Below are 62,948 nucleotides of genomic sequence, written 5' to 3'. Positions count from 1 at the left end.
ATGTTGGTTTCACTGCACAGATGGGGAAACTGAGTCTCAAGGGAGTGGAACATAGCCAGGTCAGGGGCTCAGCGCTGTGTGTCTCAGTGGGTGTTCAGGAGGGCTGCTTAGCCCTTGGGACTCCAACACCCCCTTCCTTCCTCTTGTGGGGAGGCTGCTAGTTCAAAACCCACATGCTTAGGCCAATTCTAGCTAAGCTGCTAGTGCCGGAAACTCCTTCCATCCTAACAGGATCTGTTCACTTCTAAGGCTCTGGCTTTCTAACTTATAAAGTGGGGAGGCTGAGAATAACAGGAGCAGAGGTCCTGGTTCATAGAGTTCATTTCCAACCTTGCCAGACTGGCAGGCCCTGCTCACTGGCTGTCATGCTAGCATATTCTAGGGCTCAAGGGCAGTCCCCTCTCTTCTCTACTCTCTGTCCCTACAACAGCACTTCTCCAACTTCACTGTGAACACAAACTGTATGCAGATTGTGTTCACATGTAGAATCTGACTGAGTTGGTCTAGGGATGGGCCTGAGATTCTGTATTTCTAACCAGTTCCCAGATGCTGCTGCTGCTGGTCTGTGGACCACTCTTGGAAAAGCCCAGCCTCTTGGTTGTCGGTTCTATAAACTTCCTCCAAGCTAATGACTCCCAGATTTATACTTCTAATCCAGACCTCTTTCTGGAACTCCAACTTCTAGTTACAACTCTTAGCTGACATCTCTATTTGGGTATTTAAAAGGTCTCTCCTGGGGCACCTGGGTGGCTCAGTGGGTTAAGCTTCTGGCTTCAGCTCGGGTCATGGTCTCAGGGTCCTGGGATCGAGCCCTGCATCGGGCTCTCTGCTTGGCAGGGAGCCCGCTTCCCCCTCTCTCTGCCTGCCTGTCTACTTGTGATCTCTCTCTGTCAAATAAACAAAATCTTAAAAAAAAAAAAAAAATTCTCTCCCACAGAATTCTCAAACCTGTTCCTCCACATTTCCCTCAGTGTTCTACTGTTCAAAAATATGGAAGATACTGTAAGACTCTTCTTTCTCTCTTAGCCTCTTTATCCAAATTGCCAACAAATGCTGTTTTTACCTATAAAGCATATACCTGTTCACTTCCTCCCCATCTCTCCTCCCACCGTCTTAGTCTAGGCCATTTCATCTCACATCTGAGCCACTGGCACATTAGTCAGAGCCATCTTTTAAAAATGTAAATCAAGGGGCGCCTGGGTGGCTCAGTGGTTTAGAGCCTCTGCCTTCGGCTCAGGTCATGATCCCAGGCTCCTGGGATTGAGCCCCACATCGGGCTCTCTGCTCAGCAGGGAGCCTGCTTCCTCCTCTCTCTCTGCCTGCCTTTCTGCCTACTTGTGATATCCATCTGTCAAATAAATAAATAAAATCTTAAAAAAAAATGTAAATCAAATCACGTCACTCTTCTGCTTAAATTCTACTAGGAGCTTACATTTTCCTCTGAATCAAATGCAAACCCCTTACCCTGGGCCACAAAGCCCGGCATGAGCAGCCCCACCTTCCTTTCCAGCCTCACCTCATGCAAACCCCTGGCCCTGTCACAGCCCCCGTAGGCTTCCCTTTGGTCCCACCCTGAGCACGCCCAGGCTGCTTTCCTCCTGACTCTGCCCTGCCTCCCAGTCTTAGCGAGCCCCTTATCGTTTAGTCTCAGCTTCTGGGTCACCTCCGCACACTGGTCTTCCTGATCATGCCATCTTGTACCCCAATTTAATTCTGCATGTGTCTTCCCATAGCGGACCTCAGTTTGTTAATTGTCCATTGCCCCTATTAGGAGGAAAAGCCCGTGAAAACAATGACCTTGTTTTCTACTTGTTTCCCCAGTATCTGGAGCAGGGCCATGGTGGGTGCTCAGAAAATACTTATTGGGGACAAATGTCACTCTCCTCTCTGAGTCTGTGTTTCCCCATCTATAAACACAGTTAATAATAGACTAGCATTTCTCTCACTGTGTTAAGATTAAATGAGATACACACATAAGGCCCAGGCACAGTGCCTGGTACTTGGTCACTAATAATATTATTACTCCTATTAATCTTATTAATACCATAACGGAATCCCCTGGCAGAGATGTGTAAGAAGGGGCTGGTGGGACTCCCACGTGCTCCCCAAACGACCTGAGCTCCAAGCAGCTGGGCTCATTGGCTCTGCTCCATTTCTTGTTGCTGCCAAAGTCCTCGACACCCAGTAGCAGAGAGGGGAAGTTCAGGGATGAAAAGCGGAGGCAAGTGTGCTTCAACTCAACTGCAAGTTTATTAGAAAGGCCATGGACAGATGAACCCTGAGTAACCAGCTGAGGAAGAAATGAAAAAGAGCCCCTGCGTCTTTCGGCCCGCCCCACAGGCCTCTCGTGAACTCTGTCCGGAGCAGACTCCAACACGAGTCAGCCCAAAAGTGCTTTCTGGGTCCTCCTCTGGGGCTGCCCAATCTCCCTGCAGGAACCACCTGGTGGGGCCGGTGTAGATGCTGGTGCCTGAGCTGCGGGTCACAGGGTCCTGGTCCTCTCTTCTAGCAGGAAGAGGTTTAGACCGACCCCGCCGCCCCCCAGCAGAACAGAACGGAAAAGGAGCTGACCGCGAGGAGAGCAAGTTCCACTAAACAGCCGAGGGCTCTAGAAGGTGGTGCTGGACTGCCTTGGAGGTATGTGCAGATGGCTTACGGATGGCCCTTCGTGGGGGGCCCCGGGGTAGATGCCAAAGCTCTAAGGATTCTCTGCCGCAGAGAGCCCTGGTGTGACGCAGTGCCCCTCCTGGGGCCGCACTGACTATTTCCACTCCCGGAAAGGCAAATGGATCTTGTAAAAAAATCCATGGCGTTTGATGCCATTTTTTCCTTAAAAAAAGATGAGTTTGTACAGTGAACTGATTTCAACCAGCAGAGCATGAGCCGAGAAGAGTCCATCCCGGGAAAGGAGAAGGCACTTCTCACACCCTCAGTGGGGGTGACCTGGGCTGGCTGCTTCCTGGGCCCCTCGGGGCTCCGCTCCCTCTGGCCCTGGGACTCAGGCCTGCTCCATCTGGGAAGTATGCCGCCTCCATCAAGCTAGCACCGCCCTGTGGCCGGAACGACGTGGCCTCTCACAGGGTGGTGGATGGCAGCTTCCTCACCCGCCGCTGGGCCAGGATCGATGATTCGATGGGCTTCAGCTGAGGGGTGGGCTTGGAGCTGTTGAGTGCAGAGTAGGTGGCTGCCATGGCTCCCTGGGAGAGAAGGGGGGAGGTCAGATCACAACAGTTGGGGGTACAGGTGGGAGCGGGAACATGTGCTCCCCGGCTGCTCTGTGTTCCACACCTGCCCAGTCACCTGCCAAGCCAGCCTTGGTGGTCTATCATGGTTGGCCTCCTGCCTCCTCCACCAGACTGGAGGCTTCAGAGGTCAGAGCCTATGTCCCCCAGAGGACCAACGACACCCTTGCATATTAGACTGAGGCTCCCTAAGGGCAAATAGATATGGCATGTATAGGCTATGCCACCCGGGTTCTGGCCCACGAAACCCTGGCCTGGGCCACCAGAGGCCTAGCAGCCCGGAGTGGCCGTACCTTCACAAGCTGTAGGTCCTGGTGGGACAGCTGGCTCTGCGGGAGCTTGTCTTTCTGGGTGATCCACGGGTGCTGCAGCACCTGCTTAGCTGTGAGGCGCTGGTGGGGGTCCACATGCAGCATCTTGGACACCAGGTCCTGGGGGCACGACAAACAAGAGGGTTGCTGGGAGGAACACACACCTGGGTTCCTCTGATGAGAAATGGGCCAGTGGCCAACTTCCATCATCTCCCACCATCTTCAGCCTGAACCCTTCCAGCAGCCCCTGTAACCCACTTCCCACATCACTCCAAGGCCTCCCCAAGCACAGGCCCTTCTTTGGGACTTCTTCCTGGAATGTTCTTTCCCTTCTCTTTCACCTTCTAGAAGCCATGCAGGAAGGTGAGGAGAACCTAAAGTTGAGATCAGGTAGACTCGGGTTCAAAACTTGAACTCTTCTGCTGATCGACTGAGTATCCTGGGCAAATTGCTTCCATGTTTTGAGCCTTAGTTTCTCCTCTGAGAAAGAGGGAGAATGACACTATCTGCCTCATAAGGCTGATATGAGGTACTATTCATTAATGGCTCAACCCTTTGTCTGGCACAGAGGCTCCCATAGTTGGAAGCTTGGTAATACCGAGGGCTCAAATGTTGCCTCCTCTGAGAAGGCCTCTCTGCTTGATGTGGTCAGTAGCACTGCTCCATGCCTCCAATGCCTGCAGCCCTGGAGAAGGACTTGCCTTTCTCTGTGGCCTGGCATCTCTGTTCCTTGTATGCAAGCCTGTATCTCTCCCCACACCAAGTTCCCACAAGGCAAGGGCTGTGATTATGCAGCCTTCTGTCCCCCCTGCGCAGGGCTCAGAACACGGGAAGGGCCGTGAATGGTCACCAGGTTGTCCAAACAAGGCAGGAAGGCAGTCTGCCTGGGTAGCTTCCACTTGGAGAAGTACAGCAACAAGGATTTGTGGAACGTTCCGCTTGCGGAAACAAGATTGCAGATTACCTATTCACGAACTGCTGAAAAGCCCCGGGATGGGACGCTGCCTCCCCACCGCAAATAAGCTGGGCCTCACGGACTCACCTTGGCCGTCTCTGACACCGTGTTCCAATTTCCCCCACTCAGGGTGAACTTCCCACTGCCGATCCGGGTCAGGATTTCCTCTGGTGTGTCACTGGGTCCGTTGGCAAATGGAGTGTATCTGGAGAGAAGTCCAGAAAAGTTTGGCCAGAGCCTTTGGCCCCCATCCTGGGCCCGGGGTGGAGGTAGGGAGCTGTGTTTCTCCCTTCAGACTGGGTATTCCCCAGGGCAGGGCCGCATCCCTATCTTCAGACCTTCCTGAGGTGGGGCTTCGTCTCTCCCATCAGCCAAGCACCAGCCCCGCCTGTGCACTGGGGTGGGAGGAAGCGGCAGGGGAGAGGGGACGCTCACCCAGCCAGCATGGTGTACAGCAGAATGCCCAGGCTCCAGATGTCACAGCCTTCATCGTAGCCCTGGCGTTTCAGCACCTGGCAGCAAGGAAGGCAGGGGAGGGTGGTTAGTCTGGGGTGGCGGCAAGTGGCCCCAGATGCTTGTGGGTTGCTCCCCAGGGTAGGACAAGGATCCCAACCTCCCTGGGCACCAAAGCCAAAACCATACAGACTGGAATCCTGGACCACATGGGGCCTCCATAAAAGGCGCACAAGGTCTCCTGTGCCAGGCCCCCTTCCTCTTGCAGGTAAGGAGGCTGGCACGACTCACCTCAGGTGCCACAAAGTTGGCAGTGTAGCAAGGTGTCATGAGGAGCCCATTCTCAGCCCGCAGCTGCTTGGCAAAGCCAAAGTCACAGATGCGCAGGCACTCGGGATTCCCAGACTCGTCCACGTACAGGATGTTGCTGGGCTTGAGGTCCCTATGAACAACCTAGGGGCAGAGGGTCTGGTCAGTTCTCAGTGTGGGCAGGCTGCTAGTGACCCAGGTCAACTGCCAGGGATGAGGGAGTGAGGAAGACGGGCTCAGAGAGGAACAGAAGGACCCAGAATCTGAGAGGAAGGGAAGGGGCTGAAATGGGGCCCTTGGTGCTAAGGGTACTGCTGATCTGAATTTCATGTGGATGCCTGTGAGGCAGCCCTAATTTCACCCATGTCCACACCAGACTCTGCTTTTTCTGCCTTTTTCTCCCCTCAAATGTGCATATCACAGTTTTTCCCAACAACAACTCTGTCGATGTTTCCCATGGCTTGGGTCAAAATCCTGAGTCCTCCTCAATTCCTCTTTTTTTTACTCTATTTGTTTTTTTTTTTTTAATTTTTGAAGATTTTATTTATTTCCTTGACACAGAAAGGGCACAAGCAGGAGAGCAGCAGGCAGAAGGAGAAGGAGAAGCAGGCCTCCCGCAGAGCAGGGAGCCTGACTTGGGGCTCCATCCCAGGAATCTGGGATCATGACATGAGCCGAAGGCAGATAGTTAACCGACTGAGTCACTCAGGCACCCCTTCAATTCCTTTTTTTTCCCTTACATTCCTCAATCAAGGCATCAGCAAGCTCTGCTGTCTCTACCACTGAAATATATCCAGAGCCCAAACCCTTTTCAACCCCTACACCACGTGGGGGGCACGTGTAGGAGGCTGAAAAGTCCCCCACGTGGTGTAGGAGGTGTAGGGGGCAGCACACTAATCCCTACCAGGGACACTATCATTCCTCCCCAGTATTACAGTAACCACCTTCTAACTGTTCTCCCTGCTTCTCCCCTGCCCCCTACAGTCTGTTCTAAATACAGCAGTCAGGGGCGCCTGGGTGGCTCAGTCCATTAGGCATCCACCTTCTGCTTCGGTCATGATCCCAGGGTTCTGGAATTGAGCCTCGTGTGGGGCTCCCTACTCGGTGGGGAACCTGCTTCTCCCTTTCCCTCTGCAGCTCCCCTGCTTTTTTGCAAGCTCTCTCTTTCTCTCAAAGAAATAATCAAATAAATAATCATTTAAATACATACATACATACATACATACATCAGCCAGAGTAACCCTGTTAAATATAAGTCAGATCATGTCATCCTGGCTGGAACCCCTCCAAGGCTTCCCCTTTTAAGAGTCCTTACGAGGGGCGCCTGGGTGGCTCAGTGGGTTAAAGCCTCTGCCTTCGGCTCAGGTCATGATCCCAGGGTCCTGGGATGGAGCCCCGCATTGGGCTCTCTGCTCAGCAGGGAGCCTGCTTCCTTCTCTCTCTGACTGCCTCTCTGCCTACTTGTAATCTCTGTCTGTCAAATAAATAAATAAAATTTAAAAAAAAAAAAGAGTCCTTACGAATGCTACATGGCCCCACCTGATCTTTCCCCTGCCACTCACCCACATCTCTTGCACTGTTGTCCTCTAGCACCCTCCTCCTTGCTCACAGCTTCAGCTACACCAGCCTCTTTGCACTTCCTTCAACATGCCAAGCACACTCCTGTCTTAGGACCTTTGCACTCACTGTTCCCACTTTTGGGAACATTCCTGCCTCAGGCATCTGCCTGGCCCATTCTCTTGTTTCTTTCAGGTCCCTGCTCAAATGTTACCTTATCAGTGAGGAATTCTCTGGATCATTCCATATAAAATAGCAAATACCAACCAGTACCCCTTAGTCTCCTCACTCTGCTTTATGTTTACCCATAGCATTTACCTCCATTTGACATAGTATGTACTTAATTGTTTTTCTGAATCCAGCCACTGGAATGTAAGCTTCATGAGTGTTTCATTCACTGCTGTATCTCAACATTTACAATAGTTGCTAGCACGCAGCAGGTATTCGAGGAGCCTGTTGCCTGAATGACACTTACCACTGAGGCCAAAGCAAAGGATTCCTCTGGCGCCCCCCTGCTCCTCTGAAGTCTGAGGGCTGACCCACTCCTCTTTCCATTCTCCCTGCTCCCTCTGCAGAGTTCTGTGTAGAGCCACTCCTCCGTTAACTAATTATCAACAACTTCATGGTGGCATCACAATTCTGGACTTCAAGCTCTATTACAAAGCTGTCATCATCAAGACAGCATGGTACTGGCACAAAAACAGACACATAGATCAATGGAACAGAATAGAGAGCCCAGAAATAGACCCTCAACTCTATGGTCAACTAATCTTCAACAAAGCAGGAAAGAATGTCCAATGGAAAAAAGACAGCCTCTTCAATAAATGGTGTTGGGAAAATTGGACAGCCACATGCAGAAAAATGAAATTGGACCATTTCCTTACACCACACACAAAAATAGACTCAAAATGGATGAAGGACCTCAATGTGAGAAAGGAATCCATCAAAATCCTTGAGGAGAACACAGGCAGCAACCTCTTCGACCTCAGCCACAGCAACATCTTCCTAGGAACATCGCCAAAGGCAAGGGAAGCAAGGGCAAAAATGAACTATTGGGATTTCATCAAGATCAAAAGCTTTTGCACAGCAAAGGAAACAGTTAACAAAATCAAAAGACAACTGACAGAATGGGAGAAGATATTTGCAAACTAATTATCAACAACTTCAGATCGCAGACCCTAGCCCAGAACTTTTCTGAGTCCAGAATCATATAGCTGCTTACCAGATAGCAACCACTGAATGTTCCATAGACCCTTGAATCCAACATATCCCACAACAAACTCAGTCTCACCCTCTTGCTCCTTCTCCCATGAGCTAAAAAGGTGTTCTCAAAAACCTTCAGTGGCTCCCTACTACCTGCAGGATAAAGCCCGAAGTCCCCCACCCGGTGCAGGAGGCTCAGTTATCCACTGTAGCCTCACTGTCTGCGACAACCTCTCACTAGTCCTAAGCTCAGGCTAATGAAAGCTCCTCCGACCATAAATAACCATGTCTGTCTGTGGAACAGCTGCTCACCTCCAGCACTGAGCAAGGGCGAAGTGAACTGTGTACAATGAATGAACAAACCTGCCTCTGAAACACATGGAGATCTTGCAGGTGAGGTTAGCTCTCACAGATTAGCTGGCTTTATGAGATGGCCCCTTCATAATACCAGTTGAGCCCCAAGCCTTCTAGCAGGTGCTTGTGGGGCGGGTAGGCTGGAGGGTAGCCTTGGCCCAGGACAGTCCACGTCCACAGAGGGAACAGCGAGATAAGGAGGAGAGGCTACACCAGCAGGGGGCTCTGGACCACACCCATGAGTTGTAACCAAGCTCTTGGGCAGTCCCTGATTGGGCCGTGCCTGACCAGCTCCTAGGGGTCTGTCCTTCCTAATCCAATCACATGGCCCCAAAGACAGAGCCAGACCCCACAAATGTAGACTCTTCCCTGAGGAAGGCCCAGCCAAGCTTCCCAGGAGTCAGGGACGCTCAGCCGGGCTGAGGACACTGACTACCCAGTATGAGTGATCTTCCTGGTTTCCAAAGAACTCTCCTGCCCAGGAGCTCACGGGGGGCTGCCGGTTATACCTAGGTCAGCAGACAGGGCAGGGACTGCTGACCCTGTTCCCCAGAGAAGGAAACCAGGGCTATGAGAAGAGAATGGACTTGGTCATGCAAGTAAAAAACAGAGGTGGAACTTGAACCCATCTCTGACCTTAATTCCAGTCTTTGCAGTTGGTGTGACACAGATGACACTTTTGGAAAACTGGGATATGGAAGTTTTTGATCATTATCCTGCCCCCAAACTCCTCCAGCTGATGGTGGCTCACTACAGCAGGAAGCCCCCCATCCCCGCTGATTCTGATGTCATCCCCCCGTCACTGGGTGTGTGTGCGGGGGGAGGGGAGCCAGGCCAACCAATCTAAAGGGACAGCTGCGACCTGACCCATTCCAGCCCACAATCCCCGCACAGCACCTCAGGCCCAGGTTTCAAAAGGAGCCAAATTACCCAACTCAACCAAACCCAAAGCAAAAAAAACCACCCCACGGCCCGCAGGCCAAATAAAATATGGACACAGTCAAATGTAGCCACGGAGGAGCCGTAGGCTGTGGCCTCTAGCAGAGCTGGGATTTCAGTCAGGCCAGAGTGCGAATCCTGGCTTTAACAGCCTGTGTGATCTTGGGCATGTCACTTACCCTTTCTAGGCCTCAGTTTTCTCACCTGGAAAATGGGGCTGGTGATAGTGCTGAGGGAGGAAGGAGTATATGAGTTATGTACCAGGAATATTTAGCACCGGGCTTGGGAAATGGCCCTGTAACTCCAGCACTCCCGGGGCCAAAGCCACCACTGTGCTGGACATTCAGATATACTGTGTGCTTGTTAAGAAGCACTTAAAGGGTCGCCTGGGCAGCTCAGGTTAAGTGTCTGCCTTCGGCCCCGGTCATCATCCTGGGGTCCTGGGATCGAGTCCTGCATCAGGCTCCTTGCTCAGCATGGAGCCTGCTTCTCCCTCTGCCTGCCATTTCCCCTGCTTGTCTGCTCATACTCTGTGAAACAAATAAAATTTTTTTAAAAAGATTTTATTTATTTATTTGACAGAGAGAGATCATAAGTAGGCAGAGAGAAAGGGGGAAACAGGCTCCCTGCTGAGCAGAGAGCCCAATGCGGGACTTGATCCCAGGACCCTGAGATTATGACCTGAGCCAAAGGCAGCGGCTTAACCCACTGAGCCACCCAGGCGCCCTGAAACAAATAAAATCTTAAAAAAAAAAAAAAGAAAGAAAGAAAGAAAGAAAAAAGAAGCATATAAAGATTAAAGGACAATAAGGAGGGACTAGAGGACCAGGAAGCCAGATAGCGAGGAGAATTTTACTTACTCCCAGAGCCTCAGCTCCCTCACTTATAAAATGGGCATAATGACAGTCTTTACAACTTCTAACTGTCTGTCAGAACAATTAAGTGAGTTGATAAGTAACGTGCTTAGAACTCAGGGGGCGCCTGGATGGCTCAGTAGTTAAGCGTCTGCCTTCAGATCAGGTCATGATCCCAGGGTCCTGGGATCGAGCCCCGCATCGGGCTCCCTGCTCAGCGGGAAGCCTGCTTTTCCCTTTCCCACTCCCCCTGCTTGTGTTCCCTCTCTTGCTGTCTCTCTTTCTCTCTGTCAAATAAATAAATAAATATATATTTAAAAATAAAAATAAAAAGAACTTTGTCCAGCCTGTGGGAACTGCTGTGTGGCGCCAGCTACCGTTAGCAGCCACACATCTGTCGCGGTCCCCATCACTAGAGGATGCGTGTTTAGGCGCCTGGGACCAGCCACACACACACACACACACACACACACACAGAGAAGTGAAGTTCTTCTATGTAAATCATCGGTCAAACAGAGAAGCCAAAGTGTCACTCTCTACTGACTTTTCAAACAGGCTCCCCCAGGCACAGTGAACCCTTCTGGAGGCAGCAGAAGGGAAGCTGGGCTTAAAAGGGTTCCATGTGTTCCACAAAGAACTCTCGCAAATAAGATGAAAAAGATAGACAACCCAATTTTTTAAAAAATAAACATAGGACTTGAACAGGCATTTCATGAAAGAGGCTGTCCAAAGTGGCAATAAACACACAAAGAGGGGCTCAACTTCACTGGTCACCAGGGAAATGCAAATGAAAACCACCACAAGAAAGCCCTCCCTGTCTAGTCTACCAGAAGGGCTGGGATTACAGCCCTGCAAAAGCCTGAGCATCGTCAAGGACCCAAACTCCCGCACGCTCTGGAGGGGCTGTAAGCGGGCAAAAGAGCTTCGACGAACTGTCTGGCATCACCTACTAGACACGCACACACACACACACACACACACACACACACACTGCAACCCAGAGGGTCTGCTGCTGGTGTGCACACAGTGTCACAACGCACATGTGTGGTCACCGAAAGACAAGCGCTAGAATGTCACAGCAGCATTATTTACTTGTCATAGTCAAACACTGATAACAACCCAAGGTCCATTAACAGCAGAAGGGACCGTGAAGGCATTGTCTGTTCACACAGTGGAAGCTACACCGCAATGAGGATCAGGGAGCTTCGGCCACACAACCACGTGCAGGACAGTGTGTGATGTGGTGGGAGCCGGATACGACAGAGGGTGTGCACGTGAAATTCAAAGGCAGGCAAAATGAATCGAAGCTGTCAGCAGTCAGCTTAGAATGGTCATCCCTGGGAAGGGGGCAGGGACTGGCAGGGATATTAAGACATTTGGGGAAACTGGAAAAGCTTTGATTCTTGATCTGGGTGCTGATTATGTAGGCGCGTTCACTTTCGGAAAATTTACTGACTTCTACGTTAGGATTCGTGTTTTTATGTCCTACTTCAATAAAAAGATAACATTAAAACAAATAGAAAATCCCAGGGGACCCTGTTGCTGGTTATCCCCTTTCCATCCCCCTTAGGAGAGTCCTAGCCTTTAGACCACAGATACTGCCAGTTTATAATCAGCTCAAAGAATCTCCCTCCAAATACCTCAGTGCGAGTTTCCCATTTCCTCCTCATCTCCCCTGGTATTTGGAAAGCTCGAGAAACTTCAGAGACCCAGAGACTCACGGCACTGGGAAAGAGACAATGTCCTCCCATGCCACGCCCCCCACGCAGCTGTCTGTACTTGGAGTTAAATACCCCTGGTAGAGAAGGCAGCTCTTGCTCTAGAAAGTCCTTTCTTGCTTTGAGCTTGACCCACTGGAAACTCCCTGCTTTGGCTCTATCTTCTAAACCTTCTTGGGGGTGACTAACTAGTACTCATTTGAGAACCAAACAGGAAAAGGAAACATTTACTATCTGACCTGACATATTTAAATATTAGTCTATTTGCACTGGCCATTTCAAAAGCCCAAACCACTTCAAACATGACCATTAAAACGGTCGGTACATGTGGTAACCAAAGTGAAGCTCTGATTTTTTTTTTCTTTTACAAAAGAACCCCCCCCCCATAAACTAGACAGAATCAGACACTGCCATTTCTGCAAACCCCAGCGAAATGACTGATGCAGGCGAAGATCCTGAGAGGATGAAAACACCGCACGGAAGGCTGGTGGGGGTCTTTACAACACCCCGCCAGGCTCACCCACTGACGCTGGGCTTGGGGTGACATGCCATATCAAGTACACACCGCACCTCCCATGAAGTGTTTTCTAACTCCTTGCTTCGGAAAAGAAGTTAAAGCAGGATATGACTAAGACTTTACGGGGCGCCTGGGTGGCTCAGTGGGTTAAGCCGCTGCCTTCGGCTCGGGTCATGATCTCAGGGTCCTGGGATGGAGCCCCGCATCGGGCTCTCTCCTTGGAAGGGAGACTGCTTCCCTCTCTCTCTCTGCCTGCCTCTCTGTCTGCTTGTGATCTCTCTCTGTCAAATAAATAAATAAAATCTTTAAAAAAAGACTTTAGAAATAGGGGGCGCCTGCGTGCGGGAATGGTGGATCCAGCCTACCAGTGGCCCGGAGAGGGGTGGGGCATTAATTACAATTAATTACAGCCTGGCAGAAAAAAAAAAAAAAAAAAAAGACTTTAGAAATAGAAGAATAGAAGCAATAAAAAAAAAAAAAAAAAAGGAAAATGATGCCATAGGGAGCCTGGGTGGCTCCGTTGGTTAAGCGTCTGCCTTTGGCTCAAGTCATGATCCAGGGTCCTAGGATAGGGTCCTGAGTTGGGCTCCCCATTCAGGGGGGATCCTGCTTCTCCCTTTGCCCCTCCCACTGCTCACACTCTCTTTCTCTCAAAAACAAATAAAAGCTTAAAACAAAACAATATTTTTTAAAAATGATGCCATAAGGTAGCAAACAAACACATTCAGAATGTAGGACATTTCCCAGAATTGATCTCTTCAACTAGTCTGTGGCATAAAAAAGGGAGATTTCACTACAGAGGTTATATGGATGTATACATTCAACAAGGTCATCAGGTTTGGGACGCCTGGGTGGCTCAGTCGTTAAGCGTCTGCCTTCGGCTCCAGTCATGATCCCAGGGTCCTGGGATGGAGCCCCACATCGGGCTCTCTGCTGGGCAGGAAGCCTGCTTCTCCCTTTCCCACTGCCCCTGCTTGTGTTCCCTCTCTGGCTGTGTCTCTCTATCAAATAAATAAATAAAATCTTTAAAAAAAAAAGTCATTACACTTAAGACCTACTGTATGCAAATTTTATCTCTGTTTTTGAAAAGAGACTTAAGGGGTTTAAAAAGTGAATGAAAAGTGTAAATCTGGGCGCCTGGGTGGCTCAGTGGGTTAAGCCGCTGCCTTCGGCTCAGGTCATGATCTCAGGGTCCTGGGATCGAGTCCCGCATCCGGCTCTCTGCTCAGCAGGGAGCCTGCTTCCTCCTATGTCTCTCTGCCTGCCTCTCTGCCTACTTGTAATCTCTCTCTGTCAAATAAATAAATAAAATCTTTAAAAAAAAAAAAAAAGAAAAGTGTAAATCTCCCAGAGATTATGATTCCAGTATAATAATGGCAAAAAAATTTTTTTGAAAGGACAATAGAGAAATGTACCTATTGACTAGGTAGCATGTGAACATGAGTAATTGTTAATTTTGAGAGCTGTTATGAAAGAAAATATCTTTTTTAGAGATAAGATAATATGAGTTCTGAGATATGCTTTAAAATACTTTAATTATAGGGGCGCCTGGGTGGCTCAGTGGGTTAAGCCGCTGCCTTCGGCTCAGGTCATGATCTCGGGGTCCTGGGATCGAGTCCCGCATCGGGCTCTCTGCTCAGCAGGGAGCCTGCTTCCCTCTATCTCCCTCTCTATCTGCTTGTGATCTCTCTCTGTCAAATAAATAAATAAAATCTTTAAAAAAATACTTTAATTATAGGGATTTATGGGTGAAATGTCATGATGTCTATAACTTCCTTTCAAATGCACCTGTAAAAATATACATTTACATCCAGAGAAAAGGATCTAGAGATAGAGACAAAGGCAGAAACAGAGATTCAAAAAAATGTGGCAGACTGTTATGATTTGATGACACTAGAAGGGAAATGGTTTTAATATAAGATTCTTTTAACTTTTCTACAGATTGGAACGTTTTCCTCAATAAAAGGGTGGGAGAAATTCTTCAGTAATGACAAAAAAAGAGAGGGAAGGAAGAAGGAAAGAAGGAAAAGAGAAGAAAGAAAAAAGGGAGGGAGAGAGGGAAAAAGAGATAAAAATCTCAACAATTCTTTAATCTGGGTGATGGGTATCTGGAGGTTCATTATACTTTTCTCATAGTTTTGTATATGTTTAAATTTTTTGATAATACATTAATAATTTATCATTAAAAAAAAAATGCCACAGCCACAATCTGGCCCTCTTCCGCCCAGTGCAGCATTTCCTGCAGGGCTGCCTGGCCCATGGTGCCTTCCCAGCACAACGAGGTGGCCGCTCCGGCTATCCTGAGCTCGCAGAGGAGGAAACGGCTCAGAGGTGAGAGGCCTTCCCAGCTGTACACACAGTACTTGTACACAGCCAATCCTCGGATTCCAGAACCTGCCTTCTTAACCCCCATGCTGTCTGGAAGCACCCCAAAACCTTGTCTCGTCCAGACAGAAACTCATGCTAACTCTGTTCTCAGCTTCTGTTCACACCACAGGAAATTTTCTACCTCCACCCCATGTGATGATGAAGGCCACATCGTATGGTCTGGACAAACACTTCTCGAGCACCTGCTATCTTTCCAGCAGCATCTCCTCCTACATCCAGTCCCTCTGTCCCAGCAGCTGAACCCACAACGAGATTCAGCTCCCGGCTGACCCGGCTGCATCCTCACAGAAAAACGCACACCCTACCTGCAGTTCCCCAACCTCACTCCTCAGTCGGACACTCCAGCTCTATTCTTCCCTGGCTGTGTGACCTTGGGCAAGTGACCTCACATCTCTGAGCCTTGCTCTTCTTCCCTGTGAAGTGGGGCCAATAACAGCACCTACCTCATAGGATTGTTGTGGAAAGCAACTGAGATAATGTAAGGAAAGAACTCTGCATGGTGCCTGGCACACAGCAAGTACTGTGTAAACATTCCTTTTCACCATCTGGCCTCATGTCTCCCTCCTTCCCTTCCTTACATCCGTCTACTTACCCACCCACCATCCCTCGTCTCCCCTCTGGCTGGCTGCCTGAAGATGGCTACTGCCTGGGCCGCGGCTCACGCACTCTACTGATGGTGAGACCCTTGGCAGCCCGCCGCCCCCACTGGCTGCCCCCTACCCCAGACTTACCCCCTGGGAGTGCAGATACTCCACGGTCTTGCTAATAGTGTGCAGGACAAAGCTGGCCTCCCGCTCGGAGAAGAATTTCTGCCGCAGGATCTTGTCTAGCAGCTCCCCACCCCGCATCAGCTCTGTCACCAGATACACGTGCTTGCCGTCATCGTACACCTGCCAAAGAGCTCAGTGTCCGGGCCCTCCCCTCCATGCCGGGCCTGGGCCCCCTGGTTACCCGTTCACCAGGCCGGGGAAGAAGGACAGGAGCCTTGGACACGTGTTCTACTCTGTGCTCTGGGCCCCTGTCCTCCCCAGACAGGAGGATATTGGCACTGGTCCCCCAAGGGGCAGGAAAGCAGTCAGAGAATGCCCGAGTCTGAAGTGGAGGGCCTTGGGGCACAGTCAGACTGGAGGCACAAAAATCCTTCCCTCCCATGAGCAGAGGAAAATCAGAAGTCAAAGGAATGGCAGTCCTGAGACAAATCCCAGAGCTGAGTGCCCCAGCCCCCATCCCGGTCTCAAGGCCCCCTCCCCCACTCACGTCTTTCAGAGTGATGATGTTGGGGTGCTGTCCATACCGCAGAAGAATCTCAATCTCTTCCGAGGGATCCCGCTTGCTCTTGTCGATGACCTGAGGAAAGGGGGCACGTGGGCAAAATCAGGGGGACATTCCCTGGAGTCCCTCCCTGCCACGGAGCCCACACTGCAGGGCCTGGGGGGAGTCTCAGCCACATACCTTTCACCCACCTGCAGAGCCCAAGGCACCCACCCTCCCCCAACAAAGGGCCACGGCTACACTGGCCTCCCCCAGCCCAGCAGCCTTGGCTAAGACACAGTCAAGAGGCCCACCTTGACAGCGTACTCCATATTGGTGGCCTTATGGACACAGCGCTTGCATACGGAGTAGGAGCCCACACCGATCGTCTCCTTTACGATGTAGCCATCGCTAAAAACCAGGTTTTTCCCATGGAGTTGCTGCAGGAAACCAACAGGTGGGTTTGACTCTCCGCTCTGGAATGCAGGGCTCACCCCCCAGCACCCACGGTCTTGGCTCAGTGGAGGTGGCACCAGGCAAGAGCCAGAGGCCTGGAGCTGCATCCTGTAACCTCAAGCAAGAATCTACCCCGCTCAGGGGTGCCTGGGTGGCTCAGTGGTTTAAAGCCTCTGTCTTCGTCTCAGGTCATGATCCCAGTGTCTTGGGATCGAGCCCTGCATCAGGCTCTCTGCTCAGCAGGGAGCCTGCTTCCTCCTCTCTCTCTCTGCCTACCTGTGATCTCTGTCTGTCAAATAAATAAATAAAATCTTTAAAAAAAAGAAAAAGAATCTGCCCCGCACTGGGCCTCCGTTTTCTACTCTATATGGGCACACACCGTGGCTCTGGGCGTGGTCAGGCCGGGGTGACGAGGACAGGCAACACAGCCGCCCCACACAGGTCAAGAGGCCTGTGGCTCTGAGAAAGCTGGGCAGGCCTGAGGGACGTAGGAGCCCTGAGCTAGGTCCCGGCTCTGCCACTTCCTGTGAACTTGGGTGAACTACCTCCCCCTTCTGGGGTGTCAGAGCCCACGTCATGAGGCATCTTAAGGTTCTGAACCACTAACAATAGCAAATGCTTCTATAGCACTTGGTCACGGGGCTGGCACCATTCTCGGCACCCTCCAGCAGGGACCACAAGCCCTGACAGTCCTGGTTCACGCCTGTTGTCCTTGTATCCTGTCTGGTTTAGTGTTTGTCTTGGACAAAGGTGTCCCAGTTGTATAATGAATTAGAGTCACCTTAACTCTACACACACAACAACCTATGGAGAAAGGTTCTCTCATCAGCCCCATTTATAGCTGAGGAAACGGAGGCCCTGGGAAGGTAAAAGTCTCCCTCAAAGTCCCTTACCTTGGAAGCTTTGAACCCAGGCCATGAGCTCTAGAGTCTACACTCAGGACTCCCAATTCTAAATTTTCCACAGAGCTGGGAAAGTGCACTCATGCGGGACAAATGTGAGAAAACATGAGCCCTCTGCCCCCCTTTCCTGCCAGCCACCCCACAGCGCCACCATCCTGGGCACCCCCTTGCATTTATTTATCTAGGCTCTACAACGTTCCGGGCCTGGGAAATTTCGACCCGTGTTGCCATTCAAGCACAGAAACTGGGGCCGAAGGAGGTTGGGGGGCCCAACGGACTCATGGTGACAGTCAGGGTTTGAACTCCAGGGCCCGTGCTCTCAGCCATTCTGCCCCGGTGGCTTCCAGGTAGAAAAGACAATAGAGCAGCAATCTCCTGCCCCCTCACCTGTACCACTGAGTGCAGTGGTGCCTGCGTGGTCCGAGGCTTGCCATCGTCCTCCATCAGGCCAGTGGCCACGAAGCTGAAGCCACGGAATAGCTGATGGGCACCAGCGCTGGGGGGGATGCCCGGGGAGTCTGTGGGGGTGAGAGGTGGTGTGTGACCCTGAGAAGGCACCCTTGACCCGGAAGCAGCTCAGCAGACGGAGACCACGGGGCTTCTAGGCCTGCCTCAATAGCTGGCTAAGAGGGGGCTTGGGCAGGCCACTCATGCCAGGCCTCAGTTCATGTGTGTTCAGACCAGACCAGCCCTGACACACAAGAAACAGAAAAGAACCCCCTCCACACTGGGCGTCTGGCCCAAGCCAAGATACTCCATCCCTTTCTGGAGACCTCCTCCCTCGGGCCCTCTTCCTTCAGACCCATCCTCTGTGCAGCACCAGGAGGGACATCCCAACTACAAATCCACCCCTCGCCTGAACCCTTCAAGTGCTCCCCTCTGCCCTCGGAAGAAAGCCCAACTTCTCGGCCTTGTGATCCATCCCTGCTCTGCAGCTCAGCCTCACCGGACTCCCCAGGTCCTCAAAGGAGACCCTGAGCCCCCGCACGTGCTATTCCCTCGAACCGGGTACTCCACGGCTTCTGAGTCCTTCAACGCTCGGCTGTCACGCTCCCCTCTGAGAAACTCTGCCTGAGGCTGCTCCTCCAGCTCTCCACCCCCGTGCAGCTGTAGTTGTCACTGCCCCGCAGTCTTCACATCTCCCCCTCAACTACAGTCGGAGCCATGGGAAGGCAGGGCCAGCTCCCCGTGGCTGACCACTGGCACACACAGCAGGAACCGGGTACAGATGGGTCAGACACATGAATCGAGATGGCACAAACTGTTGGAGAAGTGCTGAGCTCCCTGACATCAGAGATGTGCAAGCCACAGTGAGAAAAAACCCATCCATCTGCGAATCCTTCCAGAACGAACACTCCCCCCTCAGGATCTGGCCAATATATTGGGATTTATCTAACTCCCTCTCAGAAGCCCCCTCTTTGGCTTCTCGCAGTAACCCCAGGAACCGAGTGGGTCTGTGGTTGAGCCCATGTTGTAGATGAGTACACTGAGGTCCAGCGATCAGAACAGCCAAAGGCGATTCCCACACTTGCCCTGACCTGTGGGTGCTGTCACCTCTGCTCTGCCAGACTCTCTCCACCTCATGTTTTTGCTGGGTCAGATTCTTTAGCCCTGACGTGAATGTGAGCCTCCTGTGTTCGGTCTTCCCAGTGGGCTGGAGGACGCCCGGGGCAGGGAGCCTGACTTTTCCACTGTGGCCTTAACCACCCACCCCCCTACCCCCTCACCCAGATACAAAGAGCCTACAGAGCCCTGGGGTGGGAGGGTCAGACCGAATAAGATAGGAACAAAGAGCCAGAGACCTACCCTCCGGTCTGCCCACATGCCTAGGCCTGCCTGAGTCTCTGGCCACCCCTCCGTCCCAAGGGGCCCCCGACTCCCTGCTTCCCTCCTGCACCTGCCCAAGACAAACCGAACCACAGACGCACCCTTGGGTGTGCGGGACGTGAACTCAGTGTCAAAGTAGAAGGTATCATCAGGTTGTGCCACGGCTGGCTTGAAGGGCGGCTTGATCTCACGACGGTATAGCTTCTACAAGGGGAGGCGGGCACCCCAGTCAGCACGGCACCCCCAACAGCCCACCAAGAGCCTCAGGTGGGAGAAGTGCTCAGGTGGAGCACAGGCTGTCCAGACAGGGAAGGGCACAACTGCTGGCCCCTGGGAGGGCAGCCCTGCCTCTGAGGCCATGCTGTCACCCTCTGCTCCACCTCTGGGGCCCTCGTTGGTAGAAGCCTCCTCCCACCCCAACCACAGGCGAAGCCCTGACTGGGGCTCTGGGGTGGAGAGACACACTCACATTCCAGTCAATGGTAGAGTAGAAGGCATGCCGCTTGATTTCCTCTGCCCCGTCAGGGCCGGAGCCTGAAAGAGCCCAGGTGAAGGGTCTGCCCCTGGACCATCCAAGCCCCCAGATACCCATCCTGTTTGCTGTGTGACCCAGACCTGCGTGGTCTGGGACCAGTGGCTGCAGCTGTCTCCTGGCAGCATGGGGGACAATGGGCTCCCCCTGCCCCAAATCCACCCAGCCATCACCCCAAACGCCTCCTGCCCACTCGGCATTTTCCACTTTCTGGAGACCCTTATGATCAAGCTCCAGGGTACTAACACAAGAAGAAAGAACCAGCAAGTCAGACAACTTGCCCAAGGCCACACAGAACAGAAACCCTTGTTCTGAGATCTGCAAAAGCCCCCCATCTCCCTTCCAGCCAGGCCTCCTCTCTGTTGCTCTTATCCCATGTCCCTGAATGCCACTGGGCAAACTCTCAGTCCATCCAACCCCAGGGACTCAGACTGGACCTTACAAAGCTGGTCATGGTCCAGAGGAACCCAGGAGCTAAGGAGCCAAGACATCTACTACGCACCAGGCCTGCTCATGCAACCTCACTTAGTCAGCAGGGCCCGAGAGCATCATCTCCAGTGGAGATGAGGACCCGGAACTCTGGGAGGTGAAGCCAACTGCCTTGGGTCACTTAGCTCAGAAATGGCCCTCATTCAACAAATATTTATGGAGGGACTGCTGTGTGCGGGGCGGTGAGGACCTGACACGGGGCCAGGATTGGGACCTGAGCCTTCTGCCCCTTGAGCTCACACTCTTTCTCTTGTGCCAGCAGCCTTGGCGAAGGAGCTGGGCGGGGGGGGGGGGTCTGTCCTTGTCCCCAGGGAGAGTGGGGATGACTCAGTTCCTGCCTTCCCCCTACACACAGGTCACCCCCCGCAACAAACACCACACATGGAGCCCAAAAGCAGGGTGGCCCGCGGCATTGTCTGCCCACACAAAGGACAACAGCCCCTTTCAGCCCAGATGTGGCTCTGTGGCCTAGGCTGCAGCTGTGGCCCGCTCCCCTCCCGAGCTGGGGCTGCTTACCAAGCCGGTTGGCAGGATTCCGCTTGAACAGGGCCCGCAGGAGGCTCTGGGCTTCCGTGCTCAGAAACTGGGGCATGCCTAGCTTCGCCCTAAAATAGCCCCCAGGTCTCATCAGGGATGAACCCGTGCCCAGAGGCCCTGTCTCCCCTCCCCGTTCTGTCTAGGTCAAATTTCCAGCTCAATCCAGACAAACCATCAACTAACTCAGGGATTCCCCTCCCAAGCCTGGGAAAGCATAAGGCTCATCCCAGGGGAGGGTCTCAATGGGGAAACCTGGGGCAGGCACAGGGTATTGTTCTGGCCCCCAGGCTAGGGCCAGCATCAGGGGAGCCCTGGAAGTGTCAGGGCATGGCTGGTGCTTACTTCAGAATCAACGTCATGGTCTCCTTCCGGTCCTTCCCCTGGAAGGGCAGGGAGCCGGTCAGCATCTCAAACTGCAAAGGACAAGGGTCTGTGAGGCTCTGGTCTCCATCTCCCATGTCCCCCACCTCCTCCCACCTGGGCCACTCAGCTCCTTTCCCCGGGTTCTTGCTGGACTGTGGCAGGGCCCCCCGGATCAGGAATTGTGACCAGTTCTCTTTCTCCTTCCAATCAGAACACCGAAAGCAGTGCTAGGGGGCTGAGGCTGGGGGATTCCTTCCTCCGAAGGAAGGAACCTGTGCCTGCGGGAAGGGTGAGGCAGCTTGGCGGGGAGAAGACAGAAGGAAGTCGTAGACACTATGAGCCCCCTCACTGTACAGATGGGAAAACTGAGGCCTGCAACATGGGCTGAACGCTTCAGCCCTGCCTGGGCACTCACCATCAACACCCCATAGGACCACCAGTCCGCGCTGTGGGTATGGCCCTGGCGGTTGACAACCTCGGGGGCCATGTACTCCACCGTCCCACAGAAGGAATAGGCTTTTTTCTCATGGTCAATGGCCTCCTTGCTCAGGCCAAAGTCTGTGGCAAGGAGGGCAAGAGGACACATCTTTAGGAACCTCCTGCCTTCCTTGCTGCCAACCCCTGCATACCCAACCCCCCTGCCCACAGGCCTGAGGGCATCACCCCCGTGACACTCGGGAGGAGGCTAGTATATGTGCTGCCGAAGCGAGCACTCGAGCACTCGGGAGGAGGCTAAGGCCCTGAGACGTTATGTGACTTGCTCAAGGCTACCTAGTGGGGAGCCAGGGTTCACACCCAGGCCATCCAAGTCCAGGGCCTGGGCTTCTAACCACTTCCAAGGGCGTGGCACAGCTTCTGAGGAAGGATCTCCTGGTTCTCAGCCAGGCCTCTCAAGAGCCCATCCCACCCTCCCCTGGGACCTGAGGAGGGGGAGCAGGGGCCCTCCACTCACCAGTGAGTTTGATGTGGCCCTCCTCATCCAAAAGGATGCTGTAATGGAGAGATAAGGGGTCAGGCCCTTCAGCTGTGGCCCTTGGGATCTGAGACACCAGGGGGGCTACGGAGGGTGGGCTTAGCCTGGAGAAGGTGACCCACCCAGATAGATCTGAGGAGAGGCAGATGGCGCAGATGGAGCAGACGTGTTGCCTGCCTTCTTTGCTAATCCTTGGAACAACGGGCTGACGTAGGTACTATTAGGGCCCTATTGCAACAATTGGGGAAACTAAAGCTCAGGGAAGTTAAGTAACCCTACACAGTCACAGAGATAACAGGTGGTAGAGATAAGACTCGAATTCAGGTCTGCCTAATGCTAAAACCAGGTGTCATTCCAGCCAAGCACCTGTCCCTGGCTCCTCCAAGTTCACCATTTGAGGACTGATATTAAGGAAAATTCTAGAGAGGATCATAACAAGGAATGACCTTCCGTGATGGCATCTCAGACAACACACTGGATTAGCAAAAAATGTAGGCAGTCACCAGCACAGAAGAGTCCCAGCCTTGTCAACGGCAGCCCCCCAAGGTGGGCCTGCTGCCACCGCCAGCCCACTCCACCCATCGGTTCACGGGGCACCCAGAGAGAGAGACTTTGTTGGGGAGAGTCCCGCCCACCCATTGGGCAACACCCCAGGGTTGGCCTCTGCACTCCCTAGGGCAGCTGGTGTGGAGGCCGGGCTTTACTCACTTTTCAGGCTTGAGGTCCCTGTAAATGATGCCCAGGCTGTGCAGGTGGTCCAGGCCCAAAGCCAGCTCAGCCAGGTAAAACTTCACGTCCTCCTCCGTGAACATCACCTACAACGGGCGGGCAGGGGCGTCAGCTGGGGGCGTCTCTCCCTCAGGAGCTAGGGCACTGGGCACTCAGCAGCCTCCTGGTCCTCAGGGACGCCCCTGGGGAGGACCTTCAGACACCCCGGGCCACACACTCTTCTCTTTATAAAGGGAGTTGAGTGTGAAATGACTCACATACAAGTCACTCGTTGTGGCATTGTTCTGAAACAGCAGAAGGGTTGCAAAGGGCCCAGGGATGGAGCAGGAGACTGGACTGAACTGTCTGTCCCACGCATGCGGCCATAACCGCACGGGGAGTCTCTCCAGGTTCTGATACGGATCGATCTCTAAGATACGCTGTCTCGAGCAAGGCAAGATTCAGAACGGTGTATACAGGGCAGTACTTTTTGTGTAAGAAACTGGGGGTTGGAATTCAGAACGTGTAGCAGAATGGTTGGTATTACTAAAGAAACATGGGGTGCTTAAACAAGAAATCAATAAAAACATTTACCTATGGGGGGGTAGAGGGACTGGGGTGGGAGGAAGACTTCTCAATGATATTTTTCTTTTCAATCATGTAAACGTATTACCTATTCAAACATTAAAATAACATTTAAAAAAATCTTTTAGAGTTTGCTTCTCTTCTAAAGACTCGTGTTAATGGTCCTGCTTTTATATCTGCCTCAAGTTATTTTAGGTCCGCTAAAATCCTTTCGGCTAGGGGCGCCTGGGTGGCTCGGTTGGTTGGGTGTATGCCCTTGGCTCGGGTTATAGTCTTGGGGTCCTGGGATGGAGGCCCACGCCGGGCTCCCTGCTTGGTGGAAAATCTGCTTCTCCCTCTTTCCTCTACCTCTCTCTGTCCCTCCCACTCATGCTTGCTTGCTTGCTCTCTCTCTCTCTCTCTCAAATAAATAAAATCTTAAAAAAAAAAAAACCCACGTAGGACATAATGTTAAAATATCTAGATTTTGGGGAGAATTTGGGCTTCTTCCCATCCTCACAGCCCTGCCCGGGGCAGACTCAGAAGAACGGAGGTGGCGGACTGAAAGACCCCTTAGTTCTCGGGAACCGAGGATGGCGTCAGACACAGGGCCTGAGCCTCCTCACCCACCCTGGGAGAAATTCTGTGGCTTGGCCAGGGTGTACGCTCTGTCCCAGGGTAGGTTCCTAGGTCAGGGTCTGCTGGGCAGGCCTAGATGGTCCCAGGTCCAAGCCACACTGGCCATGTTCTTCACAGAGCTCTGGGATGAGAGGCCTCGTCCCTCCAGCTCCATCCCGGGGCCCTATGGTGGTGGGGTGTCAGCTCACCTCCTTAGAGAGCCGCGTGAAGAGGTCCCCGCCACGCAGGAAGTCCAGAATAAGATAGAGCTTTCCCTCAGTCTGGAAGGCTGGGGAGAGGGGAAAAGGCAATGGCACAGCCAGCCCAGCCTTGGGCCCTGCCCCTCTGCCCTAAGCTCCCTTGGCCTGCTGGGGATGGGGGCAACATCCGGGAAAGGCAGCCCCCCACAGGCAGGGCAAGGGCTGGCAGGCAGGCTGGGAACTCAGGTAGGGTCTGCAGTCTCACCATAGTGCAGCTTCACCACAAACGGGTGATTTACATCTGCTAGGATGTCTCTCTCCATCTTGGTCCGAACGCGGTCACGCACTGGCCAGAAGAGAAAGGCAGTCATGGAGAATCTGGCCCCCCGAAACAATCATCCCCAAGCTCTGGCTAAGCAGGGATCTCTTTTCCAAGAGTTCCTCACACCTTATGGGAGTGCCCAGGGCTGGGCCCCAGGTGCCCTGCCCATTCCTCAGGTGTGCTCTTAACCTTTGCCCCCAAGGCTCCCCACAGCAGGATGCTTTTACCAGCCCCTTCCCCACCTGGCACAAAAAAGTCCCTAATGTTGCTCTGGGGGGGATGGGGATATAGTCACCTGGGAGCTAATTAGGCAGATTCCTTTCCTTGGGCCTAAAATTCAGACTCATGGGCCTAAGCAGGCACCCTCACATATTTTTTCTTTTTCTTTTTCTTTTTTATTTCTTTTTTTTTTTTTTAAGAATTAAAGTCCTGGGGCACCTGGGTGGCTCAGTGGGTTGAGCCTCTGCCTTTGGCTCAGGTCCTGATCTCAGGGTCCTGGGATCGAGCCCCACATTGGGCTCTCTGCTCAGCAGGGAGCCTGCTTACCCCCCTGTCTCTGCCTGCTTCTCTGCCTACTTGTGATCTCCCTCTCTGTCAAATAAATAAATGAAATCTTTAAAAAAAGAAAAAAGAATGAAAGCCCTTAGGGCACCTGGGTGGCTCAGATGGTTAACTGTCTGCCTTCGGCTCAGGTCATGATCCCAGCAGGTTCCCTCCACAAGCTCCCTGCTCAGTGGGGAGTCTGCTTCTCCCTCTCCCATTCCCGCTGCTCATGCTCTCTCTCTCTCTCTGTCAACTAAATAAAATCCTTTAAAAAACAAAACAAAACAAAACAAAAAAACAAGAATAAAAGTCCCTAGGCATTCTGATCACCAGCAGCTTCTTCTTTGACTCAGCTCAGGCCTCACCTCCTCCAGGAAGTCTTCCTTCAACTGCCATACTGAATGAGCGCCCTCTCTCCTGCAGTGCTTGTGCTTGCCCCTTCAGAGCACTTTTCAGCCTCTCCTTTAATTTCCTCGTTTCCTTCACCAGACGCGGCACGGGCTATGCTGGAGCCGGACTATTCCAACCACTGTTTCCCAAATACGCCTTATATTTTTACACTTTCTTCTCAGGCAAACACCTTCTCCTTCCTGGAGTACATTTTCTCTATCATTTTTAGTCTGGAGAAATCCTAACTCATCCTTCAAGGCACAGCTCAGGTGGCCCCTCCTTATGTGAGCCTACCCTTTGTGAGGCCCAAACCCTCCAGCCCCTGGGCTCCCTACTCACAGCCCCAACTGCCCCACACTGTAGGCTTGACTTGGCCACTCACACCCTGGCCTGGGAGGCCTGCAGAGCAGTGACCAAGTTCTCCGCCCTCCCTGCCATGGCTCCCATCATCCCTCCTGGGGAATGACTTCTACCCCTACCAAGCTGGCATGAGGGTATCAAAGCTACAGCACCCCACAAACAACCCTTCACGGTCCACAGGACCCCTAAAGTCTACAAGGTCAACACTTCTGATCCTCCCCCACCTCACCCCAGAAAGGGCCCACTGCCCCTACCACCCGCTGGTCAGTGTGGCTGCCCTGGTTCCCAGACAGCTCAAAGGGTCACTGCCCAGCCCAAAATCCACCACCACCCACCATCATGCCCTTTCTGAGCCTTAGAATTCCAGATCTGGCCTTGGGCTCCCCTCTGAACCTCCCTGCTCTCCATCTCTGTGGCTCTGCCTCAACTTCCCCTCTCTTACCCTCCCCCACTGTCTCCCAGACTCCCTGCCTCTTCCTTCACACCCTTCTCCACCCTGAGAGGTTTCCCTCAGCCTTCCAAGCATGGAATAGCTCTCCCAACTCATGTCAATGCCAGACACGTGAGGACCCCTGCCACAAACACACGTACTCACCCCCTGCCTCCTTTCCAGATCCTTATCTTCAGCTATGGCAATGGGTGCTTGTCTCGGGGGAATAAAGGAGGGATGAGGCTAATCCCCCAGAATTCTTTTCTTTGAAACAGATGCTGTCTTTGCCATGAGGTGGGAGGGGGGTAAGGGGAGGCTGAGGACAGACCTGTTTCTCTATCTTCAGACCAGGTGCTCCTGGAAATAGAGCCATCTCCTCCATCAGACCCAACACTCTGGAGAACAGGGCTGTCTCCCTCAATTCTGTGCCCAGCCTGGGCTCTGCATGGGGAGGTGACCTTCACTCACCTTTCAGCGTTGCCTTCTTTAGTACCTTCATAGCATACAGGTGCCCACTGTCAGGTCGGGTGACCTTCCGCACCAGGAAGACCTGAGAATGCAATGGGGAAAAGGCAGAGGAGAAGCTGGGGAGACCTGTTAGCTCCCATCCCCCAGGCCCCAGGCTGTCCTCTAACTTCCCTGAGCCCCAGGTTGACCTTTTGCCCTCCCTGGGTACCAAGGTGACCTCCTGTCCTCCCCTGAGACCCATCAACACTTACCCTCTGATCCTGAAACCCAAGGGGACCCCTCGCCCCCACCTCTGACCAGTGCTGCCCTCCCAGTGCGGGCCCAGGACTCACTTTGCCAAAGGATCCCTGGCCCAGAACCTTGAGCAGCTCAAAATGGGACGGGTCGGCCTTCTCAGAGCCAGCCTTGACATGGTGCGTGATGGAGATCTCCTTGAGGACGCCCTCATCCTAATGGGAGGGATAGAGTTGGTGAGCACAGGGGGGCCCATCCAAGCCCCCTCCCCCTGGAGACAGGGCTCTGCTGGCCACACCAGACAGCTGTACCGACAGGGCCGGCCTCCTCTTCGTCAATGCCCCAAGGGTCTCAAGGGCCAGGGAGGGTCAAACCACCAAGTGCTGGTCAGGTGAGGCCCAGCTCCCACTGCTCCTGCTGCCCTGGCCCGGGGAGGCCCAGGGAGATGCCTGGACACGGCACGGGTTGTACCTATGGGACTCCCTTCCCCCTGCTGCAAAGGTTTTGCTTTTGCTACAGTAGGAAGTAGAGCTTGTTCTCATACCGGGGAGGCAGAGCTGGGCTTTTATTCCTGTCAGAGTGGATGATAGGATCCTTCTGGCCAAAAGGATAGCCCAGAGTCACAGGGACTCAAAGTCCACCAGAGACTACCCACACTAACCCAGTTAGTGCCAGTCTGGGGTGGCCAGGAGCTGAGGCCAAAGACTCGATGAGCTCCCCCCAACAACCCTTTGAGACTTCCATCACAGGAGTCTACTAAAAACCCCTTGCCAGGTTCCTAACTCTTCCGGGACCCTCCTGCCCTCCCTCCAATCAGCCAGGTACCCTGGAGCCTGAAGCACCTCCTCACTTCCCCAGGAAGCAAGTCTGGGCAGGGGCCAGTTGTCCAGCCGGGCCGGGCCAGGGCCAAGAGAGCCGGAAGTCAACTGAGGCCAAACTCGCCATCCAGGCACCTGCTCCAAGGGCCCCAGCCAGGCCGGGACCAGACATCTGGGCACACTCACCGAGTCCCGCCTGGGGCCAGAGCCAGGGCCAGGGGCAGGCAGAGAGGTCTGGCTGGTCTGAGGCCGCTGCTTCCTGGGCAGCCAGGGGAGCAGGGCCCAGAGCCGCAGGCGGGGAGGCGGCTTGGGAGCCTGCTCCATCCGCCCGGCAGGGCCGAGGCACCATGGCAGGAGCAGGCAGCGTCGGGGGCCGCCTCGGAGGTGGCCAGGCCCAAGGCGGATGTGCAGGGTGAGGGCGGGGGCTGGGCCCAGCTCAGGGCCGCCAATCACCCGGGGCCTGTGGTTTCCCAGCTCCAGGCCTACAATCTTACCACGGTCCCTTCCTCTCTTGCCCCCCCTCCCCACCGCCTGCGGGCCGCCCTCTGGCCCTGTCCCCCTCATCCTGCCCGTGGGCCTGCAAAGGAAAAGCCCCATGCCAACACAGCTGCTGGGGGCTAGATGGGTACCTGACGGGCAGAGACAGGCGTCTAACGTGTAAAGGCGGATAAGGGGGGACGCCCAACAGGCAGAGGCGGGCATCCACAGGTAAAGACGGGTGAAGGTGGGCAGCTGTCAGGCAGCAGTGGGTGGGGACATGGGCCCACAAGGCAGGGACGGAGGGGGACACACACCCAGCCAGCAGAGGTAGGAAGAGCACACACACAACAAGCAGAGACAGATGGGGACACGTACCCAACAGAGCTGAGGCAGGAGGGGACCCATACTTAACAGGCAGAGGGGCCCAGGGCATACATCCAACAGGCAGAGACAGAAGGGGACGTGAACTCAACAGGCAGAGACAGATGGGGACCCAACAGGCAGAGACAGATGGGGGCTGGCATCCAACAGGTGGAGACAGATGGGGACACGTACTCAACAGGCAGAGACAGAAGGGGACACAACCCAACAGGCACCCAACATGTGACATGTACCCAACAGGTGAAGACAAGCACTCATCAGGTGGAGACAGAGATGGGGACCCGGTAAGAGAGGCGGGTGGGCCACAGAAAGAGAAAGCCAGTCAGCGAGGCCCACGGAGACCAACAGACATGCAGGCCAGACACAGAGAAAGCCAGCTCTGGGACTCAAGGGCAGAGCTCCGGGTTCTTGCTGATCTGCCAGGGGGCCAGTGGGGGAAGGTGAGGGGACATCACCCCACATCTGGGGCAGCACTCCCAGCTTTGTGGCAGACACCCCTCTGAGTTTCATCCCTGCAGGGCCTGCAGAGGGCCCAGGACCGATGCAGTGGGTGAGAGGGCCACCTCCTGAGTGCAAGCTGATAGCTTTGTCTCTGATCCAAATTCCCCAAATCTGTTATCCCCACTGCAGATACAGGCAGCTGAGGCCCAGAGGCCAGTGACTCACGCAGGCTGAAAGCAGACCGGCGGCATAGCCGGCTGACACTCAAATCCTTCCCCTAGTTACTGCCCGGCTTGGGGTCAGGGGGCCTTCAGTGCCAGGACGGGGTGAGCAGGGAAGTCAGCCAGAGCCCAGCCCTGCCCATCCGATCCCACCCCCTCCCTCAACACCGGGGTCAGTCCAGGGACATCCCATTCTAGGTCTGGGACCCAACAGACGCAGCCCCATCTTCAGGCGACCTTGAACAGCCACAAAAGCTGCAGCCACAAGAAGCTGCAGGCTCTGCAGGCGCCTGAGGAGAAGCCTGGGCAGGACAGGCAGAAAGCCTGACTCAGAGAGGGGCTGAGGTGAGCCGAGGCCACACAGCAGCCCCTGCCCACCCCGCCCTGAGGTTTGAGCCTCCGCTCGCCTGCCTCTGAGGACACTCCCTGGGGACAGAAGCAGTCACCCGGAAACCCCAGGGGACAGAGCCACTCCCAAACCCATTCCTTGCCCAGGGTCATGGGGACAGAGACTAGGCAGACCAACCCTCTGCTCACCTTTCTGGGACAGGGGAGTGAGTCTCTCTCACCCCTGGGGAAATCTGCCGGGGTCTGCATGGTGGGGCTCAAGCGGTGGCCAAAGGGCCCCGGTACTCCTCTACTTCTGCTTTTTCAGCCTTCCCGGCCCAGAAGGCAGGGTCCCTGACCCCCTCCTTCTCACTTCCCCCTCTGTAAGGAGGAGGGACAGAAGACGGGTCAGGCTCCCCAGCTGAGAAGGGGACACTGGAGACCCCAAGCCCATGACTCCGGGGTGGGGGCGGTCCAGGGATATAGCCCTCATCATCTCCTCTGATCCTAAGGAGGGGAGACTAGAACACAGACAAAAGTCACAAGATAATGAGGTGGTGACACACTGGACATCCCAGCACCTGCAAACAGCCCCTTGAGAGAATGTGGGGCAGAACTCAGCAAAGCCGAGGTCTCTGAGTGCCCCAGGCCAGAGTGCAGAAGCTCCTTCCCCAGCAGTGACCTTCCTACGGCTGGGCCCACCCAAAATGGCAGCCCCCAGAGCAGGCACCGCCACACCCATCCCTGCTTGGCAGAAGCCTGCCAGGCCAGGGCGCCGGGATGGGCAAGGGGGCCAGAGGGCCTCACTGAAGTCTGAGAGGAGGAGAAGGTAGCAGTGAGGCAGGCGCTGACCAGGCCCAGCCCCCTTCCGCATGGCCTGGCCGCATCAGTCCCACCAGTACCCCCACAGGAACTGGCACACCCACAAATACACACAGGCCGATGATCGGAAACCATTTCCACAGACATGTGGAAACACACACCCCCACGTACACACGGACTTCCCCTTCCAGTCCCTCAAAGGGCCTCCAACGACAGTCTGCTGATGGCCTGCTGGCGGTTGGGAAACAGGCCTCCTCAGACAGGCTGCTCACTGCACCCAGCTCCGGCAGGGCTGTAGAGACCGGGACAGCCCCGGGAGCCCCAAAGCTCTCTGGGCTGGAGCCAGCTGGGCACCCCCCTCCCCAGTCCTCAAATCCCTGAGAAGCAAAGGAAGACTTTGTGGCTAGCAGAGTACAGGAAGGGGCTACAGGAAGGAAACAGTCTCAGAACTGCCTTCGCTGAAGGGTCTGTGCTGGGACTGTGAGGCCTCTGGTGGCAGGAGTGGGGGAGGACAGGCACCAGACCACATCCCTTGGTCCCTGCCCCATTCTCTCCTACAGACACTTCCTCTTACTTACTTCCTCCTACAAGGCAGCTGGGAGAGAAGCCCAGAGCCCCTCGGCCTGATCCCTGGTCCCTAGGGTCCCTGCCACAGGCCTCCCTCCACCACCAGCTGCAGCCCAAACCCAGCTGCCAATCCCAGCAGTAACGGACACCCCCAGTCCCTTCCCCAGGTGGCAGTGAACACAGGGCCTCCCAGGCCTACCCTCTCCGGTGGGTGGGACAGACGGCTCCTGTTCTGTCTCCTGGTTCTTTGGGGCAGGTGAGGAGAGGTGGGCAGTTCCCAGGCATCCCTGCTGCACTTGGCTAGGACAGGCATGAGTGACAAGAATTTGCCCCTTCTCAACGAAGCATGTACTACTGCACGAGGCCTTTCTTTCCTTCAGCCTCTACCGGTGTGGCTTCTGCCAGGCCCTGTGTTTTCGCTTTGACAGAGATCCTGTCATCCCATTTCAGAGCCACGAAAACCAGACTTGGAGAGAAAATGACTTGTCCGAGACCACATGGCTAGAAAGGGGGACAGCTAAGGGCAAAATCAAAGAGTGTTTGCTTCTGAAGTCTACATTCAAGCCCTCAGTGCGAGCCTGGTTCCCCTTTGGACAACCTCAAAGCTATGCCACCCTGACCCACCCCCTCAGGCCCCGTCCCCAAGCTACGAGCCTGACGCTAGGAGGCGCACATGTTAAGACTTGGGCCTTGTTCTCCGGCAACTCCTGAAAATCCATGGTAACAAAACACAAGTGGCTACAATCCTACAATCCAGTATTACAGGTGCCCAGGGGCAGTAACAATCTGCCAGGGGTGAGGTCCCAAAAGACTTTCCAGAGAGGGTGCAGCCCAGCTAAACCCCGAGGACAAACAGGAGCTGTCCAGGCAGAAAGGAGGGGAGAAAAGACCCTCTTTGCAGAGAGAGACCCGCATGAAGAAGAGGCTGAGGCCGGGAGTGCAGGGTACGAAGGTAAGAACTGTGCACTCACTAGCCGAGCGCTCCCAGGCAAATTTCCCTCCTTGTGTGAGCCTCAGTTTCCCCTTCTGTAAAATAGAGGTTAAAACTAAATACTCCAGCCTGGGAAGGTTGTTGCTACAAGTATAGTGGGCCAGAGACCAACGGAGGCTGCAAGCAGGACTTCTCCCTGGATTGGGCAGGCGATCTTACTGCTGCAGTCTCTTCCTGGCAGGCTGCGGGGACACAGCCCAGCCACACGGTCCCAGGGTCCATGGGAGGGTGGGCTGGCCTACCCCGGCCAGTCCGAGGGAAGTTCCCCCCAACACCTGAGGCTCCCAAGGCTCCCCAAAGTCCACAGTCACATCCTGCTTGTGCTCTGGCCAGAGGAGCAGGAGGGATCCGGGATGGATCAGGGTTTCATAAACAGGAAGAGAGGATGGGAGGGGGGAGACGCTCAGCTCTCAAAATAGACCTGCCGGTGCTTCAAAGGGGTCCAGCTCCGGAGATGGGGGGGCTGGGGGGGCTGGGGGCGCCTGGTCCACCGTCATGGAGAGGAGGGTGAGTGGAGCCCCAGTCTGGCTGAGGACCCCAGGAGTGCCGGGGGTACCGAAGGGATCTGGGGAGCTCTTGCCCTGGACTGCTGTCCATACTATGGCAGCTAAAACTCAAATCCCCCTTTCAACCTCAAATGAATAAAACAAGCAAGCATTAAACACCAAGCTTTGAGGAGGCCTGGCTGGCTCAGTGAGTGGAGCAGGCGACTCTCGGTCTCAGGTTATGAGTTCAAGCTCCACACTGGATGTAGAAATTACTTAAAAATACAAAGTTTTACGCCTGGGTGGCTCAGTTGGTTGGACGACTGCCTTCGGCTCAGGTCATGATCCCGGAGTCCTGGGATCGAGTCCCGCATCAGGCTCCCAGCTCCACGGGGAGTCTGCTTCTCCCTCTGACCTTCTCCTCCCTCATGCTCTCTCTCACTGTCTCTCTATGTCAAATAAATAAATAAAATCTTTAAAAAAAAAAGAACAAAACAAACCCAACACACCAAACTTTGTGGGACTGTTTAATTTATACATATCACACTCCCTCCCCCAGGGGGGCCTGAGGGCAGACCCTGTTCGTCCTCTGATGCTGGAAAAGCATCGGAACCTCAGAGGAACACGGCACCTGCCCAGGGTTCCACAGCAAATGAGAAAGGGGCAGGATTCTGAACTCAGAATGCTGGACTCCCAAGGGCCCCTCCCTGCCTCGTCTCCATCTGGAAGGCCCAATGCTCTCTGGGTCTGCCAAATCTGGCTGTTGGAGGCCCAGCCAAATGCCAGTTCTGCAGGGAAGGGGGCCGGGAGCCCTAGAGCCCACCGTGACACTTCCTCCCCTGCCACTCGGAACAGCAACCATCCATCTGGTCCATGCTAGCCCTGAGCACAGGTGCCCCTCGCTGGTTCCCCAGGACTGCTCCTCTTACCATGTCACTGGGAGAAACATGGGCACGTGGAAAGGGGTATATTTCTTGGCCCGATATGGGGCCTGGTACAGAATGGAGATTCTCTGTGCCCACGGTCATGTTCTCTACCAACCCAGCACCCACTACCGCACGGCTTGTCTGTCTCCACCCTCTCCTCAAGCCTGAGAACAACCTGAGGCTGGGCTGCTGACTCATTTTAGAGCCCTCCGGTGTCACAGCACAGTGCCCCTAAAGTCTGATGAAGCAAAGGAGAAAATGGCCTGCTTCCAGCTCATTGCACTGCACAGTGATGAGGTCCCGACCACAGGCTGAGCGCCCCCTGGTGTGCCAAGCCCAGAAGCAGGCACCGGGGATAATGTGAGGTTCTGGGGGCAACAGAAGAGATAAGCAGGTGTTTAGAAATGGTGAAACCGGGGCTCACAGGGACCCAATACTCCCCCCCCCCCACCTTCAGCACGCAGTGTTCTCTGGGCTGGGAAAAGTATGGGCTCTGTAGGCAAGCAAGACCTGACTCCATTGTGCACCAGCTATTTGACCTCAGGCCTCGATTTTCTCATCTGTAAAGTGGGGATAGTAACAATCTCTACATCAGGGGTGTTGTGAAAACTACACGCAAAGCTCCTGGAGTGGTATGGGTTAAGCTCTTTCTCTTCTTTAACGTGGCCTTCAAGGCTCTCCTTGCCCATCCATCCCCAGCCTTAACTCCCTTCCTATCCCAGGGTCTTCTGCTTAAAAACAGGCATCATAGGCTTGAGACCCAATGTAGGTTACCTGCCTGAGCAAGTTCGTGCTCTCTCCCAACAGGCCTCCCTAGCTCCTGGGGTAGCTTACCACCTATCCCCCCAAAGCTGCGAACTTCTCTGCAACCCCCAGAACTTGAACCCTAAGATCTGAACATCCTGGTTCTTCCTTGAATCCTTTGGTTTTGTTACGAAGCAACTAGAAGCAGGTACTCCGGAAGGAGATTCTCCAGACCAGGGGCCCAGACAAACTGAGGGACCCAGTCTCTACCACTTGGTCTGGCCTCTGCTGGCCAAGGTGGCCAAAGTGACCATCAGAAGAGAGGTACAGCCGACTTATCTCACCTTGCCATACCTCAGGCAGCTCAGCTCCCTTATCTCAGGAGGCTGAGACAAGGCAAACCTCGGGACCAGCTCTAGGTCTATTTCAAAGGTCAAGCTCATGGCAAGTCTGGTGCCCAGGCCGATCCAGGTCTAGAGGGTGTGGCGCCCGGAAGGGGGCAATATTGTCATACCCATGCTCCTGGTGCTGAAGTCACCGTGCATGCACGTGGGGCATCTGTCCCTCCCACTACTCCCTTGAGCCAGGCGCCATCATCCCCAATTTACAGATGAGGAAACTGAGACTTGGAAGGGAGCACACCTCTGGCCAAATAGTGAGCGTGGAGCCAGGAATTAAACACAGGTCTGCCCTAATGTCAAAACCCAGGCTCCATCCTCTCTAGGCAGCTTCCCAAGCACACGCACCGCCTGCCGCTCTCCCCCTGCCCCCCAATGGCCGGCAGCTCTGTGGCCTCACAGCTCCTGAAAACCGGCTGTGCTCTTTTCCAACAGAGAAATGAGAAAGCCCAGGCCCAGAAGGAATAAAGGACCCACCCAAGGTCACACAACTGTGGACACACCAAACCAGCAACAGGGACTGAAGGGCTAAAGGGAGGCGCCCAAGGGAAGCAAAGACAGTAGGGGAGGGAACCAGCCCTGGGCTGGGAGATGGGAACCCAGAGAAACGGCCAGGTGCCATGTGCCAGGCACTGGGCCCTGGTTAGACTTGGGGGGCCACCAGGTGCCCTCCCTTCATGTACCAGCACCGCATACCCAGAAGATTCTAGGCCCTCATCATGCCCAGCTGACCTCAGCCTCTCCCATCACCCCTTCAGCCCTTTCCTTATAGCCAGCCCAGCTGCCATGAGGAAATAAACGACGAAGTGGCCTGGGTGAGGAGGAGGTGAGTTCTAGCCGAATTCTGCTCCTAACCCAGGCCCAGCCGCCGTCCCCTCGCCTAAGAAATAGGAAGGTTGAGGGGCTCCTGGCTGGCTCAGTGGGTAGAGTGGGCGACTCTTGATTTCAGGGATGTAAGTTCAAGCTTCACACTGGGTGTGAGATTACTTAATAAAATCTCTAGGGATGGCTGGGTGGCTCAGTTGGTTAGGTGACTGACTCTGGCTCTGGTTGTGATCTCAGGGTCCTGTGATCGAGCCCAACATCGGTGTGCACATCTCTCTTTCTTTCTCAATGAAGAAATAAAATATTTTAAAAATAAATAGATAAAACAAAATCTTAAAAAGAAAGGAAGGAAGGAAAAGAAAAGAAAGAAAGAAAAGAAAGGAGGAAAGAAAGAGAGAGAGGAAAGTTGGAGCAAGCTATCTCTGTGCACAGGGTCACCTCGAGGACTCAGTGGGACCAGACAGGAAGGCTGAGCTGGGTGGGCCTCCCTCCTCCTTTACAACCATGCAAACGGTCCCTTGCTCAGGGTGTTTGCCTTGGTCCTCACCTTGGATGGCTGCAGTCCAGCTTCTTCCCCTGAGGCCTGTCCATTCTAGAAAAGAGAAGGGAAGGAAGATTGGGGAATATTACCAGAACTTCCCAGGGTGGGAGGGAGCAAAAAGACTCAGCCAGAACCCCCCCTCCCCCACCCCGGGGGGCTGCCCCGGCTAGCTAGGGAGGCCATGTAGGCGAGGGCCCTCTGCCCCCACCTTCAACGCAGGGGGACAGGTATCAGGCCCTCCTGCAGCAGCCCCTCACCCGCATTTCCCCCTTCCCTCCTTCATGCTCTCTGCCTGGCAAAGCCCTCATCTCTGAAGACTGAGCTCAAATGTCATCTCCTCCCAGGGAGAAGGAAAGGGCACGTGTGGCTCCCAGCTCTGCTGGAGACAAACTGAGTCTGTGCTAACGAATCGACTGACAAGGGGCCTCAGTCTCCCAATCTGTAAGCTGGGGAGAGTTACCCCCACCTCCCAGAACTGCTGCAGGGACGTAAGGAGACCAAGTCTGCACCAGTGACCAGCCTGGAGCTGGGGGCTGCCCTGTCCTTGCCCCATTCTCAGACTCCTCCCCTGCCCCTGCCGGGCAGAATCACGGCGGCCACACAGTGCCCCTGCATTCCTCCCCTGTGCCACAGGCAACGCGGCAGGGACTATATACACAGAGGCCTGACCTTCCTCATAGAGGGGAGGACAGAGATTAGGCCTTGGTGCTAACAGCTGCTCTCTTCCATGCCCCTGCTGCATGCCAGGCACTGGGCTTGGTGCCTCCTGCTTGTGGCATCATTAAATCCTCCTGACCTGGGAGGGAGGCCCTGTCCCCACTTGGTGGACGAAGAAACTGAGGCTCAGAGAAGCACGGCGATGGCACCTAAGGTCACAGGACTGGGAAGCGGAGATGCAAAATCCAGACTCTGATCACCCAGGAGGTGATCAAGGAAAGGTCTGTTGAAGAGGAGCCCAGCCTCAGCGGGGCGAACCACCTGCAAAGAGGCGGCCACTGGGGCCCATTTCTAGGCAGTCCCTGCTTCTTCCAGCCCCTAGACTTTGCCCTCAGGGGTATACCAAACCCAGCCCATCCTTTTCCTGTGTGATAGGAGGTGAGTAACCAGGCCTTTGGAAGTAAGGAAGGAGCAGTCCCCACCCCACCTGGCACAGCCGGTGTGTGGGGAGGCAGACGGCGGCTCCTCCTGTTAGCAAGACCCAGCCTCGGGCAGGTCAGGACTTTGGAGCCAGGGGCTGGGTCCACAGGGCAGCTGTGGCTTTGCCTGGCAGAAGCAGGCACAGCTGTGCTCTGCCCATTACATAATCTCCCGGCCCCTGGAGCGGCTCCTCCCTGCAGCTCGCAGAACATCCTGCCCCCTGAGCCCCTTTAATGCCCCAACCCTCCCCAGGGCCCCCTGCTCTGAAGGTCCCTCCACACATACATACACATACGTGCTGTCATCTCTCAGCAGCCTGGGGGGAGGGCTGGGTGGCTAAGGGCCAGGGAGTAGGCTGTAGGGGCAATGATGTCTTTATATGTTGAGTTTACCCAGCATTCTAGACTCCTGCAATAATTCCCACAGTAGGTCACAACAGCCTACCTGCAGACCAGCTCCCCCTGCCCTGCCCCTGTACTCCTCATTCCAAACCCCTGTCCTTCCTCAAACTCAACTGTGAGCCTCGCATTGAGCAAGCAACTCTTGCTCACACACTCCTTACTGAGAACCTTCTATGGACCCAGCCCAAAATCCTTCCATGGTTTCCCACTGCCCACAGAATAAAGTCCCAGCTCCTTGGCATGGCATTCAAGACCATCATCCCCAACTGCCCAATACAGGCAATTAAGCATGTGGGTTCTAGAACCTGGCCTTTTGGGTTCACATTCTGGCTTCTACCACTGCACGACCCTGAGGTTACTTCATTTCTCAGGGCTTCGGTTTCCTCATCTGTGAAACGGACATGAAAGCAATGTATCTCATTGGGAGGCAACAAGAAGCAAACAAAATCTACCCAGTCCACAAACAACAGCCATCATCATTACTGGGTCCTGTTCTTGAGCTTAACCGAATGACCTGGGACCCTGGGCAGACCAGCTTCTTTCATATCCCTAGCATCTGCACTGTGGCTCCTTCTACCAACAAAACCCTTCCTGCCTTGTCACTTTGGCAAACACCTGGCCTTCTTCCAGCAATGTCCTCTCCTCTGTTCACAAGGTTTCAAGTCCTTTCCTCCCTCTTCTGGACCCTAGTGGCACTGAGCAAACCCCAGGTGAACTCAGGAAGAAGCCAAGGCTTGTCCATCATCATTTCCCAGCACCCAGCTCAGGGCCCAGCACGCCGTCGATCACAGGAAAGCGCTGCTCAGCAGAGAGAGCAAGAAGGCCAGACCAACTTCTAGTACTCCTCTTTTTCAGATGAGGCTCAGAGTTAAGGGACTTACCTGAGGTCCCTCACCTAGCAGGTGATGGACATGGCGCCGTAACCCGAAGTCACAAGGCTGCAAGCCTAAATCCCCAGTGAGGGAGGGGAGGAGGCCTCGGATGCCCCCAGAGGTGTGGGCTTACTGAGCAGTGTCTGGGCGGTTCAGGGGACCCCAGACAGAAGCCCTATCTGGCTGTCTCCGGTCCCAGGGTCTCTGGCCTGGGTGCCACCCTCGTTCGTGAAACCCCATGCCTGTAAGAGCTGATGCGCAATGTTTCTAGAAAGCGATGGGCAGCCCTGGAGAAAGGACTGGGAGTGAAGAAACCACAGGAGAGCCTCCTCCTCAAAGCCAAGGTTCTGGGAAGACAGGGTCCATGTGCACCTCTGGCCTGACTGTTGCACAGGCAGGTGGGAAGAACACAGCTCCCCAGCCACAAAGATAGCTGCTAATCCGGCTCTGCTGGCCGCTTGCTCTGACCTTGGGTCTGTCATGTCACTTCTCTGACCCTCGGTTTTCTCATCTGTGTCAAGGCCAGGTCTGTCTTGTTCACAGCTGCACTGTTGCTTGGCACAGTACTTGTCACATGATGAGTACTCAATAAATATTTGCTGAATGAATGAATAAATGAATGAATGAAAGGGGACAATGACACTGACCTTGCAGTATCCCGAGTCAAAGACCTTGTCTAAAAAGTCTGGCATAGGAAGGGCCCTTGGGCCTCACCCACTCTTCTTGCTCTTCCTCAGGGAGCACTGTTCCTAGGACAGCTGCCCTAGACCACCGTGCCCCCTCCCCAGAGGTCAGAGATGGATTCCAAAAGGCATTCGTCCTTCTCGCCCAGGCAGCTCTGTCTTGAGAAGTGGGGCTCAGGGCAGCATCTGGAGAAGCCAGGCAGCAGATGGACAAAGACAGCACGTGCCCCACGGGCAGGAAGCAGCCCCAGGAGCTGGGTTCAGAGCCCAGCCCTGGCAGCCCTGCACGCTGCTGGAGGCTGGGGGCCAGGTGCCAGGATTGGCTGGCACCACCGGCCCTCTGAAAAGGCTGGACAGAGGCCCCGTGGAACAAAGAGAGTCTGCCAACATCCGGAGCCTCTCCTGGAGTCCCTTCCACCTGGGCCAGTTTGATCCCAGCCCTTCCCCATCCTTGAGCCCCGACCCCCCCAACTTGTTAGAAGACAGTGAGAGCTCTGGACTCTGATCCTGTCTCAAACATGAATTCATAGGCCAGTTCTCCCAAGTTCAGCTGTCCCATCCAAAAATGGGGGTAATCCTCTTTTTTTAAAAAAAAAAAGAAAAGAGGCTCCCCCCTAACATGGGGTTTGAACTCACAACTTTGAGATCAAGAGCCACACGTTTTACTGAGTCAGCCAGGCACCCCAATGATCCCTACTTTGAGAAGATGTTTAGAGAATTATTTTAACAAGGTAACAGAGGCGAAGCAGGGTCGGTGGCACAAAGTAAAGCTCTGTACAGGGCAGGGCAGGGCCCCCGGAGAACGTTCCTGCTTTCAGCAGGGCCAGGGAAGGCCCAGGGTGGAATCCGCACCCACACGGCCACCTGGGCCAGGCCCTGCCTCCCAGCAGCCCATTTTCAGCAGCGTCACGAGGAGGGCAGGGCCGTCCAGACCCCAGGCGTCTGCCAAATGCCCCCAATAGCCCCTTGCCCGCCTCTTTCCCAGCCAGGAGGCGGTGGCAGTGCCTGTACCTGTGGGTCAGGCTGCTGTATCGCTTACATGTCACCTGGGCTAAGAACAGCAAGGCCCTGTTCTCCAGTGAGAGCGGCCCAACCGGCGCCCCGGCTGCCCAGTGGCTCCTGTTACCCAAACAATAACACCCAGACGCCTGGCACTTCCATGCCGTGGGGGAGGGGAAGAACAGGCAGCAGCGCCCAGGGCTCTGCACCTCTCAGTCCCAGGAAGCATGAAGCTACGACCCAGCACTGGCCGCTGGAGGAACAGAGGGGCAGAGAGGCTAAGGACCGGCTGAGGGTCACACAGTGTTTCCAAGGTGAAGCTCAGAAATCACGATGCTCCCAGTCCTAGGAAATACACTAGTCTTCTCCTCTCACAGAACTCAGATGCAGTTGTGCTCAAAACTGAGTCGAGTTTCCTGTTTAAACCTGGTCCCCTGCCCCAGGATTCCCCAAAGGGAAGCAGGAAGTAGTGCCCCGCACTGGGAATCGAGCTCCTGGGTGTCTGCCCTTCCTGTGAGCATAACCCAAGGTAAGTCCCTAGGTTAAGTACTTCCCAGCCTCCCTTCCTCTAGGGAGGCCTAAGTCACAGGGGCATGCCAGGGCAAAGGCATCCATCTCTGAGTGCCCCCCCAACCAAGCCCTGATGCCCCAGGCCTTGGGGGGGGGGTACTGCAGAGGGCAGTGTTCCTCACCTCAGAGGGTGAGTCAGCGAGAGAACCTCCGAGAGTCGTGCAGGGCCTGTAAAAACCCCATGGCAGGGATCCCAGAGCAATTTACTCCAAATTGCACCTTCAGGTTGGTTACCTAATCCTGCCGCGCCCACCATCCAATAGCCAGTGTCAGCTATGACCATCCCTTTAAAGGGGTAGCACACCCTGGGTGCTGGGGACCTGGGGTCCTCACTCTAAGCACAACCTGTGGCCCTGGGAGGCAGGGTACTTGGTGGTTGCCCCAGGTAAGAGGAGGCAGAGGAGGGGAGCTAGACAGGGCCTAGGGACCAAAGCCAAGAGAAAATCACCTTGGCTCACCTGCTCACTGAGGTCTTCACACCCTCCCAGTATACCCCCACATCCCCTCTGGAAATGGAGTTTCATCTGCTTCCTTCCCAGCATGAGGCTGAGAGGAAAGTTTTCTTAATCTGCTGGTTCAGGGCCTTGACCTTGACCCTGGGGGTCAAAGGGCACAGGAAGAGCTGGCCTTCTGCATCCTAGGGCTTGGCACCACAGAATCCTCAGAGGAGAGCAGAAGCTGCTTCTGGGAGAGGCTAGGTGACAGAGGCCAAAACCCCCAGGGGCCCAGCCCTTCCTATAGGAGGGCTCACAAGGAAAAAGGCAGGCACCAAGGTCCTCCATGTCTCCTGGAATAATCCTCACAAGGTCTAAGGGCTTTTCCCCACTGTCTTCTCCACAGCCTGGGGTAGGGGACACATGTGTCCTCTGGCCCTAACCCAGGGGCAAAAAAAACCAAGAGTTTCAGCCCTACACAGGTGGTGTCACCCCATATCCCACAACTGCCAAGGGTCAAGAGGGGAAACCCTGCTAGGGTCAGCAGCAGAGAAGCAGGGCGCTCTCGGGGTAGGGAGCTGGGAGACATGAAAGAGACGTGGGGTTCTCGTGACCCTCATCTCTTGTAGAATCCTAGACATCTGGCACCTTAGCCCTGCCCTTCTGCGCTGATAGAGGAAGCTCCAGAGAGCTCCCGTACAGGTCCTAGGTGTGTGGGGTGACGGGGGGCCAGATCTCAGGGCCTCGCGGGATCCCCTCCCCGTGCTAAGGGGGTTCTGGACGCTTGGCGGAACTGTCCCTCGCGCGCGCGCGCACACACACACACACACACACACACCCGGGGCATAGGGGTGTGGAACCGAAGAAGGGCACAAGAGATCGGAGTGCACTCACGCCCTCGAGAGCGCCAGCCAGGCTGCAGCGGCGCCGCGAGCCGCCCCGCCCCCGTGGGGACCCAGGCTCGCCGGCCGCCGGCGCCCGTCCCCCGCCCCGCTCACTCACCTCCGGGTCCAGCGGCACCAGCTCCATGAGCGGCCAGGGCTCCTTGAGCTGGGCGAGCGGCATCGCGCCGCCGCCAGGCCGCCCGCGCTCCTCTGGCGGCCCGGGCCGCGCCGCCTCCCGGGTCCCGGGGTCACCGGTCTGCTCCCCTGCGCCCCCGCACCCCCCACGAGACCCCGGCGCTGGGGCTGGGCCGTCCGCCGCCGCTACCGCCGCGGCACTCGCACTTCGGCTCCCTCCGTCACCCGGCGCCGCCGCGCCCATTGGCTACCTGCGCGAGGGGCGTGGCCGCTGAAGCCCCGCCCAAGACCCCGCGGCGCGGCTTTCCCGGAGCGGACCCCAGCCCCCGGCGCGCGGGAGGGCTCCGGCCCGCCTTCGCCGCGAGCTCCTGGCCGGTGCTTTGCTCCGCGTATAAGAGAGGCCTTCCCGGTTCCTCCCTACCAAAACGCAGTCCTCCCCGTGCGGACCACGCCGGGGTCATCGCTTTCCCCTCATCTGCTCGCGCGGAGTCACGCCCCAGATATTCCTTCTCCATTCCCCGGCCCCCATCCGCCCGCCTCTCCCCTTCCTGCTCCAGGCAAGCACTCACACCGAAGGACCCAGGCCGGGGCTTGAAAGGAACCTGGGCCCCATGCCCCTCAGGCCTTCAGCTCTCAGAGGCCCTAGAGATCCCCCGGGATCTTAGCGCCCCAGCTCGGGGTAGGTTCCTATTATGTTGCCACCATCAACACCCATAGCGCCACCAGATTTTTTGGGTAATCTGTCCTTGAGGGGACCCCTTTCAAGCCAGATCTCCCCAGAATCTCTCCAACTGCAGGCCCACCCCCGGGGCTGATTTATGTTTGTTGCCCCCTCTGAGGAGGGCTCGGACCAAACTCCCAGGGTTGAGGGACACTTGGGCTGCACGTGGAGTAAAAGGCCAGGGAAAAGGGTTCCTCTTGGAGAGATTCAACCAACATCTAAAGAGGTGTTAGGGGTCCAGGTGCGGAGAGGTTTATTCACAGGTGGGGCAGTGGAGGGATGGGCTTGCAGGTTCATGGGTGGGGAAGAATGGCTAGTTATTTGCAAAGCTTTTGGAAGGCAGGGGAATGGTTGGGGCACCCGGGTGGCGCAGGGAGTTAAGCATGGGACTCTCCTGGTTTTGGCTTAGGTTATGATCTCAGGATTGTGAGACTGAGCCCTGCCTTGAGTAAGACTCTCTCCCCCTCTCCCTCTGCCCCTACCCCCACTCTCTAAATTAAATAAGTAAATTTTAAGGCAGGGTGATGGGGAGGATTGTTTATCAAAAACCTTCTGTGAACCAGCTCCAACAACCTGTGATTTCTTTGTATTCCCACCACCACCTAGTTTACAAATCATAAAACAGCCTCACAAGGATGAGATGATTTACCCAAGGTCACACACCAGGTCAAGAACAGATTAGGACTTTTAAGAAATCAAAGTTTATGAATATTTCTCCTAAATCCAGATACTTCCCTTATTCCACGACTTTCCTATGGTAGCAAGTGAATTGGGTTTTCAGTAAAAAAGACTGAAACCCAACAAATTTTTTTTAAAGATTTATTTATTTTGGGGCGCCTGAGTGGCTCAGTGGGTTAAGGACTCTGCCTTCGGCTCAGGTCATGATCCCAGGGTCCTGGGATCGAGCCCCACATCAGGCTCTCTGCTCGGCAGGGAGCCTGCTTCCCCCTCTCTCTCTGCCTGCCTCTCTGCCTACTTGTGATCTCTGTCTGTCAAATAAATAAATAAAATCTTTTAAAAAAAAAAAAAAGAAATCAAAGTTTATGAATATTTCTCCTAAATCCAGATACTTCCCTTATTCTACGACTTTCCTACGGTAGCAAGTGAATTGGGTTTTCAGTGAAAAAGACTGAAACCCAACAAATTTTTTTTAAAGATTTATTTATTTTGGGGTGCCTGGGTGGCTCAGTCCTTGAGTGTCTGCCTTACGCTAGGGTCATGATCCCAGGGCCCTGGGATTGAGCCCCACATCCAGCTCCCTGCTCAGAGGGAAACCTGCTTTTTCCTCTCCCACTCCCTCTGCTTGTGTTCCCTCTCTCACTGTCTCTCTCTCTGTGTTAAATAAATAAATAAAATCTTAAAAAAAAAGATTTATTAATTTTTTTATGGGGGGGGTGACCAGAGGGAGAGAGACTCTAGCAGACTCCGCTTACCTCAGAGCCCTACTTGGGGCTCAATCCCACAACCTTGAGATCATGACCTGAGCCAGATCAAGATTAACCAATTAAGCCAAATTAACCCACTGAGACACCCAAGAACACTCCCCCCCAACAAATTTCTTCTGAAGCAGGCTCTATGTGCATCATGGGGCTCAAACTCACAACCCCGAAATCAAGACTTGCATGCTCTATGGACCGAGCCAGCCAGGTGCTCCAGAACCCAACAAATCTTGACTTGAATCCTAACTCTTTTACCTCCTTAACATGGGAAAACTAATTCACTTTATATCGCTAAACCACAATTTCCCTATCTGTGAAAGAATTATAACCCAAGTCTTTCAGGTAGGTACTGAGCACAACGGTTACTTTATTTTATTTTTTGTTTTTTCTTAAGATTTTATTTATTTATTTGACAGAGAGAGACACAGGGAGAGAGGAAACACAAGCACGGGGAGTGGAAGAGGGAGAAGCAGGCTTCCCACTGAGCAGGGAGCCCAATGCGGAGCTCGATCCCAGGACCCTGGGATCATGACCTAAGCCAAAGGTAGATACTTAACAACTGAGCCACCCACGTGCCCCTATTTTATTTTTTTTTAAATATTTATTTATTTATTTGACAGAGAGTGTGTGAGCTGGGGGAAGGGGCAGAGGGAGAGGGCGAGAATCCCTAAGCAGACTCCCTGCCAAGCGTCGACCCCAACTCAGTGTTCAATCTCAGGACCTGGAGGACCACGACCAGAGCCGAAATCAAGAATCAGCTGTCCAACCAACTGAGCCACGTGGGCGTGCCTACATTTGTGTTAATCAGTAAACATTTATGCCTACATACAACATGCCAGGCCCTCTTCCAAAGCATGTATAGTATCCCAGGACTGCTTCTAGATGCTGAGGATAGAACGATGAACAAAACCAAGCCCCAGCTCTCCCAGAGTTGACGTTCAGTCTGCTGTGATTACAGAAATAATTACAGCCAACACACACCCAGCACTTACTCTGGACCAGGCACTGTTCTAAGCACTTCACCTGTATAAACTCATTTAATCCTCACAGCATTATAAGGTGAGAGCTGTTACTCTCTCCAGTGAACAGAGGAGGAAACTGGGGACAGAGGAATTAGGCATCCCATTCTTTGGGTCTCTCCGAGGTTACACAGCTTGAAAAAATGGTAGAGCTGAGACCACTCTGGCAGTGTGGGCCCAGATTTTGGTCTCTTGTTCACTCACTCTCCACGTCCCTGATGGGAAAGGGTGGGGGCTTGGACCAGAGGCAGTGGCCATTATTAACCTCGGCATTAGTGTCTGCCAGTTGAGCTGCCTGGAACCATTTGCAGCGTCCCAACTCCTGCTGCTCAGGGCTAGCCTTGTAATATGTGGACTGACTTACCCTAAAAAAAACTGTTGCTGTCTCTCTGAAATTCAAATTTAACTGGGCATCCTGTATTTTGATTTGCTGAATCTAGTGATCCTACTTGGGGTACAGAAGAGATGGCACACAGGGGCCAAACACCTGATGGCAAGCCGGACGGAAGTGAGACAGGAAGAGGTCCCAGAGCATCAGGGCAAAAGACTGGCTGAGGAAGATGGGATAGACGGGCAGGAGTAGAGGAAGTGAGGGGAAAGCAGGAGTAATTTTGTCTTCAGTCTGCCCCTTTCCTGGGGCCCCTGGCCCTCTTCCTTTCGCTTCTTACAGGAAACGATTCCCTATCAAGTGCATCGTTTCCGCTTAAGGACTGAGTGGTGGCTATGCTTTCCCACGAACAAGTTTCACTTCATATGTCCCCTCTCCCAAAGGTACTGGAAAGGCCATGGTGGGTCATGCTGGAAAAAGGAAGCCCAGAGAACAGCCAGGCCTGGCCTGGGCAGTTTGGGCAGGTAAGCTTGCCTACCTATGTTATAGTGACAGCAGTCACTCAACAGAGAGACATGGAGACCAAACCATCGCCTACAGGGCAGTGATCCTGCTATAGCCTCAGCTCACAATTTCCCCCGTTTCCCTCTAGACTCAAGCCCCAACTCCTTCAGTTGCTCTGCCACAGGGCCTTTGAACACACTGCTCCTTGTACTTGAAACTATCTTCTCTCTTCCTCAAACCAGCGTATCTCCACAATCACTTCCTCCAGGACATATTCCTTTGCCTCCCTGTTATACACACTCGTAGCAATGGATACTTCTCACCGTTGTCCCTTTCCATGTATTTATGTGATTATTTGATTAACACCTGGCTCTTCAATTAGACAGTAAGCTCTGAGAGGGCAGGGGTCGCATCTTGGTTCTTCATGGTCTTCCTGGCACCTGACACACTGCCTGGCACATAGTAGGTTCTCAAAGAGGCTAAGTGATATTCCAGCATCATCTATGTATGAAATGGTAGTAAATCCACGACTCAGACCCAGGCAGTCTAACCCCACACTCTGAGTAGTGGATAAATGCTAGCTATTAATAATAATAATAATAATAATAATAATAATAACGGTGTTAGAACAGGCTGTTCTGGGCAGTCACTTGAGGTGTTTGTTAAATGAATGACTCATAAAAGGGCTTTGCTGGACACAAATGAGGTTATTATTTTGTATCCTTTGGAGAGATTTTTCTGGCATGGAGCAGGGGGACTGAACTGAGAGGGGCCGAGGGCTGGGTTTTGGGTCTCTCTAAAGAGAGCCTGGCCTTGTGCTTGCTATAATCAAGAGCAGAAGGCATTGCCTCAGGGAGACGGTCTGTCATTATACTTTCTTAGCCTTTCGGTAGAGGAGGGTCTTGGCACACGTGTCTCCTGGCAGCAGGTGGAACACAATGAGAAGGATAATCATAACAGCAGTCACAGTCCTCTTTGACAAGTGATTACTAGAGGCCCGAGCTTGGCTAAGTATTTAAATAATAATAACCAACTAGAAGGGCTTATTGGGAGAGTACAATAGGGCCTGCTTGGAGCTGTTTAAAGAAAGAGCTCATCCAATTGTCCCAACACCACTATGAGATTGAAATCATTGTCCCCGTTTTTCAGATGAGAAAACTGAGGCACATAAAGGGACAGGATTGCCCATGGTCAGACAGCTGGTAAGTATTGCAGCTGGACTGAGAACCCAATTCTCTCAGACTCAAAGACTCACTTCATTACATGGTCAGCCCAGAACAGGAGCTCAGGGGTACCCAGCGTACAGACAGCGGGTAGCAGTGAACAGGGAAGGGGGTAGAGTCTCTAGTCAGCTCCATCCAGGTCTAGGGGCTGGAGGTGCCATCACTCCCCTGCTTAAAACCCTCATGTGGCTCCTCCATCACATTTCAAACAAAATCCACAGATTTTGCTGGGCCTGCAAAGCCCCACAGGACCAGGCTCCCTGCTGCCTGGGGCATCTCTTCTCCTTCAGCCTGCTCACTGCCTTCCTGGCACCAGGCTTCCTTCCTGCTCATTGACATGCAAGGCAGCTCCCACCTCAGGCTTTCTCTCCTGCTGTCCCCTTCATGTGGAAGGTTCTCTCCATTCATACCTCTGCTCAAATGTCACCTCTTCAGAGAGAACTAGCCCCTTCTAAACCAGCTCCCCAGCAACGGCATCACCTACGTTATCTTGTTTTCACTGCACGCCTCTCCTCCAGCAGCAATCACACTGCCCATTTACCTGTTTGCTACTGTTCGTTGCGCCCAGTAGAATAAAGTTCCACGAGGCAGGGCTTATCTGTTTTGTTTACCGTTGTATCCCAGGATACATCTGGCATATGGCAAGCCCTCAAACATACTTATGAATGGAGCCACACCAACCTGGGCTCTCATCCAGGCTCTGCCCCCTCCTAGCTCTGTGACTCGGAACATTTAGTTAAACTTGGTTTCTGCATCTCTAAGCCAGGGGTGTCTGAATTAAGTTAGATCGGGCAATAAAATATCTGTGTGGTGCCTGGCACATGGTAGGTGCTCAAGAGAAACCATACAAACAACCATAGCCCTTCTCCCTTCCTCCCTAATTCTTCCCCCTGGAAAGGAAGGGAACGCAGGAGGCTGGGACTTGGAGAGTTCACTGGATGTGTTCTCCACCGGTGTGAGATGAAGATGTGAGAAGAGGCTTCGGTTTAAAGGCACTCCCGTGACCATGGTCACGAGGCAGGGAAAGAATGAGGCCAGAGATGGAGTCGTCAGAAAGGAAGAGGAGGAACAGGAGTGTGCAGGTGGGACGGTCTGCTGGAGAACTGGCTGGGGGCTCTCCTGCTGCCCTGGAGCCTGGGGATGAGGCAGAAGCTTGCTGCTATTAGTTGGAAAGGATGGAAAAGGAATTGGAGTTCGAGGGACAAAAGAGGAAGCAGTGGGTCATCTGTAGATACTCATCAGAAACCAGCTATGTGCCCGGCACTGCTGTGGCCGCTGGGGATACAGCAGAGGAGGAGACAGAGAGGGTTCTCTGCCTTCTAGGATAGGATAGGGGTGGGTGAATTACGGCCCACGGGCCAAACCTGACCTACTATTTTTGCACACCTGTGGGCTAAGAATGGTCTTTACCTTTTTAACTGATTGAAAAAAATCAAAAGGGGCGCCCGGGTGGCTCAGCGGGTTAAAGCCTCTGCTTTTGGCTCAGGTCATGATCCCAGCCTCCTGGGATTTCTGCTCAGCAGGGAGCCTGCTTCCTCCTCCTCCTCCTCCTCTCTCTCTCTCTCTCTCTGCCTGCCTCTCTGCCTACTTGTGATCTCTGTCTGTCAAATAAATAAAAATAAAATTAAAAAAAAAAGAAAAAATCAAAAGAAGACTATTTCCTGACCCGTGAAATTTATATGAAATTCCAATTTCTGAATCCACAAATAAAGTTTTATTGGCACACAGCCAGGCTGCGTTTATGTGTGGTCTAGAGCTGCTTGGCACTACAACAACAGAGTCGAGTAGTTGCAACACAGACCATATGGCCTGGAAAGCCTGAAATGGCTTTTTTGCGTTTTGGGGGGAGGGGAGGGTAGTTTGTCAACCTCTGTTTTGGGACCTTCCATTCTCTCTGGAGAGACAGTTAAGGAAACAGTAAGTGGGTTTCAGGAGGCATCTGGTAAGGGAGCCAGCTCCTGCCTCAGCCACCTACCCCTGGAAGGGAAGTACTCCGTCCATCTGGACTACATTACAGCTCAGAGGCGCTGGGGTCATTGTCATCAGCTCTCCGCCTCTGGGCCAAGAGGAGTGAGCCTTTTCCTGAAAAAAAAAAAAAAAAAAAAGAAACATACTCAGTGATCTGCAAACTCCAGCACTACTGGATCCCCTTCTCTCCCAGATCCTCAATGCAAGAACAGCTTACACACACCACCTCAAAGGAACGTCCCCTTTGTCACCAAGGCCTGCCACCTACGAGTCTCCTCCCACACTACCTCATGGAACCCTGACAAGGATTAGGCATGGGTTGGGATTATTGTTCCCATTTCACAGACAAGGAAACTGAGACTTAAAGAAATTACCGGAGTTACCCAGGGCCACACAGCTTGAAACAGCTTGCAGATCCAGAATTAAAAAGTAGTGGAGTGTCAGCTTTGAAAGAGCCTTCAGGATTGTCTTAGTGAGCCATGGAAAACTGGTGGCCTGGGGCTAAGGTGAATCAGGTAAGGGTGGTGGCAGGTCTTTCGTGTGCAAAACATAAGGCTTGCATTGTCTGTGGAGAACTTAAAAACATGAATGAAACTGGGTAGGTCTGCTTTTTATTATCACCCTGCCCTGGTACCTCCAGACAATGTCGGGGATAAAAATGCTCCCTCCTGAAGAGATCTTTCTGTTGGTCTAAGTTCTAAATCATTGCTGTGATTATTAAGAGTTTTAAGAATATAATATATATGGAGACTTCAAATTAGTACATTTATGTTACCTAACCTTTGATAAATAATATATGCTACAATGGGAGCTAATTTGGAAAGCTATCCCCCTACACAGTTGACCCTCAGCATGTGCCTTTGATTTGAGACTTCCTAGCAGCTCAGAAGTACTGGAATCGCTTCGAGAATGTTTAGGTCCCCCTGTCTCTGTATATAAGCAGATTTGAAATCAACAATGATGGTACAGTGACTGTACCATCTGTAAAAAATGAAGGAACAAAACTTGAGCTACTGTAATTCTTTCATTCTCTGTGCCGCTCATTCTTTGAACCCTGCCCTGTTGCCCCTTTTTCTTGTGTATATGTACATGTCCTTTTTATTAAAAATAATAATAATGATGTAACTAAAAAAATATTGGTCCATTACTTTTTTCTCTTTTGTTTTGTAATTTTTTTTTTAAATTTTGGTTGTCTGGGTGTGTATATGAAGTCAATAAAAGGAAATTTTTTTTTTAAAGATTTTATTTATCTATTTGACAGACAGAGATCACAAGTAGGCAGAGAGGCAGGCAGAGAGGGGGAAGCAGGCTCCCCGTCGAGCAGAGTGTCCGATGCCGGGCTCGATCCCATGACTCCAAGATCATGACCTGAGCTGAAGGCAAAGGCTTTAACCCACTGAGCCAGCCAGGCACCCAATAAAAGGAAATTTTTACCATGTTTCTTTTCTGGCCATTATTATTTGTTTTGTTTCACAATTATTATTGGAGAAAATTCTGTCAGGTTGTGGTTAAAAAAATGATCCAATCTGGGAGTCAGATACACACTAGGTTTACCGTGGACCTGAAAACAGAAGACCCACAGACAATGACATTATCTTTTCAATCATGATCATCATTATTATTTTACTGAATACCTACTTGGTACCAGGCCCTGTTCTAAGGTTTGACATCATCTCTCTCTCTCTTTCTCTTTTTTTGGGAGGGGATATTCAGCAAATATTTATTAAAATCCTACCCTGTGTGAGCACCATTGTAGGTGCTGGAAATATGGCAGTGAACAAGGTCAAGTGCTTTTTCTCTATTACCCTTGAATCACTGGACCCGGAGGTGTTTCCTTATGTGTCATCTCACTTTAAAAGTGAAGACAGACTCCCACAGGGCTGGGATTAGGGTAAAGTGAGTAAGGCCACCTCATGCAGTGCAAGTTCAGATCCTGTCTTTATTTAAAATATTGATAGTTTGTTCATCGTAAATATTTATTGCATTATTTTTGACTTTTTTTAAATTAACATATAATGTATTATTAGCCCCAGGGGTACAGGTCTGTGAATCGCCAGGTTTACACACTTCACAGCACTCACCATAGCACATACTCTCCCCAATGTATTTTTTTTTTAAAGATTTTATTTATTTATTTGTCAGAGACAGAGGGAGAGAGAGTGAGCACAGGCAGACAGAATGGCAGGCAGAAGCAGAGGGAGAAGCAGGCTCCCTGCCGAGCAAGGAGCCCGATGTGGGACTCGATCCCAGGACGCCGGGATCATGACCTGAGCCGAAGGCAGCTGCTTAACCAACTGAGCCACCCAGGCGTCCCTCCCCAATGTATTTTTGACTTTTTAAAAGCATTTATTTATTTGAGAGAGAGAAAGAGAGTGGGGGGAGGGGCAGAGGGAGAGAATCCCCAAGTCAACTCCCCACTGAATACAGAGTCTGACTTAGAGCTGTCCTATGACCCATGAGATCACAACCTGAGCTGAAACGAAGATTGGACATCAAATCAACTGAACCACCCAGGCATCCCTAATTTTGACTTTTTTTTTTATTTTTTAAATTTTTATTTTTATTTTTTTAATTTTTTTTTTTTTAAAGATTTTATTTATTTATTTGACAGAGAGAGAGATCACAAGCAGGCGGAGAGTCAGGCAGAGAGAGAGAGAGAAGCAGGCTCCCGCCAAGCAAAGAGCCCGATGCGGGGCTCGATCCCAGGACACTGAGATCATGACCTGAGCCGAAGGCAGCGGCTTAATCCACTGAGCCACCCAGGCGCCCCATTTTTTTTTAATATTTTATTTGTTTGAGAGAGAGAGAGAGAGGGAACACAGGCAGGTCAGGGGGAGGGGCAGAGGGAGAAAGACAAGCAGACTCCCCTCTGAGTGTGGAGCCCAACATGGGACTTGATCCCAGGACCCTGCGATCATGACCTGAGCTGAAGTCAGATCCTTAACCCACTGATCCACCCAGGTGTCCCTACTTTTTAAAATATTACATTAATACATTAGTTATCTTGATTGTTGAGTTTTCAGGTGCCCCCTTAAATCTTACGCCCAAGATGATTCCTCATTAACCTCACCCTAGTTTCATCTTTGCTCATCTAACCCTTGCAGCAATCTTGTGAAGGAAGTGCAGTAATTATCTCCATTTTACAGAAAAGAAAAGTGAGGCACAGAGTGGCTAAATGATTTGTACAAGGACACACAGTCATTAAGTAGTAGAACTGGCAGGTGAACATCTCTTACCTTAGAGCCCATGCTCTTAATACTACTTTACATTTGTTTGGCCCACACAGCTTGCTGAATAACCCAAATAACTTGCCATTGCTTTAATTTAAGCTAAAAAATAAAATTTAAAATTTAAATTAAAAATATAAAAATAGGGGCGCCTGGGTGGCTCAGTGGGTTAAGCCGCTGCCTTTGGCTCAGGTTATGATCTCAGGTTCCGGGGATCGAGTCCCGCATCGGGCTCTCTGCTCAGCAGGGAGCCTGCTTCCCTCTCTCTCTCTGCCTGCCTCTCCATCTACTTGTGATTTCTCTCTGTCAAATAAATAAATAAAATCTTTAAAAAAAAATAAAAAATAAAAATAGGGGCGTCTGGGTGGCTCAGTGGGTTAAGCCTCTGCCTTCGGCTCTGGTCATGATCCCAGGGTGCTGGGATCAAGCCCCGCATCGGGCTCTCTGCTCGGCGGGGAGCCTGCTTCCTCCTCTCTCTCTGCCTGCCTCTCTGCCTCCTTGTGATCTCTGTCTGTCCAATAAATAAATAAAATCTTTAAAAAAAAAAAAAAAAGAAGTAAAAAAATATATAAAAATAATTTAAATAAAAATTAAATAATAAATCAAAATCAAAATAAATAATCACAATAAAATTTTTAAAATTGAAAATATAAAAATAATTCAAATTAAAAAATGCTTTCTTTCTTCCTTTCTTTCTTTTGTAGGCTCCATGTCCAGCTCATGACCCTGAGATCAAGACCCGAGCTGAGATCAAGAGTAGTTCGCCTGGGGCACCTGGGTGGCTCAGTGGGTTAAAGCCTCTGCTTTCGGCTCGGGTCATGGTCCCAGTGTCCTGGGTTCGAGCCCCGCATCGAGCTCTCTGCTCAGCAGGAAGCCTGCTTCCCTTCCTCTCTCTCTCTGCCTGCCTCTCTGCCTACTTGTGATCTCTGTCAAATAAATAAATAAAATCTTAAAAAAAAAAAAAAAAAGAGTAGGATGCCTAACCAACTTAGCCACTCAGGAGTCCCTCCAGCTTCTTTAAAAGTCTGTCAACCTGGGCTCACATTCCTGTTTTGAAGTATCAGCAGGATGAGTAGTAGCCCTTCTTAAATCAGGCAAGGTTGGGGCGCCTGGGTGGTTCAGTGGGTTAAGCCTCTGCCTTTGACTCAGTTCATGATCTCAGGGTCCTGGGATGGAGTCCCGCATATGTGCTCTGCTCAGCAGGGAGGCTGCTTCCTCCTCTCTCTGACTGCCTCTCTGCCTACTTGTAATCTCTCTCTCTCTCTCTGTCAAATAAGTAAATAAAATCTTAAAACAAAACAAAACAAAACAAAAAAACTCAGGCAAGTTCATCAGGCAGCCACACCCCCCACCACCCACTATTGTCTCAACTGTTTCACTGTCCTGTTGTCTGCCTGTTCCTGGGGGCATCTGGATTTGAATCCCTAATCAAACCCCTAATCCCTAATCCCATTTCACAAATGGAGAAATCCAGGCTCCATCCAGAAAAGAAGAGGCTTACCCAATGCACGAAGCACTTCTAAGACAGAGCCGGGCTCCAAGCCAGGTCCCACACCGTCCCTCAGTCACAGGAGACAATTGTGAGTGACTTCACTTTTTATTTTTATTTTTATTTTTTTGGTAAGAATTTATTTATTTATCAGAGAGAGAGAAAGGGAGAGAGAGCGAGCACAGGCAGACAGAGAGGCAGGCAGAGGCAGAGGGAGAAGCAGGCTCCCTGCCGAGCAAGGAGCCCGATGTGGGACTCGATCACACGACGCTGGGATCATGACCTGAGCCGAAGGCAGCTGCTCAACCCACTGAGCCACCCAGGCGTCCTTCACTTTTTCTAAAGGAAGCTCAGAGAGGGAGCTCCTAGACTGTGAACGAGCGAACACTCATTCCATGAGCACCTCCCAATGGCTGGTGCTGAGACCCGCATGCCCATATCCAAACAGCTCCCAGTAACTCTGACAGGTCGACCTTGACAACCTCCATCTTACAGGTGAGAAGATATGGCTTGGGAGGTCAAGTGACATTCCTGGGATCTCACTGCAAGTTTGCGGCCAATCTGCCTAACTTTATAGTTCACTAGCTCTTGACGTAAGACCGGAGGAAGCTACCTCCAGCTTCCTTCCTGCAACTCCCTCTCTCACTCTTGCTGGGATTTTCTGGGGCTGAGGCTATAGTCACCCCAGACTAAATTTACTCTCTTCCAGGAGGATATTGCCACCGAGCAGCCTGAGAAGCGAGACTGAGTTGTCAAAAATACCTGCTAGGGACACCTGGATGACACAGTCAGTTAAGTGTCCAACTCTTGGTTCCAGCTCACGTGATCTCAGGATCCTGAGACGAAACCCAGATGGGGCTCCACGCTCAGCAGGGGTCTGCTTGAGATTCTCTCCCTCCGCTCCTGCCACTCAGGCTCATTCTCTCTCTCTCTCATTCTCTCAAATAAATAAATAAATCTTGGGGCATCTGGGTGGCTTAGTGGGTTAAGCATCTGCCTTCAGCTCAGGTCGTGATCTCTGGGTCCTGGGATCGGGCCCCCCATTGGGTGTGCTTAGCCAGAGTCTGCTTGTCCCTCTCCTTCCCCCACAACTCCTCTCCTGCACTCCCACTCTCCCTCTCAAATAAATAAATAAAATCTTTTTAAAAATAATAAACAAACAAATAAATAAATCTATCTTAAGGAGAAATAGACCCTGCTTTGTGGGGAAGCCTGGCTGGCTCAGTGGGTAGAGTGTGCAACTCTTGATCTAGGGGTCATGGCTTCAAGCCTCACCTTGGGCATAGGATGTACTTAAAAAAAATTTAGGGACGCCTGGGTGGCTCAGTTGGTTAAGCAGCTGCCTTCGGCTCAGGTCGTGATCCCAGCGTCCTGGGATAGAGTCCCACATCGGGCTCCTTGCTCGGCAGGAGCCTGCTTCTCCCTCTGCCTCTCTGCCTGCCTCTCTGTCTACCTGTGCTCTCTCTCTCCATCTCTCTCTGACAAATAAATAAATAAAATCTTTTTTTTTTTTTTAAAGATTTTATTTATTTATTTGACAGAGAGAGATTACAAGAAGGCAGAGAGGCAGGCAGAGAGAGAGAGGAGGAAGCAGGCTCCCTGCCGAGCAGAGAGCCCGACGCGGGACTCGATCCCAGGACCCTGAGATCATGACCTGAGCCGAAGGCAGCGGCTTAACCCACTGAGCCACCCAGGCGCTCCCAATAAATAAAATCTTTAAAAAAAAAAAAAAATTTAAAAATAAAATCTTTAAAAACAAAATACCTTCTTTATGCCAGGCGTGTGTTAGATGCTTTTCACAAGGCTTATATTCCCTTCTTTGTGTTTACCTGGATCCTCTAAATTTTCAACAATGAATACGTTTTACTTCCAGTACAAGGAATTGCCTGATCACAGCCTGGAAATGAGTCTACTAAAGATTTGGGGAAGTTGGGGATCAGTATCCACAACTGGCAATCAAGGAAGCTGAGACTCAGAGGATTGCCCAAGGTCACACAGATGATAAGTGACAGAATCAGGATGCTGCTTGGGTCCAAGGCCTGTGCTCCTTCCACTCCACGCCTCTGCCTGCCTTTTCTTCACATCTTGTTGCACAAAGGAGTTCAGGCAAATTCTAAACATACATAAGAGAAAGCAAGCATTTATCCTACTATATTTCAGGAAGATCAAATAATGAACGAGGAATAGTTCTTTCTGTAAGAAATTCAACTAATGAATGCAAGAAAGAATGAAGAATTAGAAAATTACCTTTTGGGCTGCCTGAGTCAGTCGATAGAGCATGTGACTCTAGATCTCTTGGTCATGAGTTCAAGCCCCATGTTGGGTGTAGAGATTACTTAAAAATAAATAAAAATTTGGGGTGCCTGGGTGGCTCAGTGGGTTAAGCCTCTGCCTTTGGCTCTGGTCATGATCCTGGGGTCCTGGGATCAAGCCCCACATCGGGCTCTCTGCTCAGCAGGGAGCCTGCTTCCCCCACCTCTCTCTCTGCCTGCCTCTCTGCCTACTTTTGATCTCTCTCTCTCTGTCAAATAAATAAATAAAAATCCTTAAAATAAATAAATAAAATAGATAGCTAGATAAAAACTTGAGGTGCCTGGGTGATACAGTCGGTTGGGTGTCTCATTCTTTGTTTGGGCTTTGGTTGTGATCTCCAGAAATGAGATTCACCCCACACCCCACATGGGCAGTGGGGAGTCTGCTTAAGATTCTCTCTCCCTCTCCTTTTGCCCCTCTACCCATTTCTCTCAGGTGAATAAATAAATCTTTTAAAATAAATACATAAAATATTTTGTAAAAAGAAAAATTTTTTGTAGCATCTTTTTTTAAAAGATTTTATTTATTTATTTATTTGACAGACAGAGATCACAAGTAGGCAGAGAGGCAGGCAGAGAGAGAGAGGGAAGCAGGCTCCCCGCTGAGCAGAGAGCCCGATGTGGGGCTCGATCCCAGGACCCCAGGATCATGACCGGAGCCAAAGGCAGAGGTTTTAACCCACTGAGCCACCCAGGTGCCCCAGGCACCCCAATTTTTGATAACATCTAATGAAATGATAGTTCATAGGTGGATGTTAAAATGAATAGATAAAACATTGATGGGGATTTCAGTGAAGAGAGCAGGCCAAGAGCCCTGACCAGCAGATCCATCAATAAAAATGTTTCAACTAAATATCACGTGCCTCCAGATATGACCTAATAATAAGTATACAGCACCACTGCCAAGAAGTTACTCTTGCCAAAATCGTTAAACCCAAACGAATCAAGCCACTAGATCTAACTTTCAGTTTACTGAAATGTAAATAACAGAAGAACAAGTTAAACAACACCATTAGGAAGCAATCAGCCAAAACTTCTGCGACTTGGGAAACTTCTCAGGACAATGCTCTGTTTTCTCTTACAAATAAATAGCATAAAAAAAAAAGAAAAAGAAAGAAAGGTTAAACTATTATACATTAAAAGTTACTTAAGAGGGGCTCCTGGGTAGCTCAGTGGGTTAAGCCCCTGCCTTTAGCTCAGGTCATGATCTCGGGGTTCTGGGATCGCACCCCATGTCAGGCTCTTTGCTCAGCGGGGAGCCTGCTTCCGGGTCCCCCACCCCCCGCCTGCCTCTCTGCCTACTTGTGATCTCTGTCTGTCAAATAAAAAAGATTAAAAAAAAAGTTACTTAAGAGACATAGCAACAAATGACATGTGTGAACCTTATCTGAATCCTGATAGGAACAAGCCAACTATTAAAGAAATTTGAAATGAACTAGGCATTCAGTGATTTTAGGGAATTTTTTAAAAAGACTTTATTTATTTATTTGACAGGGAGAGAGGAAGAAAGAGAGCACAAGAGGGGAGAACAGCAGAGGGAGAGGGAAAAGCAGGCTCTCTGCCAAGCAGGAATCCCAATGTGGGGCTTGAACCCAGGACCTCAGGATAGTGACCTGAGCTGAAGGCAGACATTTAACTGACTGAGCCAACCAAGCACCCCAGATTTTAAGGAATGTTTATTAATGTTGTTAGGTATCGATATTTATGTTTGAAACTGCCTTATCTGTTAAAGATATATGCTGAAATAATTTGGGTGAAATGATATGATGCCTGGGATTTGCATTATAGGACTCCAGAGAGAGGCAAAAGTGGAGAGGTAATTAAAACAAGATTGGCACAACATTGATAATTATTAAAAATAGGTGATAGGTACATGATAGGTACAGTTTATTATATTGTCTCTACTTTTATGCATGTTTGAAGTGTTCCATAATAAAGAGGTTTTGGGTTTTTTTTTTAAGATTTTATTTATTTATTTGACAGAGACCACAAGTAGGCAAGGAGGCAGGCAGAGAGAGAGGGGGAAGCAGGCTCCCTGCTGAGCAGAGAGCCTGATGTGGGGGCTTGATCCCAGGACCCTGGGACTATGACCTGAGCTAAAGGCAGAGGCTTTAACCCACTGAGCCACCCAGGCGCCCCGGTTTTGGGGTTTTTAAAAAAGATCTTATTTATTTATTTGAGAGAGAGAGGGAGCACAAGTGGGGGAGGGGGGAGAGCAGAAGGAAGGAGAGAAGCAGACTCCCTGATGAGCAGGGAGCCCAATGCGGGGCTTGATCCCAGAACCCTGAGATCATAACCTGAGCCTGAGGCAGATGCTTAATGGACTGAACCACCCAGGTGCCCCAATAGAGAGTTTTTTTTTTTAAGGATTAAAGCAAATAATTAAGAGAATTGGGACAAGGAGAAAATACAGATGAAGAAATAGAAATGTTCTGAGCCTCTTAGCAGCCAAAGCAAAAAGGGAAATAAGAGTCATGGTAGCCAAATGTTATGAAAGACAATCTTATGCTTGTAGTCTTTTGATCCCCACTCAGCTGCATAAGAATGCGTCCCAGGCCTGGGACACTTCCTAACCAAGAGACAAAGAGCCCACACAGCTTGTGCTGGGTTTTCACCTTGTGTGGTATTATCTTTCCTTGTCTCAAGTGCAATGTGTATTCTTTTGTTTCTTCTTAGAGCATGTGTATCATATGGCATCTGGCCAACCCCACTGCTCTATCTGTTCTCTGGAAGGGGACGAGGTCCTTCCACCACAGAATGAGAAGAGTGAGCATATAGGCAAATTGCCCCACGTCCACCACTGGGGGAGATCCACTGGCCATGGGGACCAGTGCCCAAGATTGAAGGTGATCTCACTCCTTCTCTTCTCTATGTGAGTAATGCTTGACTGCATGTGTTTTCTTTGGCGACTCAAATACCAAGACAAGATGGGTTAGAAGGGTTTAGAGTTCTCCCCCGGGGATTTGTAACAGGTGCACAGTACTCTGCTCTCTTGGGATTGATAACTGATGCACGGTACTTCATTTGACACCAAGTGATATAGAAAACCACCAAACCCACATAATCTCTTATGTATTTTATTTAAATTTTGTTAGTTAACATACTGTTCACATAAACCAACCAAAAAACTGGTTTCTGGAGTAGAATTCAGTGATTAATTACTTACATACAAAACCCCGTGCTCATCATAACAAGTGCCCTTCTTTTTTTTTTTAATGTTCTTTTTTTTTTTAAACTTTATTTATTTATTTGACAGACAGAGATAACATGTAGGCAGAGAGGCAGGCAGGGAGAGAGGGGGAAGCAGGGTCCCCGCTGAGCAGAGAGCCTGATGCAGAGCTAGGTCCCAGGACCATGGGATCATGACCTGAGCCGAAGGCAGAGGCTTTAACCCACTGAGCCAGCCACCCAGGCGCCCAAGTGCCCTTCTTAATATCCAACACCAATCTAGCTCATCTCCTACCTACCTCTCCCCATCAACACTTAGTTTGTTCTCTATTGTTAAAAGTCTCTTATGGTGGGGCGCCTGGGTGACTCAGGGGGTTAAAGCCTCTGCCTTCGGCCCAGGTCATGATCCCAGCATCCTGGGATTGAGCTCCACATCAGCCTCTCTGCTCGGTGGGGAGCCTGCTTCCCCATCTCTCTGCCTGCCTCTCTGCCTACCTGTGATCTCTCTGTCAAATAAATAAACAAAATCTTAAAAAAAAAAAAAGATTATTTACTTACTTATTTGCCAGAGAGAGAGAAGCAAGAGAGCACAAACAGGGGGAGCAGCAGAGGGAGAGGGAGAGGGAAAAGCAGATACCTCACTGACCAGGGAGCCCAGTGTGGGGCTTGATTCCAGGACCCCGGGATCATGACCTGAGCCGAAGGCTTTTTAACCAGCTGAACCATCCAGGCACTCCCCAAAGCCCTTTTTTCAGAAAAGATTTTATTTATTTATTTGAGACAGAGAGCACGCCTGTGTAGGAGAGCAGGGGGAGGGTGAGAAAAAGAGAGAGAGAGAGGGAATCTCAGGCAGACTCCCCAGTGAGCAGGGAGCCTGAAGTGGGGCTCAATCCCAAGACCCTGAGATCATGACCTGGCCTGAACCATGAGTCACCTGCTTAACCAACTGAGCCCCAGACAGGTGCCCCAGAAAACAAAAGTCTTTACCAAAGTTCTGTGAAGGACACTGCACACCTCAAAATCTCCAAAATTTTTCTTCCTCAAAGTTCCACGCTATCAGAGTAGCTCCCCAAACCTCTTCTTTCTTTTTGTTTTTTTCCAAATTCCTGGCCACCCAAATTCTGCCGGCTCACTCCCCTCCGTCTCTCCATAGCAGCTTTTCCTGAGTGGGACTGGGAGCAAATTTCTCAGGTCACTCCTCTCCTTGCTCAGGTCTGTTTCTCTCTCTCTCTGCCCTCCTTACAAAGACTCCTTAGAACTTAGTCTGGGAAGGAGGAAAAGCCATGAATATTTACATGTGAGTATTTTTGTCCTGTTGCATAGAAAAAAAGATCAAGGAAATACATCTGAATGTTAACAGTAAGAGACCAGCAGAGCTTTGGAATCAGGTAAAGTTGGGCGCAGGTCCTGGCTCGGGCACTTTCTAGTTGTGTAAATTTGGGCAAGCCTCAAGGGAGATATTTCTCTAACGCTCAGATTGATGTTCCATGAATTACTTAGCATGAACCTGGCATACAGTAATTTTTCTGTCAGGCGCAGCTTACAAAATAAAGGAGTTATCTCAACCTGGTAGGAATATGAACTTCATTTTGTCTTTATCACTATTTTTTGCTTTTATCGGTATATTATTTGAAATTTTTTACATTGAAGCCTGCCAGGGAGTTTAGGTTGGTGGAGCCGGCAGATTCTTAGTTTCAGTTCAGGTCAAGATCTTGGGGTCCAGAGATCAAGCCCTACCTCCAGCTCTCCCACTCAGCAGGGAGTCTGCTTGAGATTCTCTCTCCCTCTTCCTCTGCTTACTCACAGTCATGCCCTGTCTCTCCAAAATAAATAAATAGAATCTTTTTAAAAATTTAAAAAAAAAAAATTACAGGGCGCCTGGGTGGCTCAGTGGGTTAGGCCGCTGCCTTCGGCTCGGGTCGTGATCTCAGGGTCCTGGGATCGAGTCCCACATCGGGCTCTCTGCTCAGCAGGGAGCCTGCTTCCTCCTCTCTCTCTCTCTCTGCCTGCCTCTCTGCCTACTTGTGATCTCTCCCTGTCAAATAAATAAATAAAATCTTTAAAAAAAAAATTACAACGAGCACACATTTGCAATTTAAAGTAAAATACCATCAGGATTATTATAAACATAGGCATGAACTGTTTATCAGTAGAGGGCTAAATGAATTATGGGGCGTTTCATATTCTGAAATACTACAAACTCGTTAAAAATGTCAGTATAGGGCGCCTGGGTGGCTCAGTGGGTTAAAGCCTCTGCTTTCGGCTCAGGTCATGATCCCAGGGTCCTGGGATCGAGGCCCGCATCGGGCTCTCTGCTCTGCAGGGAGCCTGCTTCCTCCTCTCTCTCTGCCTGCCTCTCTGCTACTTGTGATCTCTGTCTGTCAAATAAATAAATAAAAATCTTAAAAAAAAAAAAAAAAAGTCAGTATAATGACATGGAACAAATGTCCACGGAATAGCAAGTTGCAAAACGGTATGTGTAGCATGACGCCTTTATGTATATTTTTACACACGTTAAGGATGTAAATACACAGAAAAGGTGTAAGGCCACTCAACACCATAGCTATCTCAGCAGTGAAGATGAGGGTTTTCCTTTTTTTTTTTTTTTAAAGATGTATTTATTTATTTATTTGACAGAGAGAGATCACAAGTAGGCAGAGAGGCAGGCAGAGAGAGAGGAGGAAGCAGGCTCCCTGCTGAGCAGAGAGCCCGATGCGGGACTCGATCCCAGGACCCTGAGATCATGACCTGAGCCGAAGGCAGCAGTTTAACCCACTGAGCCACCCAGGCGCCCCGATTTTCCTTTTTTTTTAATCTATGTTTTTGTAAGGTTTAATTTTTTACTCATGAATTACTTTTATATAAAAGAAAACATTTAAGGTAGGGGAGTGGTGGACAGGGTTTCCCCTGGTGTTTCTCAGGCCTAACAACAGAGCATGGCAGAAAGCCAAGGACTCCAAGAGGATCAGCTCCGCAATCTTGTCACTGTGCAGTCCGCTCCAGCCAGCTCCTCGGTGGGGAGGGAGGGGTTAACAGCCGCACCCCCTTCTTCAGCCCTCAAAGTCCACCCCAGCCAAAGTCCTCTTTTGCAAAGGCTGCAACAGAAAGAAGCTAGTTGAGGTTGCTCTCTCCTGGACGCCCCCACCGGGGGCCCAAAGGCAGGGGGAAGAAAAGGCCCTGGGGGCTGGAGGTCTTTCGAGATGTGGCTTATGGCCCCGAAGACTTCCGTCCTCCCCCAAGAAGAGGAAGGACCCTGGAGGGACTGCAGGGCCTCCCCAGGTTCTCAGGGTAGGGTCCGCCCCTCAAAGGTGTGCAGGGAGGGAGCCGCTAAGTCCTCGAACACTTGGGGGACAAGCCTGAGCAGTTCCTGGAATGCAGCGGAAATAAGTGTGATGACACACCGGAGGCCCCTATCAGCGGTCTCTATAAAACCGTCGCCTCCAGATCTAGCCCCTAGATTGAGTCCCAGGATATCCTGGCTGGTTCCGAGAACCCGGTCCG

The 62,948-nt window shown here is 52.0% G+C and overlaps 1 protein-coding gene across 4 annotated transcripts; it reads right to left on the bottom strand.

Moving 5' to 3' along the window:
• Positions 1 to 2,228: 2,228 nt before the first annotated feature.
• On the bottom strand, positions 2,229 to 42,147 carry RPS6KA1 (ribosomal protein S6 kinase A1). Of its 4 annotated transcripts, none has more exons than XM_044237507.1 (22): positions 42,033 to 42,147; positions 35,941 to 35,985; positions 27,066 to 27,182; positions 26,734 to 26,815; positions 24,486 to 24,566; positions 24,230 to 24,309; positions 22,839 to 22,945; positions 22,110 to 22,147; positions 21,573 to 21,715; positions 21,137 to 21,207; positions 20,774 to 20,862; positions 19,706 to 19,770; positions 19,338 to 19,440; positions 17,797 to 17,927; positions 16,366 to 16,491; positions 16,058 to 16,147; positions 15,532 to 15,690; positions 5,253 to 5,414; positions 4,944 to 5,020; positions 4,596 to 4,713; positions 3,536 to 3,673; positions 2,229 to 3,197 (listed from the first exon to the last, which is right to left on the bottom strand). In XM_044237507.1, exons 1-22 carry the CDS (start codon positions 42,093 to 42,095, stop codon positions 3,075 to 3,077), a joined length of 2,208 nt encoding a protein of 735 aa, XP_044093442.1. In that variant the 5' UTR covers positions 42,096 to 42,147; the 3' UTR covers positions 2,229 to 3,074. The 4 variants fall into 4 exon arrangements, with proteins under 4 accessions (XP_044093442.1, XP_044093445.1, XP_044093443.1 ...); XM_044237510.1 differs by lacking the exon at positions 42,033 to 42,147 and adding an exon at positions 40,719 to 40,737; XM_044237508.1 differs by lacking the exon at positions 35,941 to 35,985.
• Positions 42,148 to 62,948: the final 20,801 nt, after the last annotated feature.

Source organism: Neovison vison, chromosome 2, assembly GCF_020171115.1.
Source record: "Neovison vison isolate M4711 chromosome 2, ASM_NN_V1, whole genome shotgun sequence".
Lineage (NCBI taxonomy): Eukaryota > Metazoa > Chordata > Mammalia > Carnivora > Mustelidae > Neogale > Neogale vison.
The sequence above is the reverse complement of the archived record's forward strand: the minus strand, read 5'-3'. Positions and strand labels throughout refer to the sequence as shown.

Coding starts and splice junctions, on each gene's coding strand:
- RPS6KA1 (XM_044237507.1), bottom strand. CDS start 42,095: ATGCCGCTCGCCCAGCTCAAGGAGCCCTGGCCGCTCATGGAGCTGGTG. Junction 22,148..22,838: donor AGGGACCTCAAGCCTGAAAA/GTGAGTAAAGCC, acceptor TCTCCATTACAG/CATCCTTTTGGATGAGGAGG. Junction 19,441..19,705: donor ACTCTACCATTGACTGGAAT/GTGAGTGTGTCT, acceptor CTCCCCTTGTAG/AAGCTATACCGTCGTGAGAT.